Consider the following 72,089-nt stretch of genomic DNA (forward strand, 5'->3'; position numbering starts at 1 on the left):
GCCAGTGTTGCTTGTAGTTCGTGATGTGCCTTGAGATGGCCGTCTCCTGTCCCCCTTCAAGTGGGGAACTCGCTCCCCGGTCGCCCAGCCCAGGCTTATGCAGTTAAGGTTGTTGTACACGACCTTATAAGAGAAGAATGACAAAAATGACGTTTCCTGCTTTTGGTCTTTGACATAAAGAAATAAGTAATAACAAACGGGAAATTTCAAACAAATTGTCTCTTAGCTAGTGAAATAAGAAAGACTGTTCGAAATATTTTTCTATCAACTTTCGAAGAAATGGAAGAGTTAAAGTTATAATCTTCAAATTTTCTAAATATTTGAATCAATCTATCCAAATGGTGTTCGTGTCATTGATTTAACAGTAGGATCAAGGTCAATTTTGCATATGATGCTTGCAATGAGTCTTGGATGTATATATTCTTTCTATCTTGGGTCTTTTAGTTTTCATTAAGTAATGTTTGTGATTTTGATTCTTTAGGAAGTATAGGTATGATTTTGTTCCTTGTATTAATTCTGAAACTCCTTTTTGACTCCATGTTATTGAGTTTTTTTTTTTTCTTTCCAAAATGTGCAAGACGTGCACTTTTGGTCTTCAGTTTTTGATGAATTTGATTTTGGTCCTCGTGATGTTTTACTAAACACATTTTGACTCTCGACTGACTAAAATGAGTACATTTTGATCCTTTTAAATAAGAAATCTGCTATATCCTGACTATTTTATTACTATATTGTCCCGCCTCAAAATATGAAGTGAAAGTACAAAATTAATACTATAATATATAGGTAGCCATGTAGTTCACATATGAACCGCTGTAAGCCTAGTTAATTGAGGAATACATGCGTTTAATTGGACAATATAATGCTAGAACTGAAGTTTTTCAGTAATTAAGGGACTAGAAACACAATATCCCCCCTTGGTTATATATATTCATTTTGTCTATTAATGTAGTTTAGCTTGTGATAGTAGAGTATTTCATAGAACTTAAACTCATCAAATAATTGTATTGTTCATTTTAAATTGTAATTATCAGCTTTAGTGACCTCAAATCCGCACTTGTTCACTACTTCATCACCTCAGGCTAGGCGCGGATTTGTTTTTGTCACAAGCCTTCGTTGGAAAATTACGCTCTGTAGACTGTAAATAGGTCAATTTTATATATGTTTATATATATAACCCTCATCCTTCTCCTCCTCAATAGCCAACCCCTATCCCTGAAAGAAAAAAGAAAGAGAAGACCAAATGAGGAAACAAGTAATGGAAAAGAAGAAACCGATATCAAAAATCACATACTTTCACCACCCCCCCACCCCCCCCCCCCCAAAAAAAAAAAAAAAAAACCAACAATCCTTTGACGTCTAAATTAGTTGATTGTCCAATGCAAATTCCATAATTCAAGGTTGGCCAAACACCTTTTGTGAGAAACTATAGTGACATAAAGTCGCATAACGTAAACCAACTTCTCGTTCATCTCGTGTCCCTAACTAACCACAAATCTCAAAAAAAGAGGAGGACCAAAACTAAATCTGTTCTAGATGATGCACTATCTTGCACTACTTAGCTATGCAATAGGTGCACTGAATAGTAAAGGTTGATCAGAGATTTCGAATTTGAGTTATGAAAAATAAATTTTTTTATAGGGAGCGCTAAAAAATCACATAGTGAACGTTCTACGACACGAATCTTGACAGTAAATTTCGAATACCGAATGATGAAGAAATAAACTATGGAATAGGGTTAACGTACTGGACCACCCCTTTTAAGTATTCTACATTTTTATTTCTTTTCAATTAGAACAAGGGAAAAAAAAAAACGGAAAACATGCCTCGAAATGCGACATTTGATCTATCTGTCGGAATCATTCAATAGATTAGGTGGAATGATGTTGAGTTGAATCGAATCTGACCATATGAGTTTGAGACAGCCAGGGAAGGCTCTGGTCCTTGCTGTCTTTCAAAATTTTGCAACATCTCCCTTTATATAGTTGTCTCCAAGTCTATCATCAAATCAACGGCAAAATTAAGTTGACATAACAATTATATAGGGGTCGTTTGGTGCAGGGTATAAACTGGGATATCTCAGCACTAATTTTTTGTACCATGAGTGGTAGAAGATATAAATTTATCCTGAGATATCCACTTTATCCCACTAACCTTGGATTATTTTCTCCCATCTCCCAGATGGAATAAATCAGTCTCGGGATTATAATCACATGATAATTTAGTTCGCGTACCAAACGATCCCATAGGATATAAGCATCTTATCAAAGCTGAGATGGATTCAGATTATAAGTCAATGAATACAGCATACCGGCACTCTGTTTTGTGATAATTGATGTTATTTTTGCACAGTGTATACTTGTAAAATTGCTTAATTATGTATAACATTAAAGTTGAGAAGAATAAATGTGGCCTCTACAGCCGTCTAAATACTACACCAACCTTCGTGTCAAGGATAAGAAGTTTTGAGATGACCACACCCTCACTATTGTTTTGTGACAATTGATGCCATTTTCGTACGAGTGTGAACTGTAAAATTATTCAACTAAATATACAATTAAAGTCAAGAAAAATGGATGTGGCTACAACGACCGTCTAAGTATTATATTAAGATTTGTGTTAAGGCCAACAAGTTTTGAGATGGCGGCACTCTCGTTACTCTTTTGTGAAGGTTGTTATCTGTTTAACCTTAAAATGGAGAATAATTAAATTTATGCGTGATGCCAAAAATATGTAGCTAAATTCAATTCGAGATGAGATTACGAGATAGACGAATAAATAAATAAAAGATGCAGATCTGACCAATTATTAATGATGACTGGCCTCGGGTATCGGGACCGAGGTCGAACCCCTTTGCCGGGTGTTTACACAATGAATAATGAAGATAAACTTAGAAAAATATGAATGAGCAAAGGTGATTCTATTGCTTTAGTACATGAACTCTTTCTCTCTTTTCGTTGCCGAACCTCCTAAAATGGATGAGGGCCTCCTCTTTATATAATAGATGAGTTCTAACCCTAGTACAATTCTAAGTAAGGAAATGAAATCTGGTGACAGCTGTTACCGAGATTGACGCCGAAATATCCGGTTGAGGGCGGATATTCCGGTCTTCTCCTTATGGTAGTTAACCGCCTCTCCTTTAACGCCTCGTTCCAGATCGAGCTCGAAGCCTTATCCTCGATAAGCCGGTCGTATTGTGCCCGAACATAACCATGACAACGGGAAACCGAGCATGTCCATATTCTCGGTTTTACCCGTATACATTATCATTTTCATACGGGTATATACTATAAAATTGTTCAACTATATATACAATTAAAGTCGAAAATAATGGATGTGGCCGCAACGTCTATCTAAATGCTATATCAAACCTTCGTGTCAAGCAACAAGTTTTGAAAATACCACACTCTCATTACCATTTTGTGACAATTGATGTCATTTTCGCATGGGAATGTACTGTAAAATTGTTCAACTATATATAGAATTAAATTCTAGAAAAATGAATGTGACACAAGGGCCGTCTAAATAAACCTACCTTCATGTCAGAGCCAACAAACTTTCAGATGACCACACTCTTATTATTAATTTTTCACAATTAATATCATTTTCGTACGGGGATTTACTCTTAAGACAGTCCAACTTTATATACAATTAAAGTCGAAAAGAATGAATGTGGCCACTATGGCTGTCTAAATACTATACCAACCTTCATGTCAAGGCAACAAGTTTTGAGATGACACCATTATGTTTGTCAACTTGCTGTTATGTTTTGCTAGGGTTGATGGCCATAATAAGAGTTCACATTCATAATCACAAGTTCCAAATGAGAACCCTATAAGTTAAGAGTCACATCTTCATTTGAGATAACACTAAAGCTTAGGCAAACACCAAACATGGGCCTCCTATAAACCTCGTGAAATAGGGACCTCCTCCTCTCCCTCCAACATATATGTTCTTCTCTTTATCGAAATTGAAGTTTGTGGATCATTTCTACTAGGAAGTCCTATCTTGTCTGCCTTTTTTGGTTAAGTGATTTAATTCCAAAGGCATATAAGTTACAAAACATAAGTCAATAAGAAAACAATAATTTGAATTAACAATAGTAACAAACAAAAACTAAAGGAAAAACATTATGTATCTACCTTTTTCCAAAAATAAGTAAATTTGTAAGGTCCTCAATCTTTATGTATTATCCTTTTTATATTATCTGCTTTTTTTAAAGAATTTTATATATTTCCTAAAAATATCTGATAGTGTTATCTAAATTACTTTTTATTTCTACAGATGAGTCTTTCAGATTAGCTGACATATGCATGTTCCTTATGAGTTTATCGAGAATCATATGATGGCCCTATCGGCCCACCTATGTTTATGTTGATCTCACAGATGTATGTCAGGTGGTACTTGACTAGTACAGTCAGGTGCCCGTCATGGCTCTACAGTTTGGGTCGTGACAACAATCAGGGGCGGACCCACCCTATGCCCAGGGGTGTCGGACACCCCTGTGTCGAAACTTTTTTGTATATATATATATATATATATATATAATCTGAAAAATAGTAATATATGTAAAAAAAAGTATAAATGACACAACTTAAACAGTTGAGCCTTGTTGGTTCATCGGTTTGGTGCTTCACATGAGAAGTGACCTTCCCGAGTTTGAGACACAGCAAGGACACCTAGCTTCATCTATTTTCACATTTTTATATTTTAGTGGTACTACAAAAAGTAAATGTTGCCAACCGGATTGGAACTTGCAGTTTCTTGTCAAGTTAAGAGATAATAAATCAGCCGGACTAAGATTCAAAATAAATAGGGTTGTCGAAATTAAAAACTTGAACGAATTGTGCATAACAATAAAGTCTAAAACTAAACCCTAACATAAAAAATCTAAGTCGTTCTCCAATCTTTATTTTTATATCAATTATTCCCGCATACGCCACTGGCCACAATGGCTGTCTAAATACTATACCAACCTTCTTGTCAAGGCATCAAGTTTTGAGATGTGACCATTATATTTGTCAACTTGCTGTTATGTTTTGCTAGGGGTGATGGCCATAATAAGAGTTCACATTCATAATCACAAGTTCCAAATGAGAACCCTATAAGTTAAAGAGTCACATCTTCATTTGAGATAACACTAAAGCTTAGGCAAACACCAAACATGGGCCTCCTATAAACCTCGTGAAATAGGGACCTCCTCCTCTCCCTCCAACATATATGTTCTTCTCTTTATTGAAATTGAAGTTTGTGGATCATTTCTACTAGGAAGTCCTATCTTGTCTGCCTTTTTTGGTTAAGTGATTTAATTCCAAGGCATAAAAGTTATAAAACATAAGTCAATAAGAAAACAATAATTTGAGTTAACAATAGTAAAAAAACAAAAAACAAAGGAAAAACATTATGTTTCTACCTTTTTCCAAAAATAAGTAAATTTGTAGCATGTCCTTTAGAGAATAGTTCAATGATCAAGAGATCACAATTCGGATTATAGTAAATTAGTAATGACAACTTACAAGATGAGTCATTCTTTAAGACTTGCAACATTGCAATGTCCGGATTAATTAATGGTTCTAATTTCTAAATACCACACAAGAAGAGGTTGTTCACTGAGTTAAACGAAACATTCGAACAGTTCAAAAGAAGAGGAGATGGGAATAATGAAAGAAGGGGAAGTAAATAACAAGAGAGTATAATTTCCACCTTATTGAGATAGAAAATGAAATTAGAAAAATCATTATCTTGTTTGGAGTTCAAAACGAAGGTGAGAAAGAATGTTATGAATTTATTCTTTTAACATATATAGTCTACAAAAACTAGGGAAGAACAAACATAAGCAACAAGCAAAGAGGTAATTAAAATTGAAATTAATGCAAATTAGAAGAACCGCTTAAGCATCGACAGGTAAAGATTTAAATTTAAAAGGCTATTGAAATTCAAACTTGTGACACTGCAAATCGAATAATATTTCAATCACTAGGCTAATCTGTTGGAACCGTATAAATCAAACAAGAATATATATAGTGCTCAACTGAAGAAAATCATTTCGTTTTTTCTAATTTTGTTTCGTTATACCCTTTCCCCAATTCAAATAATAAAAGAGCAAATTTTGCCATCTTCCCTTCTTTACGACTTCTATATCGTACATTCAAATTATTGGTTTAAAATCTTTTCTTTTTTGAATCTAAGCCATGCTTGATTGGATGTCATTTTGGGTGTTCTAAAATACTGAAACCTTGACTTCGGTCAAATCTCAACAACACATGGGGTGTAAAAGTTTGTCAGACTGAAAAGCTAATTACAGTACATTAGTTAATCTGGTCAGTCCAAGATTTAATAATCACAATACTTTAGCTTGTTTCTTTTTGGCCAATCATTTGTGATCAGCAGTTCAAGAAAAAGGCACCATCAACTCACTAGACCTATAGTCATTAAAGCTCATTAAAGTTGTCAAGCTTAATCTTATACTCCCTCCTTCACTTTTACATATACACTTTTAATTATGCACGCTATTTAAAAATTAATAAGTAAAATATATATTTTACTATAATATTCATATTACACCATAATTGTATTGGAGTTGGAAAAATGACTTGAAATGAGTAATAAATGCTAAGGGTAAAACAGGAAAAATAAATTATTTTTTTCTTGATATAGGAAAGTGGACAAGTAAAAGTCAAAATATATTTTTGAAATAGTGGATAAGTAAAAGTGAACAAAGGGAGTATTATTTTAGTTCAATTCAAACACACTACTATTCTCCCCTGATAAAAAAGAGTATTCACTTAGTCATTTGCACACCTCTTAAGAAAATACTAACTCCTAGACAAATATAAATAATTTGACTAAACTGCCCCTAATTGAATATGTATTGAGATTTGATCACATAACACTTAATAGAGACAAATCTGAAAAGATAAGATTAATTGAAAACTCTATTTTATCCGGAGGGAGTATTATTCTGCCTGCTCTTTATATTAGGGATATGGTATAAAAAACCTCTAACTAGTCCTATTTTAAAAATTGCTATCTTAAAATTTGCGAGGTCTAGTACTCCCTGAACTACTTCGAAGTGAGATTATATAATATCCTTCATCTGCCGTTATAAGGAGGTATTGATACCACTTCGAAGTAGTTTAGAGGCTAATTTGAAGGGTCTTTAATCTTCATGTATTATCCATTTTATATTATCTGTTTTTTTTTTAAAGATTTTCATATATTTCCTAAAAATATTTAATAGTGTTAATCATATTAAGATTATTTGTCTAAATTACCTTTTATCTCTACACTATTTGATCAGTCCAAGAGGTAATTCAATTTAATTTCGAAGAATAGTCATATCTCGAGAAGGAAAAAAATGTTACTTCCTTTGTCTATTTTTACGTGATTATTTTATGATACTTAATAAAATGATAAATTTACTATATCTACATTTGAATATAATAAATTCAATATCTTGGGAAATGATTATAGTCAATAATAAAGGTAAATTAGACAATAAGTAATAATTCTATTTTGATTTTTTAAATTTAGCAAATAAAAACGGACATCTATTTTAGTCTACTGAACTTATTTTGCTAGGACACAGAGTATACAGTTATATTTGTAATTTACTTTCTCGGTTTCGTGAAGCATTAAAAAACCTTAGGCCATAAGAATAAGATACTGTTCCCAAGGACCTTTTTGATGATTTCTGAAGTTTAATTTTTTATGTCCCGACTTCCGACTCCCTCGGAGATGGATGGTCCAAAGTAAAATTAACTTTTTTCACATCAACAAGGCAATTTGCACCATTGTCCTTCATGCAGACTGGTATTTAATTTTTGCCCTTTGGTTACAGAGGTAGTAAAAATTATCTCGAGGTTCTGGGTTTAAAATTTAGTAAAATAAAAAATAATAATAATTTTGTAAGGCATAAGTTATACAGAATCTATGCCGGATACAGCAGACTTTGCATTGTAAGGTAAACTTTTAATTATTTGCAAAAACCTTGTTTTGCGATTTTTTTTTTTATTGAGCGGGAATTCGAAGTCAGAACCTCAGAGTATTTTCGGTTACATTTTTAAGCAAAGGACAAAAATTAAAGACCAGCAATTTGAGGGGCAAAAATTAAAGACTACCCCAAAAGAAGGGCAATCCGTGCAAAAAAATGTTGTTTTACAACGATAAATATTCCCTCCATTTCAAAATAAGTGTCATCCTAGAAAAATAAATTGTCCCAAATTAAATGTCATCTTAAAAATTCGAGGCAAAACTTGACAAGTATTTCCAACTATATGCCCTTAGCATTAAAAAACTAATCCTCTTTAATATTGCTCAATTCTAAAAAAATATCTAATAAGTAGGAGTAATTTAATAGACATCATATTACATTTATTAATTTTTTAATAGACGTGATTTTTATTAAGGTGACACTTATTTTGTGACGGAGGAGTAACAAGCGGTCAAGGACGCGTAAAAATAAGTCAAATACGACGACTATACGAGTAACGCTTATTATTGCTGCATCTTTAAGAGACTGACAAGATCATGAAACAACAAGATCTATAGTATAAATATATACTTATTTTTGGTTTGAGTCTTGACATGATTCCTCAATTTTAAAATTAAATTACATATTCAGAAATCGTATAAATTGTAGTATAAAATATGATTTTATGAAAATAATTCGTGAGTATATTTAAAAATCGAGTGGAAAAATATTTTTTCATGTAATAAAGATTATTCAATTCTCTAAATTTAGCACCGTCTAGTGTCTATCGTCCATATTATATGTCTTCTATTTCTTGTATATTCTTCAAAAAAACGTGCAACGGCATTAATTATAAGAATATCTTACTTAATACTTCAATTTGAGCAGTAAAATTAATTACGAAAAAGAAATATCTTCATATTAAATATTTTACAATAAATTTAATTTATTAAAACGACTAAGAGTGAGACTCAATGAAAGTGTTTTAAATGAACAAGAAAACAATTATTGATGAAGACCAGTTGAGCAGTGAGTTGACGAATAAGAAATTGTCTCTTTCTGTTTGGAATCTCTCGTTTTTCAATGTGCAAAGAAAGCTTGCTGTTTTGTACGTTACAGATATTAAGCTTTAATACTTCATTCAATTGTTTTTGGGTCCATCACTCCATTGCAGTAAAGTTTACACTATAGGGGCCTTATAAATAATACTCCATCCGTTTCAATTTATATGAACCCATTTAACTGGACACGATATTTAAGAAAAAAAGAAGACTTTTGAAACTTGTGGTTCAAAATAAGTCTTGAAATTTGTGTAGCTGTAAATCATTCATAAAGTGAATTTGTTTCCAAATTAGGAAAGAGGTCATTCATTTTGGCACGGACTAAAAAGAAAATAGGTTCAAACAAATTGAAACAGAGGGAGTATTTATTTTGTCTCAATTTATGCGGTAATTTTTTAATATTTGAGATTTAAACTATGCAATCTTTCGTTAATATTTTAAAAATATTTTTTACTATATTGAAATGAGACGAATCTGCAACTTATAATACTTTTCATATACTTTTTGAATATCTAAATTTAATTTTAAATATTGAGTTGATCTAATTCAATTTAGCTTCAAAGATTAGAAAAATTGACTCTCAGAAAATGAAAAATGCAACATAAATTAGGACCGAGGGAATAGTATAATACGTACCCAAATATTTGTTTCTTTTTCTCCTTGTCAAGACAAAAATTTATCATATTTATGTTTATATCATATAGAGCGAACATATTGCTTGATTAACTATATATAATTCATTTATTGATTTGGTGTATATGTTGAGTGATAATAAGTTTTCATATAAAGAGCTTACTACGTGTATTAACCTCCATAATTTTTTCCTTACTAATTTAAACAAAACATAATTCTTTTTAGAATTTCCAAAATTATTTATTTATTTCTTTTAAAAATAAAAATTTCATAGCATAATAAGAAAAAGAAGTAGTAATAAAGTTGGATGAAATGGATAACTAATAATGCAACTTGTCATCAACTTTATGAATTTCTTTCCACATAAACTTTACTAACAATGATTAATTAAGTCAGAATATAAGTTTTTTAGTTAGGTATTTAGTCGTATTGATGGAGGTTCTTACACAATAAATTCAATAAATTATTTACTCACATCCGTTTGTGTTTTTTCTTTATTCACATCTGTTTAGGCATCAAAATTATTAAGTGCATAGATCATTAAGTGCATTAATATTAATAACATATGTAATGTGGTCTCATAAATCGGGTCTGAAGAAGGTGGAGTATACATACCTTATTCCTACCTCGGGTCCGATAGAGAAGTCGTTTAAGTGCGTAAAAATAAAGAATGACTGAAGTGTGAGATAATTCGCACTTAATTGCTTCAGCTCCCTAGAACTTTTTGGTGAGAGTACTTTAGTAATAAAATTAGGCGAATGCATTGACAATTTTTTAAATTTGTAAGTAAATTTTAAATATAATGGTCAAAAACACATTTGAGCTATCGCTTTTTTGTGAGTTTCATATATTTCTTTTTAATTACATAAATGGTAGGGGAAGGGAAAATTGGAAAGGAGATTACAACGTGGGGATTCGAATTCTCACCAACAAGGTGAAAGTTCAATTAACCAACCAACTGAGCTACTAATATCGCTACATTAGTGAGCTTTGTACTTGAACTATCAGTTGTGTGAGAGTTTTCTATCTGAACTATCACCAACTATTTATCAAAATACACTTCAATTATTAGTAGTTGCTTTTTCTTATCTGAAATATCGCCATCGTTCAGGTAGGGAAAGTGAACAAATGATAGTTGATGTTTGTGTTTTGATAAATAGTTGATGATAATTAAGATATTTGAATGTCTAAATGAGATTTATACAAATTTGACAACTTTTTTTTATTTTCATCCAGTGTCAGCTATTCGTATTGTAGCCCGATTATATTCGTATTTTCTCCTCGTAGATCCTTATTTAAGAAAAACGCTTCGTATCAAAGAATTTTTCTATAATCATGATTCGAGCTCAAGACATCCGGTTAAGGAGCCCAAAAAATTACTCCCTCCGTCCCATAATAAGTGTCACCTTAGCTAAATTTTTTTGTCTCATAATAAGCGTCACCTTAGGAAACCAAGACATAAATTAACTAGTTTTTTTCCAATTATACCCTTAGACAATAATGTGACATCTAAATGATGACTGGAAAAGCCATATAGTAACTTGGTATTGTTAAATTTCTAATGTCAAAATATCTTACTTCTTGTGCATGCTCCAATCAAGAGGTAAAAGTAATTTATTTTTATTATACAGAAATAATTTGATAAACTTCATATTGCATTATTAATTTTTTAATATACGTATTTTTTAAATTAAAGTGACACTTATTACGAGACGGAGGGAGCCCCACGAATGACAAGGAGTAGTAGGAAACGTATGAAAAAACAAAGTTGAAAATCTGTCATGTTTGACCATTTGTACTTGTGTGTCTGTTTTTCTATCACCGCCTTTTCGCCGCTGTGCACAGCTGCAAAAAGCCCCTCTCTCTCTCTCTTTCTTCTTTCCCTTCATCTTTTATAGAGAGAGAAAGAGAGACACCCAGTTGTTATCGTATTCCAGTCACCTTATTCATAACTATATTTCCATGTATCATTAATTTCTTCCTTGTTCGTCCCCATCTCTATTAAATCCTAGTATTGTTTGATCCAACGGCTGTAAATTCATCTCTTCATTCAATCCTACGACTAAGGATTTTGTCAATTCTCACCCTCTTTTCTGCGTAAGTATTTCAACTCTTTCTCTCTATAACTACTGCTCATTTGTTTGACACTTTTTTATTTTCGAGAAACTTATTTTTTTCATATGTCTTTTTAAATGATTAATTATGAGGGACTTATAGTACTTGTTTTTAAATATGTAAATTTTATTTTGAAAAAAGTTAAAAGATTATATGTTCTAACACACTGTCAAAACTGAGAAAGGGAGTATTTCTTTATATACTTTTATTCCGAAAAAGAATAATAATGGGTTCAGGGTACCAGTTAAAAGCACGTGATTTTTGGTATGGAATGGGATATTGATTCATTGAATTTATTTAGTTGAAATAAATGTTGAAGCTTTAGGAAATATTATTGGCATTTACTACTAATACTTAAGTAGTATATGTACATTCATTAATGTGTACGAAAATTGTAGTGAAAGATAGAGTTGTTGTTTGACTTTCAAGACAATAAATGTGTCAGAAAAGAGAGGGTACATAAAGAAGGGGTAATGTATGTATTATTGGCATTTACTACTCTATCTTAATATTATATTGGGTTTTTTCTTTTTAGCTGTTACATTATGTATTTGTTCCCATTTTTGGGAATTCGTGATTGGCATGCACCCTTTAAGTTACTTTGTGAAAGAGTGTTGGGTGCTTGTAATTTTCTTCATAATTTGTGGTTGTTACTGCTCCATCATGCTTATTCGTTTCCGTTATTTCATTTTCCATACTGCTTTGAATTGCTTGTCGCATTGCGGAGGGTCTACCGAAACAGCCTCTCTACGTCCCAAGGTAGGGGTAAGGTCTACGTATGCTCTACCCTCCCCAGACCCCACTTTGTGCGATTGCATTGGGTATGTATGTTGTTGTAATTTTCTTGAATTTTGATTTTTGGATACCCTCTTTCATTTCTACTTAAAGAAGAAGATTAGGTTTTTATTCTTTATGTTCTCGGGCTTTTTATGTTGCAAGTGTTAGCAAAGAGTCAAATTTTATTATATTGATGTATTAATTTTATACTAGTTGTTTGTGGTTTCACTAAAGAATTTACTTATGGATGTGGTTCATCTGCAATTGTATACATTGATCTGCTGCTGTTGTGATTGTGATGTTTTTGTAATAGCCAATTACGTTACTGATTTTTGTATTAAAGCGAGCTATTGTGCTTTGTGGTGCTTGTTGCATTTGCAAATTTGGTGTTATCTTTATTGATTGCATTCAGTCGGTTCTTGTTTTACTATTTTTTTTTAATAGTTTTATAGTGATTTTGAGGTTGCTGTTTAATTTTCATGTTTCTGCCTCTTTAGAGGCATTTATATACTGATAGAAGCTGAAGAGAAGGACTCACATAAAAAAATAAAAAAAAAGATATATATTTACGTTAATTTTGAGGTTGCTGTTTAATTTTTATGCTTCTGCCTCTTTAGAGGTGTTTATATACTGATAGAAGCTGAAGAGAAGGACTCACATTAAAAAAGAGATATATAGTTATGTTAATTTTGAGGTTGCTGTTTAATTTTTATGCTTCTTCCTCTTTGGAGGCGTTTATATGAAAAAGACAGCCAAAACGATGTAGGAAAGGTTCCATGTTGATTGTCTCCACTTTTTGTAGAAAGGCAAAGTGATATAGAAAAGGTTTCATATTGATATAGTATTACAACTCATACTAGTCAAATAGATATTTGGATAGATGTGAGATCATTTTGATTCCTATCGTTGCTTTGTTATGTCCTTTGAGATTGTTTTTTTCTGTTTTTGCCTCTTCCAATCACTTGTGTCCTCATCTTCATATGTTTGTTAAGAAGAAAGTCTACTTATTCTGGATTGTGCAATTGTCTAGGAAGGTTTAACTTGGGACTCGCATTTAGTAAATACAAGCTTTAGCTCAATAGGAATGCCCCTTTTTTGGTGATATTTATTGCTGTGTTGTTGGCTTTCCCATTATCTGCACCTGAAATCTTCTACGTTGACATGTAACCAGATTCATTCATCTTCTGTGTGCAGTGAAGTGGCTGAAGGAGTTGAATTTCCTGAGGCCAGGCATATGGAACCTAGTGGTTACAGAAAGGGTAACAAAAGGAATCTTGTTACCGTTCAAAATGGTAATCATAGCCCACTGAGTATAGATGAGGAGCTGGATCCATGGACCGCTTGGGCATACAAACCTCGTACTATTACGTTGTTGCTTATTGGTGCATGTTTCCTCATGTAAGTTGCTTAGTCAGCAGGCTCTATAAATCAATGTTTATAAATTTTAGGTATTACTTCAGTCTTGACTGATTTGTCATACTCCGGTGAAGCTCTTAAAAGGTTTCTAATTATTGTTTAGTCTTTTCTGGTTTTCCTAAGGGTCCATCTTGAATCCTGTTTCATCAAGTTTAATTATCTGCATGCTGTGTCCTTTTTTTTTAAAAAAAAAAAAATTAATGTAGCAAGAAATTGAACTATAAAATTTTGATGCTTATTTTTTTATCCCTCGTATCTGAGGGCTTGCATTTGGACCCTATAGTGTCTCATGAAATGGAGATACAACCACTTCTGTTCCTGTTTTCAGCTCTCAATCTGATTTGGTTGTCCTAAATCTTTTATTATATATTAAGGAGAAATAAAGAAATGATGAAAGAAAAGCAAACCATATAATAGCAATCCTGCTCTTCAGACCCCCATTTGACTGGACCAGAGTGCTTATAATCCATATAGAAAGTTTCCCCTGTTCAAATGAATTTTGAGGGTAACATGTCTGTGACAAACAAAGCTTATATGCAGCTTGTTGATCCAAGTTTCTGCTAATTATGTGATTATTACTGATCTGCAGGACACCTATTTATTATTTAAATTTAAAAGTAGTAAGCTTGCTCTGCAGAAATTCTTCTCTTATGATCTTTCATAGGATGTAGCAGCATTAATCCTCCAAATTTTTCAACATTAATTGTACTTGCATTCTGTTTCTGATCTCAACTTACCTTTTTGACATTCCACTCATCTTCAGAATTATAGATCAGTATTTGAGCTGGAATTTTGTATAGAAAACCGAACCTCGGGTCTCATTGTTTCTCAGTTACAACAATTGACTTTACCCCCTTCCTATTCAATGCAGATTAGGAAATGAGAACTATCTAGATAAGTCTATCAAATTGTTGATAAAAAGATTCATTATGGATATAGTTGTGTCATCTTGTGGTGGTCCTTGCCTCCTTGGTTTCTGTATTCGGATTGCCAACTTTCATTCCATAAATCCAAATTGTCAGGGATCTGATCACTTTGTTGACTCTATTGTCTATTTCTTCGTCTTTTAGTATCAAAGGCAAAGGAAAAATGATTAACTTTTCCTTTTTCCTTGAGAAGTGCTACTTGGCAGTTCTCTTCTTTGAGGAAAATAGAAGGTTGCGTTTGCATATCTAATTCTCTTTCTTTATCAAAAATCTGGAAAAGAAGTAAAGATAAAACCTTACACTTGGGCTATGAATCCTATCCCTTTCTTGTTCACGTTTTTCTAGGATTTCCAAAGTTTTTAAAGCTAATGTGATTTAGTGTTTGACATGAAGTATATATATGTATGTTTTGACTTGCTTATGCATCACTGTTTCAGCTGGGCAAGTGGAGCTCTTGAACCGCAAAACACTTCCTCCAGTGATGTTGCTACTTCTGTGAAAAGGTGTACATTTTTAGCATGTTTTTATTCAATCATTTCTTAATTATGTAATGAGAAATTGAAGTAATTGCTTTTGTTTTTCAATTGTTAGGGGCATTTGGGCAATGGTTGCTGTTTATCTTGCCTACTCTCTGCTACAAGCCCCCTCCACGTAAGTTGTTTCCAACATTTTGTTTGTCTAAGAATGAACAGTTAGATATTTTTGCGTATTTTTGTGTTGGACTGTTTCGATGTCTCTTGCCTTAAAAAAGGAGTTAGTGGTTACTGGTATAAATGTCTGCGTGTTCTCTCTTCATTTTTACAGGATTCTTTATGGAGCTTCTTTTACTCACTTCTCAACTAGGCGAGTCCAGGAAGTCGTGTTCTTAAATTTACATTTCATCTTTGAACTTGAAGTTGGAATTTTTTTACCATGTAATTATAAAATAACTTGAATTTTTAGTTTCCTCTGGCCTTGAATGTGTGGTTGATAGTTCACCTAATTTCCTCTTTGTGGATCTCCATGAGCAAATTTATGTGGAGTTTGTGGCAATAGCTTTCTACCCACTTAATAATTTCTGTACTTTCTTGCAGGGTACTTATTAGACCACATCCTGCCATTTGGCGCCTGGTTCATGGAACGGCTGTGATTTATCTTGTTGCTTTGACATTTCTGCTTTTTCAGGTGGGTTGGTATGCAGTGGTTATTTTTTCTTACCTTCGTTTTAATGAACCAGTAGCTTTTGTTTCTCACATCTGTATTTTCTTATGATATTTATTCATGTGTTATTGCAGCCATTTAATTATATTCTGAATATGAAAACTCTGTTCCTTTCTTTTCTCAGAGGCGAGATGATGCTCGGCAGTTTATGACATTTCTTCATCCTGATCTTGGCATAGGTAAGGATTTTGGTCTACTCCTTGTAGAAATTTTTCGTGGTTCAGTTCATGCAGGTCTATTCCGCTTTGTAGCATAGCTAAAACCGATCTGACTTGCTATGCAGAACTTCCTGAAAGATCTTATGGTGCTGATTGCAGACTCTATGTACCTGAAAATCCCACAAACAGGTTTAAGAATGTTTATGTATGATTTCTCCTTGCACTCCTTTTACCTCTTCAATTTTATTTTATTTTATTAGTTTTGTTTCGCATGTATCTATTGACCCTCGTAAAGGTAATAGTCTGGATTTTGAGATCTCTCTGAGTGGTGTATTGCTTTGTAGGACACATTGTTCGATGAGTTCGTTCTGGCTCATATCTTAGGGTGGTGGGGCAAGGCCATTATGATACGTAATCAGCCTCTTTTATGGGTCTTATCTATTGGGTTCGAGTTGATGGAGGTCAGATCCTTTATGGCTTCTTTCAAGTGCTTTAATCAGCCGCCGTTCAATTTTAAATATAACCATTTTAGGCAAGTGGTTAACTGATTGTTTCATTTGTTATAACTTATCTTTACACTGCTGTTTTTCAGCTTACTTTCCGCCACATGTTACCAAACTTCAATGAATGCTGGTGGGACAGCATTATTCTGGATATATTGATCTGCAACTGGTTTGGTAAGAATCTTGAAGTCATTTTCTTGGGCTCTTATGATTTGGACATGTTTATGTCAATTTTGTATCATATGCTCCATTATTTATCGCCCTACTGTACTGTTACATACATTTAGATTTGGTAAAGTCTATCATGCATATGTTCCATACTGCCCCCCTCCCCCCTACTATTTTTCTGTTGTAAGTTGATTGAGACTCAGTTGATTCCTGCACTGTTTGGATCATGCAGCTTTTTTCTAAATGTCACCTTTCTCCATCTCATTCCTCCTCCCTAATATGGAAGGCTGTCAGTAGCAAATATGACATTCTATCTGAAGCCAGTGTTGTCAAAGGCGCACTTTAGCCCTGAAGCGAGGCTTAAAATGCGTTGAGCGCTTTGCCTCGCTTAATGTGCGCTTCAGTGTCATCATTAAGGCTCTAAGATATACTTTTCGTTGCTAATGAGCCTCTCATGAAGAGGCGACACTAAACAATTGATATTTCACTTTCATAATTGTTTTTTTAATTTCTCTGTCCATATGTTTCTTATTCATGCTGATAACTTATTAGTATTGAACTAAACATATATATTTTTATATTTTCTCCATTTGCGCCTTTTTCATTTAAGCCCATGCTTTATTTGCGTAATGCACTTAAAGCCCCAACAGACCTGAGAGCTTTTTGCGGTTTTCGCTTTGATAACACAGTCTGAAGCAAAGCAAAATATGATGGCTGAGTTAAATAACTATGTTATCACGTGTATGCAGTCTTTTTCTTGTGTATCGTGGGTCATAGGGTTAAATTTCTACTTGGATCGAAATTATTTTAATAGCAGATGACTATGAATTATTGTTGTTTACAAAAGAGCACTGAGGTAATGGTTTGTTGTGACTGATCTCTATATGAGGAATGAAGTTATGTTAGTGAATGTGTCACGGATATGGATTCCAGTGTTGGGAATGAGATGGAGGTGGACATCTACTATACGGAAGTTTTGAATTATTTTAGGACATGGTCAATTTAGGGATAGTTTTGAAGATGGAGGTAAAGATCTTGCCATCTTGGTTGGAAGAAAAACAGTTCATGAGACGGAGAATATATCACATTTGTTTCTTCAAATACTGCTGTTAGCAAAATTCGAAAGCTGAGTTAAGTATCTACGTTATTATGTGTATGCCGTCCTTTATTGTACATCATGGGTCATAGTTAGAAACTTAGAATGCTATTTGGACCGAAATTATTGTAATTGCAGATGAACATGAGTTATTGTTGGTTACAAAAGGTTACTGAGGTAATAGCTCTTTGTGCATGATGTCTATTACGATGGATGAATTATATTAGTAATTGTGGCACGGACATGTACTCCCATGTTTGGTATGAATGGAAGTGGACATCTAGGGTATGTTCGGTATGAAGGAAAATGTTTTCTTAGAAAACAAGTTGGTTTCTTACTTATTTTCTAGTGTTCAGTAAGTAAGCAAGAAAGCATTATCCCAAGAACATTTGTATTTAATCTAGCAAAACACTATAGGGGTGGGATAGGGAGTTGAGGTTAGGGGGTAGCGGGGGTGGGATGGTCAAGGGGTGGGGGCTGGGGACGTTAGGTGGGTGGGAAGCAGACAATGAACTTGGAATGTCACTTATGGAACTTGTTTTCCCTACTTTTCATTAGGGAAGTCATTTTCCTCATTTTTAAGGAACTTATTTTCCTAGAGAAAATGTTTTCCAAAATATTTTGACCAACCGAACATAGAATAATTTGGGGCATGATTCAATTTAGGGATGATTTAAATTTATTTAAACATGTTTTGTGTGTGCATAGTGTTGTGTATAACATATTATACATGTGTTGTGTGTGCATACAGCGTAGTGTTGTATATAAACATATATATACTGTCACAGCACATTGATAGCTATATAAAACAAGCTATAAAGATCATGCTACATCCCAGCAACGATGACATTCAGATAATTTATTTTGATGATTATATTATGGACTCATATTATTGAATTGGGGATCAATTGGCACATTTAGTGTCATTCATGTAAGCCAAATTTCAGGAACCAGTCTGACGATTTGAGAAAAATAATTTAAAAAAATTGAGATACCTGTTGATGGTGTCCAGGCTTCGTAGATGTTGTTATACTAGCATACATCAATATGATACTTGCATGTTAAGTGAAGTTACAAGGGGTGGTAAGTGGTTGCAAGAAACAATTAAAACTTTATTCGCTGCATATCTAGCTTATCTATGGTATGTCTGGTTATGGTTTATTTTATCTTGTTCTTTACCTTTTTGGTTTCCTTTAGGCATATGGGCTGGAATGCGTACTGTTCGATATTTTGATGGAAGAACTTATGAGTGGGTCGGTATAAGCCGGCAGCCAAATATTATGGGCAAGGTGTGTCCCGTTAACTGTATACAGTGACTGTTATCGGATTTGCATGTTCTGCTTTCTCTACACTTACATATAATTGTCACCATATATTTAATGCTTTTGTTGTTTAGACATGGTAATGCCACAACATGTGAGCAGTTTGCTGATAAAACTCTGTAATTGCAACTAGTTGTGAGGACTATATACTATTTTTCATTTCGGCTAGTAGAGGGGTCAAATGTTAGCCTCTTCACCCTGTAATTGTCCTGCTTTATTCCTTTGGGAATGATCCCTGATTGTTAACTACAAATATAATGGAGATACATCACCTTTTAAAGGATGGGTGATTGTGATTGTCGGATTTAACATCTATCATGGTTTAGAACACAAATTGTTCGGGGAATATGAGCTGTACTTAGGATTTCAAATTCTTTTAGTTAGATTTTGGATCAAGATCTGCAAAAACGCCTCACATCCAGTTACTCTGTGTTCTGGACTTCAAAAACATTCACCAACTAGTTTGGAATTGAGACTGTGCTAGTAATTCTAGTTGGGTACATGGAGCTTGGACCTTCTGACACTATAGACTATGTTTGACCTCAGCACTACAGTTCTTCCCAAACCTTGGAGGCATATGAAAATTATAATTTGACAGTCGTGTCAACGGTTTATTGTTAGACATTTACAGCTTCCTTTTGGTTTTGTAGGTGAAGCGAACACTCGGTCAATTTACACCTGCACATTGGGATAAAGATGAATGGCATCCCCTCCTTGGTCCCTGGCGATTCCTTCAAGTATTCAGTCTCTGTTTTGTTTTCTTGACTGTGGAATTGAATACATTCTTCTTGAAGTTCTGTCTTTGGATTCCTCCCAGAAACCCTCTGATAGTGTATAGGTTGGTTTTATGGTGGCTACTTGCCATACCAACAATTCGGGAGTACAATACTTACCTACAGGACAGGTACTTTCTTACCTATTTTATTACATGAATTATAATTTGTAGTATATTTTTCTTCCATTGCATCACTTTTTCCCGATACTCCAAATTTATATGCAGGACACCAGTAAAAAAGGTGGGATCATTTTGCTGGCTTTCACTAGCTATATGCATTGTTGAACTCCTAATTTGCGTCAAGTTTGGACATGGTCAGTACTCCACTCCATTCTAAGTTGTCATTTTGGTGGCGTCTCATCAATTTGTGTATTAAAAGTTAATCTCATCCTTTTTCTGCTGTCCTTCAGGATTGTTTCCCGACCCCATGCCCAAGTGGATAGTAATTTTGTGGACATGCACCGGCGTTGGCCTTGTGATATTTTTGGCTGCATGGTCATGGCAATTACACCGTACAATGAGGAAAAAGCAGCAATGAGTTCTTGCAGTAACTCCATTCTTTATTCCTTTGTGTTATTTCGGGTAATCAACCCTCTTGTATATACCAAATACCTTTTTAACTGTACATGTTTTGTTCCTAGGTTAGGTATTACAGTTGAAAAATGTAGTGAACCGCCATTCTTTATCTTTAGTCACAGGTCGGTAGATGCTTTATTTGTGCTTATCTCAGTTTGCAGGCTCGTTTTTAAATAATTTTTTTACAGTGTATGTTGAAAGTGTTGCCAAATTTAAATTTCAATTCTATAGCCAGGTTATATTTGCTCTCTCCTCATTGCAGTTGGACTTTATCATTCCCATACCAATTGTGTCTACTTCGCGTGTGATGATGTAGGTCCCTCAAAAGTTAACCATGCATACTTGTAGATTCTATCTTTTTCTTCCTCATGTACTTCTTGTAGAGTCTATCTCATTGTCCCCTTCAAGGGATATTGTTCTCTTGAGAGCATCGAGTCTGACCGTATTACGTAAAGTTTCTAAGATCTGCCTTAGCCAAAAGGAAACACGGTGAATTAGGAATAAAGAGAGTTGAGACAGTTTTGTAAAGTTTGTACTTTCAAGAATCTTTGATGAAGTATGTTGATTTTGGTGGTTATGTCCTTTCAAGCTAAAATAGCTCTGGTCTACTAATAAGGATGTGGTGGGATGGTTGGGATCCCTCCACTGTTAATCACAGGTTCCTGGTGAGAAATTTGTTGATAGGGAACAGCTGACCCAATAGTGGCCCTCTTCGGCGCAAATTCGAATTAGTTGGGTCAGTGGATTTCAATATGATGTGTGGAACAGTTCAAACACATGCGAACTCGACCTTCCCTAGGACATACAATTATGCGGTAAATGGTCACTTTTTCTTCTTGATGGCTTAAAGAAACAGCACTCATAGGGCCCAGTTAACTTTTTCCATATCCTCAAGTTATATAAGATTTCTGTATAGTTTTCGTCAATGGGCAGTAAGATGTTCTTGTTCACTTATATCCGACTTCTTCTTTTCTTGATGCTATGCTTTGTATTATAAGGAAGCAAGATTTGCCCGCATGATGGCAATGAGCCTAGGACGTTGGTCTAGTGGTAAGAGCACAATGATGCATGATGTGTCAGTCAGTCACTCTTGCTTTCTTCTGGTGAAAGTTTGTGCTTGCCATTGCCTAACACAAAAAGATGCAGCTTTTGGATCCACTTGATTATTAAAGACGGAGTTCACTATACACTACCCCTTTCATAATGGAAGAGCTTAACTTCCATATATTGACGATGTATATTTTTTCTATATCAATTAATTTTAAAAGTAATTCCAGGTAACCAACTATCCATAATAAGTGGAATTAGTTAATTGAAAAGTAAAGCAGCTTTCTATATCATGTTAGATTACACTAATAGTGTAAAATTCACTACATTGTGAGTATAAGTCAAATCCATAACTAATTCATTCTGGAACGATCCATGGGTAATGATGAACCCCAGCAAATCAGTGTTTTAATAGTCAGTTTTGGAACTCGCCTTGGGGCTTGCTCTGGGGCAGTGCGCTGGCAAAACGCCTCGAGGTTCACATGTGAGGCTTAGTTCTGTTAGGTTTACGCCCTAAGTACGCTTAACGCCCAATGCTCAGGGCTAGCATAACAGTTCTTACACAAATTATGTAGGAGCTAAGATCTAGCCATGGTTCATTCATAAGCAAGCAATCAAAGAGTTCCCTGTAATAAGAGAGAAATTGGACGACACTGCTAAATAGTAGGTGAAATGACTTTAAGATGATTCATTTCTATCATATTTCATTCATTCATTGCTCTTTCTATCCATCCCTTTACGTAAGATCGTATTAATTAGCTTGTCGAATTAATCAAACACATGAGAAAAGCCATACAATTCAATAACAACACAGGAGCCTTTTGTGTTGGAGGCGGTAAGCCGGATAAAGGGGGACCTATTTAGCCAAAATTCCAAAAGTTTTTGTTTTAATGTTTTCAGGTGGAATTCCAGATTATTTGAGAATCACTTTTGTCAGTATTAAAATAGCAGTTATATCTTGTCAATATTTGCAAAACGTGGTTTTGAATATAGACTTACGAAAATAAACATCTAAGGTTCACTTTAGAATTAACATTATTTAAATAGATAAACAGTTTTAAATGTTTTTTATGAGAACATTTAATCAGATGTTTTTGTTATTTAACTACAATGTAAAAATATAAAATCATGAAATACATTAAAAAATAGTTGAACTAAAGTAACAATATTGGATGCCTTATATAATTACTTAATTTTCATATGGACATTTGATAAATATTTGATAATATCATTTTTGTCCTAAAGTAACTTTATGCCTCTAAGGAGAAGCCGTAAATTTCTTCTTCTTCTTACGATAGAATAATTACTTCTACCACCTCTTATAATTATGTATTTTTTTTTCCTCAAATTGATCAGACTCCTCAATTTTTCAAAATAAGTACCATTTTATTTATAAAAATAAAGACACTTCTAATTCTTCTTTTGTTTAATCAAGTGGACCCTAAACTAAGCTTTGATGGCTTCAGTAACCATAAAATCTCAGACTTAATCTTAGATATCTCATCTTATCTCATCAAACTTGAGATTGTTTTATACCACTTTTCAGGTGGATAAATTAGTCCAAAAATTATGATCTCAGGACTATAATTTCGGGATAATTTAATCTTTGAAGGTTATCCCTAGAAGTTTGGAGGAACATGTTATCTACTTTTTTATGACCCACGACAATCATTTTTTTTTTCCGCCTTTTTGCTTGTTCATTCGACAATAGTGTCCCTTAGTAGTTAAGTTTGAAGGTTTAGCTGACTAGACAGAAAGTTTTCGTGTAGGCTCGGGTACGTTAAATTAGAGACATAGCATTCATTGAAACATTGTTATATGCTCAGTTGGCACTAGACAGTGGACATGTTGATTAAAAGGTTGATTGAGTGATCAAGACCCAAAAAATTCTGCACATTTGCTTACATTTGTAACTCTCGTAATGGTCATTTGGTTTGATGTACTGTATTAATTATACGGATATTGTAATATATGAATTGTTTATACGCACTACTAGAAATAGAGGTTTAGCCCACCAACATTTAGTGGGGAATTTGTACTATAAAATATTATTTTCCCACTTCATTCCCACCGAACTAGCTCACTGAGGAAATGTATGGCGAGAAATAGGTTTCCATTGAAATACTGGAAAACTTTCTAATTTTTCCGTACGAAAACACTACTATTTAGATTTTTACCATCGACATAGAAATCTTTTAGTAGTAACGAGAATTAATAATATGAGGATTGTTATGTGGAAAACAAACAATACAAGGATTGTTATACGTTGAATAAATAGTACAATTTTTTTTTTTTAGGGATGAGTTATTGTAAGAGCATTTTTGTCTTTAGATACTCTTATCCATGTAACTTATTTCACCTTCTACCCCGTATAAAATATATGCTCATTTTTTCGGGACAAGTTCGAGGGGTGCCCACCAGCTATGCACCCAAGCAAATTATTACTCCAACCAAGCATGACCTTCACATTGAACAATACCTAATAAAAGGTAAGGGAACTTCTTTTGGTCCTATCAATAATTACTTTGCGTTTTATGACGATCTAGGCTCATGATGAATTTGAGAGAAAATGCTCAAATTCTCAATCAATTCACTTAAAGAGCCTATGCATCACCATTTATTCCTAGTCATGTGAATAAGTCGGCCACTCTCATATTATTGCGAATAGAGGTTCTTTATTTTTTATTTTAGGTTTTTCATTCGGTATCCGGTATCCGCATTAGAACTCAACTATATCTGGTTTCGCGCCGCGTAGGGCCCCATTGGAAGAAAGTATTCCCTACCAAGGATTTTTTTCATACCCAAGACTTGAACCCGAGACCACTGGTCAAGAGAGGAGCAGCCACATCCGCTGCACCACGTTCTTTATTAATTGTTAGTGATGATGCATATAGAGAAGGCGATTATCTAGACCGTTAGGATGAACATGCTGTTATTATTGAACAACGCATTCAAGAGATAAGAGAACAATTACTCAATCTCGATTCTTCAAAGGATAATGTATTTCAGGACTTAAATTTTATGAGCTTGAAATTTTAAGACATGGAGATCGTGTTGATATTGAATTTGAAATTTATTATTTATTTGGATTTGAAATTTATTATTTATTCATATTTTGCGAATTTCTTAATACATATACAGAGTTTGAGTCAAAGCTATTAGATTCACCCGAATCCATATATTACACTCTAGGTATGGTCTTCTCGAATTCCTATTGTGGATCACTCTTTATTAATACATGTTGAAGTAAAGAGATTTGAGGATACATATGCCCTCATTCCCTCAAATTGTAGGTTTTATTCTAGCCTGCTTTGCATTTTGTTCTTCGTCTCAATAAAAAGTAACCACCTTTTGGTGGTGTATTACTAAAAAATAAAGAAGTGTAGGCTAGCCCGTTTGGATTGGCTTATAAGTTGCTTATAAATTGTTTTTAGTTTTTTTGAGTGTTTGACTGGCCAGCTTACAGATATTTTGTGCTTAAAATAAGCTCAAAAAAATAATTGAGCCCATTTGACTTAGCTTATCTAAAGCAGCTTATAAGCTGAAAACAGCTTATAAGCCAAAAAAAAAAAAAGTTAGACTACCCAACTTATTTGTTTTTAGCTTATAAGCTGTTTGCAGCTTACAAGCAGAAGCCCATCCAAACAGGCCTTGGATTGGCTTATAAGTTGCTTATAAGCTGTTTTCAGCTTTTTTGAGTGTTTGGCTGGCCAGCTTAAAGTCATTTTGTGCTTAAAATAAGCTCAAAAAAATCATCGGGCCCATTTGACTTAGCTTATCTAAAGCAGCTTATAAACTGAAAACAGCTTATAAGCAAAAAAATAAAAAAATAAAATTGGGCTACCCCAACTTATTTTTTTTTAGCTTATAAGTTATTTGCAGCTTATAAACTGCTTAAAATAAGCCCATCCAAACATGCTCTAAATCTTACTGGGCAATTTGTAGGATTGCTTTTGTTGGGGTGGTCTTTAATTTTTGCCCCTCCAATAAGTGGTCTTTAATTTTTGTCCTTCGCTAAAAGCCCCTTAGTTCTGGGTTCGAACTCATGCTCAGTCAAAATTTTTTAAAAAAAATCACAGGGCATAAGTTGGGATTAACAGATACTCTGTCTTAAGGCTAAAAAAAAATTGTTGTAATTTTACAAACCTCTGCCTTAAGGCATAAGTTGGGATTCAACTTATGCCTTGCGAATCCCAACTTTTGCCCTGCGAATCCCAATTTCTGCCTTGAGATTTTTTATTTTTTTTTACTGAGTCTGGATTTGAACCCAGGACCTGTGGGTGTTAAGTGAAAAACAAATATTAAAGACCACCAATTTGAGGGACCAAGATTAAAGACCACCCCAAAGAAGGACAGTCCGCGCAAAAATATGAATCTTACTACTCCCACTAATTAAAGACTCAAATTGGATAGTAGATGAACAAATTTAAGTACAATCCAATATCCATGGGCCAACACATATTTACTTGTCCAAATGGGTGAGTATACAAACAAGGGACAACACCATATTGATTGATCTTAACCCCTGTTTGGAGGGTGGTTTCCGTGGTTCATTAATGTATAATTTTTTATGAAATCATGTTTGTTTTCATTGTTTTTAAAATTATGTGGTATGGTGTTGTAAACCCGTGGTTCATCCCATGGTTATATAATCATGAAAAATCCTAATTTTTATAACCACGAATTTGGTGATTTTTCCGTGATTACGTATTTCATTTTTCCATTATACTCCACTCCCACCCCCGCCCTACCACCCACCCCCACCCCAACTACCCCACTCCTCTGCTGCCCACCCCACCACCCACTACTCCTCCCCACTGCCCAACCCCACGCCACAACAACTCACCCCACCCTCATCCCATAACCACCCACCTCACATCACCCACCTCTCCACCACCCCCACCCACTACCCCTCACCACCACCCAACCCCACCCCCATAACCACTCATCCCCACCCTACCACTAACTACCCCCACACTCATCCCACAACCATCCACCTCACACCACCCACCCCTACCCAATACCTCCTTATTTTTTAAAGTTCCTATTTTATTCTTTACTTGAGTTTTTTTTAATATATATAAACTAATTTCTAATTAAGAGTTAAGGTTATTTTAGTAAACTTACAAGTTATTAGACAGTACCATAGAGTCAAACCAAACAATACAAATGTTATTAAACCACAACAAACGATACAGTCTATCCAAACATTGTGTTCATTAATACAGTACAATACAATACAACACCATACTGTACCATAACATACTGTACATTAATGAACCACGGGAAACAACCATCCAAACACAGGGTAAATCTCACTCTTCAATTTGGAAACTCTGTGACTACACAAATGACAAATTTAAGTACAATCTCCGTAGACCCAACTTTTATTACTTGTTGATGCCTTCACCCTTCAAGACCCAAATTTGTGATTATACAAATGATAACTGTAAGTACACTCTATAAGAACTAGTGATTGACCATATTACTTGTAGATCACACTTGAGGGGTGCAAACTACTGGTGACCACACAACATATTTTTTGGTACAATCTCCAAATATAAGGTGTCAAAATTGAAGCTGTCTTTTTTCCCATCATGTTGTAACTCATTTTACATCAAGAAACCTCTCCCTTGCCATTGCTGCCTGTTAAATGAAATCAACACATAGACTTAGCAAAAGAATTATAAATGTTAAAAGGAACAAGAATGAAATAGTGAAACCAAAGGTGTGCCAAGTAGAATTTCGTCAATAACATTCATAAAAAAATCAATATATAAGTATAAAAAGTAATTTTTGACCTATATATCCAGTATAATTTTCCGACGAAGGGTGTTCAATTGACCATCAGAATTGAAAAGGTAGAAAAATACCTGTTTTTTCCAATTAGTTAAGCTTGTTATGACAGAAAGGAGAATAGTTTGCAGAGTTGCACCACATAGTATGCCAATCCACAGGCCTTCCCCTCTAAGTTGTAACCAGAAACCCAATGCAACAGCTATAGGAATTCCAAATAGGTAAAATGAAGCAAGATTGACATAGGCTCCAATATGTTGCCAACCACATCCCCTAGCAACACCTGCAAAAAAAAAAAAAAAATGCTTCAAGTCACATTGACAAAATATATAGAGAGACCATATTTAGACCAAAACAAAGGGGTTCAAACCATTAAAAGTACTATTAACTTTTTTTCTCTTGTTATGTACTCCACACAATCAGTAAAATGTTAACCTGAAAGAGAAGCTTGTAAGGCATCCATTATGACAGATAATGAAAGAAGAGGAGCAATCTTTGCTACATAGTTCACAACTGCCACATCGCTGCTGAAAAGGAATCCAAAAATGTTCCGACAACCAAAGAGGATCGCGCTTACTAATATAGCCTCCATTACTGTGAGGAGCATCACCGAGAACACAGATATACATGCTCCTTTTGGATTTCCGGCTCCCAACTCGTTGGAAACTCTCGTGCTGATAATTAGGCGAACGTTAGAAACTCATACTCAAGTATACATACATAACTGTGGAATACTGAATTAAATAATATGTTCATACCTTACAGCACCAGAAAGGCCATATGGAATTGAATAAAGGGTAGCAATAGTGTTCAGGCTGAAAAAGAGAGTGTCACGAAAAAAAAAATCAGCGAAATCCAGGATGTTGTATATCTCTGTCTAAATCAATCAATCAATCAAAATGCTGATGCGGAACTTACTAAATTGTGTGACCGTCTCATCTAAAAGTTTAAGATAACATACTTTTAATTACTTAATTATTTTATATTTCTACAGAACTCACCAAACAGATAGCACTGAAGTTTCAAGCTCCGGATTTGGCAATAGCCCAGATAGCAAGATAATTAGCTCAAATGACCACCCTTCAAGACTACCAAAAGAAAAAAAATAACATATTATGGATTACACGAAAAATTTGTAACAATTTAGTAAGCTTTATTAGTGATATAGAAAGCGCAATTACCATATCATGATAGCGGAAGGGATGGCAAAACGAAAGAACTCTTTCGTTCCATGCAAAATCTCCGAAGAAATTGGCACCCGAGTTTTCTCACAAGCAGGTGAGAACCTCATGTATGAAGCAAGAATTGTGACATTCAACCAAATCGATATGTCCATGGCAAATGCAGCCCCAATATTCTTTAATCCAGTGTGATAAACTAGCACCCAACATAATGGTACATGGACGACTATTGTTAAACATGAACTTATGATCAATGGAAGTATCATACTTTGCATCAGATAATATCTAATGAGTGGCTGAAGAGTTGCACTACCAAAAAGAGTAGGAATTAAACACATTATGAACCTTCCAGCTTCATATGAAATCTGAGGATCTTGTCCGATGAAAACGAGTAATCGTCCAACGTATATCCATAACATTGACAGGGGAGCGCAAACAATGAATAGACAAAATATAGCAGTGTATGTTTGTGTTCCAATTTTCTTGTATTGCTTAGCTCCATAAGCCTGTCCACATAGTGTTTCTAGTGCACTGGCCATTCCCAGCTGCAAAATTACATGTAAAGAGCTTTTCAGCTAAGTTATGACATGGAAAAATGATGTTATTACAATTTAAAAATGAGATAATATCTAAGATGGTCACTCAACTATGAACAGTTCACTCAGAAAGTACTCAACTTTATTTACTAACCAGAAAGTCACTCAACTTTGGGTAGTTCACTCAGAAAGTCACTCAATTATCGGTGTTTCACTCAGAAAGTCACTCAACTTTATTTTCTAACGAGAAAATCACTCAACTATTGATGTTTCACCTAAAAAGTCACTCAACCTATTCAATTGATTTTTTAATTACATTTTGCGAATTTTTATTTAAAGCCAAAATTGTAAGAAATAAAAAAGTACTCATTTTAACATTTTTCTTTTGCTGATTTCTATGTGTTGTTTAATTTGATGGCTCAATTTTAATGGAAGCTGCCATTTGTTTAATAAAAAAATATAGGATGGTGTCAAGAATTTGGTCCTAAGCTAAAAAAAAAAAAAGGTAATTAGAACTTAGGAGATTACATTTAAGAAATCAAAAGGACAATCATCAGACTTTTGGCCACTTTGATTACATATATATTCACCTAGTTTACATAATTGGTCAATCATTTTATAGCGTCAAGGATAAGTCTAATCAAACTACAAACAATGAGAACTTAGGAGATAACATTTAAGAAATCAAAGGACAATCATCAGACTTTTGGCCAATTTGATTAAATATATATTCACCTAATTTACATAATTGGTCAATCATTTTATATTATTTGTAGTTTGATTTAGGGGTGCTTATCGGTCGGTTCGGTTCGGTTATGTGAATTACTTGTTCGGTTTATCGGTTTTCGAGTTGTGAATGTTCTAAACCAAAACCAATCGGATAAGATATTCGTTAACGCTTTTCGGTTTATCGATTTTTGGTCCTTAACTGTTCGGTTTTTGGTTTAACCAATAAGAAAATGTTCCGCTAGTTTTTTTTTTTTGGGGGCTTTCTCTTGTTTTTATATGCTCATTTATACACTGCCTTAATTGATAAAGTCTACACAAATTACAAGACAAAAACATAAAATGCATTGTAGCAATCTTTCAAAAATAAAACAAGGCCAATTCACTGTTCATAAACAAGGCCAACCCCATTTGTTCATTGAGAAGTGAGAAGGGGCAGAGACAGAAAAACATTGCAAGCCCTAGTTTCGTATGAGAAATATTGAGACTTTGAGAGAATGAGCGTGCATACGGTAAGTAATTTAGAAATAGGTCTGTATTTAAAAATTAAAAATTAAAATTTAAAGCCACTATATATAATTAGGGATAAAAACGTAATTTTAATATAAGCTTATTGGGTTATCGGTTTAACCATTAACTAAACCTTTAAATCGGTAACCGAGCCGATAAACAAATTTACAAAACCGTCTATAAACCATTAACCTAATAACCCGATATCGTTAAACCAATAACGTTTTTATTGGTTCAATTTATCAATTAAACCGATTTGTGCACACACCTAGTTTGATTAGAAACTTATCCTTGACGCATTCAACAACAACAACAACAGCCCAGTGAAATCCCACATCTTGGGGTCTGGGGAGGGTATAATGTACGCAGACCTTACTCCTACCAAGGTAGGATGGCTGTTTCCGAGAGATCCTCGGCTCAATAGAAGCATAAAAAGGGGGTCAGATAAGGTTAAAAGATTTAAAACGATATTGCAATGAAATAATGCAAGCGACACAGTAAAACAGGATAATCAAGGAATTCAAAGCGATATGGAAATGCAAATCACGAAAGCGGCACAGATAAAATAGAGTAATCAAAGTACAGAAAGTAGCAAATAATAACATAAATCAAAGCACAAGAAATTATAATGCGCTAATGCGTCTACTAATAAGGAAAGATAACGAGACTTATATACTAGCCTTCTACCCTAATGTGGGTCCTCCACACCTTCCTATCTAAGGTCATGTCCTCGGTAAGCTGTAACTGCGTCATGTCCTGTCTAATCACCTCTCCCCAATATTTCTTTGGCCTACCCCTACCTCTTCTGAAACCATCCATGGCTAACCTCTCACACCTCCGCACTGGGGCATCTATGTCTCTCCTCTTCACATGCCCAAACCATCTCAGTCGCATTTCCCGCATCTTGTCTTCCACCGAGGCCACTCCCACCTTATCCCGAATAGCCTCATTTCTAATCCTGTCGCTCCTAGTGTGCCCACACATCCATCTCAACATTCTCATCTCGGCAACTTTCATCTTTTGAACGTGAGAGATCTTAACTGGCCAACACTCCGCCCCATACAACATAGCCGGTCTAACCACCACTCTGTAGAACTTGCCCTTCAGTTGTGGTGGCACCTTCTTGTCACATAGCACTCCTGAAGCTAGCCTCCATTTCATCCACCCTACCCCAATACGATGTGTGACATCATCGTCAATCTCCCCGCTGCCTTGCATGATAGACCCAAGGTACTTGAAACTACTTTTCTTTTGGATGGCCTGAGCACCAAGCCTAACTTCCACGCCAACCTCCTGGGGTGTCTCACTGAACTTACACTCTAAGTACTCTGTCTTGGTCCTACTCAGCTTAAATCCTTTAGACTCCAAGGTATGTCTCCAATCCTCCAGCTTAGCGTTAACTCCGCTACGAGTCTCATCGATCAGGACTATGTCGTCCGCGAAAAGCATACACCAGAAACTATCCTTGACGCATTCATTCCTCGTTATTTATTTATTTATTTAATATTTCATGCTTGTCGTCGTAGTAAAAGCTGAAAGACATTAAACAAAATGCTAACCTCGTGGGAAAATATAGCTTAGTGTTCCATGACACCTAACACTGTTTACGTGACTATGAGCCTGTTTGGAGGGGCTTAAAAAAAGCAGCTTATAAGCTGCTTTAGATAAGCTAAGCCAAACGAACCCAATTAATTTTTTGGGTTTATTTTAAGCACAAAATGCTTTAAGCTGGCCAGACAAACACTTAAAACAGTTGAAAACAGCTTAGGACATCTCCAACCCATTGCACCATTTTTTGCACCAAAATGGTGCAAACACCAAAATGGTCCAAATTAACTCCAACCCATTGCACCAAAAAAGAATATTCCTTTTATATTCTTCTATCTCTTTTATATTACATTATTTTCTTTTACTTAAATTTTATTTTTAATTTCATAAAAAAAATCCTTTCTTTTTTTCTTTTTTCTTTTTTACATATCCATCCCATATAATTCATAATCCTTTGTTATATAATCATTTAATATAAAATTATTTTATACCATAAAATTAAAAATAATATAAATTGTAAGCAAATATTAAACATTATACATATTAATGGATAATTCAAAGCACCAAGAAAACCTTAAAATGAGTGCTTTTTTATGCGCAAAACATAGTGGGTTGGGTTAAATTTTTTTTTTTATTTCTTACAATTTTAGCTTTAAATGAAAATCAGTAAAATTGTAATTAAAAAATCACTTAAATAGGTAGAGTGACTTTTTAGGTGAAACACCAATAGTTAAGTGACTTTCTGCTTAGAAAACAAAGTTGAGTAACTTTCTGAGTAAACTATCCATAGTTGAGTGACTTTCTGAGTAAATTATCCATAGTCAAGTGACCATTTGAGATATTATCTCACTTAAAAACACATACTTTCCTCCATCAAAACAGGCATTTCACTTTGTTTAGATATTTCACATTTGTATGGCTATAAGTAGAGGCAGATTCAGAATTTGAAACTTATGGGCTCTTATAGTGAACTCAGAATTAATTTACAATAATATTTGGGTTCTCAATCAAATATTATAGATATATAGTGGATTTCTTAGTACATACATAGAATCCGGATAAAACAATGTGTTCACGTGAATCCTAACTTATAAGTTAGGTCTGCCCTTTGGCTATAAATTATTTCAAACAAAATGAAAGTTTTAAAAGTTAAATAATTTCTAAATATAGAAATTTGAATTCTTTTTAGGATAAATTAAAAAGAAAAGTGTATAAAAAGGGAGTATCTTATTGGAAATAAGCATTTTTTTGTACTCTTCCTCTATACAACGAAGAATTAGATGATTTAGAGCGTGTTTGGATTGACTTATTTTAGGTGCTTCTAAGCACTTTTGGAGTGTTTGGATAAAATAAAAAAATATTTTTAAATATTTATTTTTAAGCTAAAATAATAAAAATAAGCCAAAAATAATAAGCTAGAATTTTCAACTTATGATTTTTGGCTTATAAGACAAAAACCTAACCCACCCAAACGGGCTCTTAGTTTATTGCGTTCAAATTGGCAGATCTGTTCTAGATTTAAACATGGATAACGTGTTACGGAAACAAAAGCATTTGAATTAAAAAAAAAAAAAACAACCGTGTCAAACATGTCGTACAAAAAGTTAGAAAAGAAATTACTCAGCCCAAACTTACTTTGAAATGTCTTCCTCTCCCCACCACACGGGCCGTCCTTTAAAAAATTAAAAGAATTTCAAAGAAGAAATCATGAAAATTATGAATTAACATCTATTGTGTTATATGATACTTTCATTTATACAAATGTTAGATATTAAGGTTTGGCGAATTGGTGGTCCTTCCGAACCATTGATAAACATTGCCATAAACGAGCACGATATATCAAGGCGGATTCAATATTAATTATTTAAGACTTTTGCACTATAATTATTTTTGTTTACAAGATAAATTATTGATACATATTAAGTAACTTTTTAATATAAATACAAAATTTAAGTCAAATCTACTGATCCTGCTAAATTCATAATTATAACAATAGTGTGGACCCCACAGGAACTTCTTGAAGAGACAACAGAAGTAAGCAAACTTTTTAGCTGGTACTAATTTATGTGGGGGTAATACAGACATCACCTTTTTAGCTGCTGTTTATGAAAAGATCTCTATAAACAGCTGGTACTAATTTACGAGGGGGTAATACAGACATCACCTTTTTAGCTGCTGTTTATGAAAAGATCTCTATAAACAGCTGGTACTAATTTATGTGGGGGTAATACAGACATTAATTAGGAATTCGAGTTGGTTTTCTTTTATTCTTATCCTCGTGATCTGTGAGTAATAACTAAAATTAAAAATAAAAGTGAGTAATAAATAAAATTAAAAAATATGACTACGTCGGCAGCCGTACTTTTCTTTTTCTTCACAAATTGTGCAAGTAGCGTCACTGCTTTAAATTTTAGAAAACAGAAACTGGCAGCCGTATTTTCTTTCTTTTGCTTTCGTATTTTAGCTAAATACATACATCTGCCAAAGGCTTCTTTTTCTTCTTCTCTTTTATGCTGAAAAGAAGATGATAGGAAGCAAAAATACTTCATGATTTAACTTCAAATTCATCTCCAAAGTAAGATTCATTTCGCAGAGCACTAACAATGGACATTGTTAACATGTTGAAATTGTGGACAAAGTTGTATGTATGCTGATGACATAGTAGGTGTCCAATCAAATAATCGAGGTACACGAAATTGATGGAACATTACTATAGCTAAAAATCACACACACAAATACATAAGAGCGAAGCTAGAAGTGCGAATATACAGATTTGGCCGAACCAGTAGCCTTTGCTCAAACAATGCATTTATATTAAGAAATTTGTTAAATACAAGAAGGAGATGGAAGAAAAAGGATACTTACAAGTAGAGTTAAACCAGTGACAGTAGCAAGAGAGACAGCAATGGCAGTGCTAGAGAGGTAAAGTTGACCTAAATGACCAACCATCATCATGGATATCACTTGCAACAAATACTGTGATAATGTCACTGCTGCCATTGGTCCTGCTAAATAACCAATCCTCTTCATTTCCACCCATATCACCTCCCATCCAACACTATTTTCTCTTCTCAACACTTCAACACTATTATTGTTTTCCTCCTTGTTATTAGCACCCTCTAATTTCTCTTTTACTAACAATCCCTCTTCCAAATAACTTGCCATCTTCTTTTATTTTTTCCCCTCTAGCTAGTACTCTATTTTAAAAGTAATAGAACCACGTACCCTTTATATAGAAGTACAACATAAACCTTGCCTGTGATAAGGATGGTGTCTTTATAGGTGTACGTGTTAGGCTGACGCGGATGATTTTTCGATTCACATTTACATATTTACACTAAATTAATAATAATACAAAATAAATGTCCATCATATACGTATTTATCACTATCCATAAACTTATTTTAATTTTAAATATCTAAAGTTCAATTATTTGAATATTGATGTAAACACCGTTAAAAAAAAATCAGTGTAGCTTCGACTCGAATTTTGCAAAATAGGTAAAATTAAGATCCATTAAATAGGTAAAAAGACATTAGAGTTTGAACACAATAAATCAAATGGTTACTTGCTCCTATTTATTTTTTTATATCAAATCAATGAATGTAAGCTATTATCTTTCATACATACATTTAACCCTATGTACACTTATTTAAAAATATTGTTTCTAAAGTTTAATTATATGTTTGATATAAATAATACCCGGGTCCAGAAAAATATTTAGCATAGCTTTGGCTCGAGTGTAGTATGTAAAAGATCCACTAAATAAGTATTCCCTCGGTCCCAAAATACTTACTCTCTCCAATTTATGTGACACTCTTTTCTTTTTAGGCAGTCCAAAAAATGAATGACATCTTTTCATATTTTAGTAAAAAATTTAACTTCAGACTTTTAATGAACTAATTTCTAACCACAGAATTTTCTATGGCTTATTTTAGACACAAGTTTCACACGTCTTCTTTTTCTATTAAATTTCGTGCCCAGTAAACACCCTCATGTAAAATGGGAAGGAGGGATTATAACATTTCGCTTATCGAGAGTCAAACTACATAAACTTTGACCAACATTCTAAGATGTATTTTTCACCATATTGATATGACAAACTACAACTTAGTGTACTTTTTGTATAATATTTAGATATCTAAATTTTAATTTTAAAATATTAAATAATCTAATTTAATTTAGCTTCTAAGTTAGTCAATTAACTCTCGAAAAGTAAAACGTGAAAATATTTTAAGACGGGGGGGGGGGGGGGGGGGGGGAGTGCAAAATAATTCTCTTTTATACGCCCCTTAAGAAGATATTAATTTGGATGATTTTTGGACTATTTTAACTTTATTTATGTCTTACGATATAGCCTCTCTTCATAACATTTACTCTATTTATGTGTCATCTCCCCCCAGTTGAGGTATTGTATCTTTAAGAACAATTATTACTAAGGATATAAAAATGTAACGAAAAATAAGTTATTTGTCTTGAACTTCTAAAATAACAAATAATTTGAAACAACTATGACAGATAATTTGAGATGGGGGAGTATATAAGGTTCGAACAAAATAAATCGGATAGGTTGCCTTAGATTTCTAACTCCGATCGATCCATAATATTAAAATCATGAATCAGCGTTAGGCTAATGATTTACATTGCGATTGGTCATTTGTAAATACCGTACTATAGTTGAATGAAGAGAAACTGACAAAAACAAATAAGTATCGTGGTACTTTTTTTAACTCAAGCCTTAATCGTGCAGAGAAAATGACAAGATCCTTAGTAGCTGCCGTGATTACCTAATGCTTGACTAGGTTGAAGTGTATTTTATTAGCAACCTTTTAGATCTTAATTTTTTACTTAATTATTATGAGGAGAACATGCAAGTCAAATGACATTTTAGTATTTTACTCCTCGCCGATATTTTATACTAGTAGTATGAATAAAATGAAAGTGGATTGGAACTTGGGAAGAGATGTTTACTTAGGACCCGTTTGTCCATAGATACAAAAAAAAAAAAAAAAAAAAAAACACTTTTTTTGGAATTTTGGAGTTGGAGTTGGAGTTGTGTTTGGTCATAGGTTTTGAAATTGTAATTTTTGTTGAAATGTAGTTGTTAAAAAGTGATATTTTTTTTTTAAAAATAAGTTTTTATTTTTATTTTTGGAATTCCGGAATACAACTTCAAGTTGTATTCGGAATTCTTATGGTCAAACGCTGAAAAGTTAAAAAAGTGAAAAAAAATTCCGGAATAAAGTGAATAATTCTTGTGGCCAAACGCCCACTTAGATTATTTTCACTTTCATCGACTGATTTATTTATTAACACGACATATCCTTTTTTGCTTTTTCCTTTGACCAAGAAGAATCAAGTTGTTCAGATTTGCCCCTTTTTTTTCCTCCTCAAGAATATCTGTACTTCAGAAAAAGTAGTCTTTCTCTACTCTCATGATTTAATGAAATATATTCTTGAATTTTGTATTGAATTTACACCTACATGTGCGTACATGTTTGAGTGAAATCTCAAATGAACTTTACTTTGAAAGGATCAACTCAACAAAAGAAAAACACCTACTCTGAAACAGTTCATTGTATCTGACACTAGCATGCACACAGTAACTTAAGGGTATGTTTGGTAAGAAGGAAAATGTTTTCCATAAGTTAAGAAAGTTAGTTTTCTTATTTATTTTCTAGTGTATGGTTAGTAAGTAAAATATTGTCCCAAGAGCATTTATAAGTAATTTAAGAAATCACTATGCGGGTGGCCGGGTGGGTTGAAGGTGGCAGGGTAGGGGTTATTAAACCTGTTTTTCTTGCTCCCATTAGAAAAATTATGAATTTTTAAATACTTTCAATTATTATGTATGGATAATATATACAATTGAAAAGGAATTTTCAAATTCAGCTTATCAAATCTTTTCAAAAGACAAATGTATACCTTAAATCTGGCTAGGTTACAAATTCTTTCGACTGTACCTTAAAAAGAAAAACCTTTCCACTGTAGCTGAAAGAGAAACTTTTGTACCGTTGCACGCGGTATGGACGCATTAAACTTAAAATAAAAGATAGATGATTTGGAAATGAGAAATAAAGAGCATAAGAAATGTCGACATGGAAAAATGCAAGTATAACATTAATTACTTCCTCCTCTCCATAATAAGTGTTCTTTTGACACATCACTTAAGAAAATATACTTTTTTTCGTCTCAAATTAGTTGTCGTGATTACTAGAATTAGTTTTCTCAAATTATTTGTCGTTTTAGGAGTTCAAGGCACAATTAATTATTGTTTTTCTATTTTAACCTTAGTTAAAATTTGTCATTCATGAAGATGACACATAAATAGAGTAAATATTTAATGAAAAAAGATTATTACTTAGATATAAATAAGGATAAAGTTAGTGAAATACTCCTCCTAATTAATATTTCTTAAGAAGGCGTGTAAAACAAACAAAACGACAAATAGTTTGAGAGGGAGGGAGTAACTCTTAGTTTTTGTTTTTTTAGGTATTTTAACTAAGTTATTCTTCATTTGAAATTTGGATTAATTTAATGGACTTCTCAGGGATATGTAAATAAGAGGCAAATTTCCAAAAAATAAAGTTAATTTCTTCTGGATTATGTAAAAGAACGCTTGCTTTGGACCAAAATAAAAATGTCAAAGGAACACTTAACCGTAGGGAGTAACATGAAAAAATTTAGTCTCATGTTTGTTAAAACTAAATCAGTAAATATTTATTAATTATATATACAATTACCACTAATTATGATAAATTAATTAAATTATATTCTTAATATTTTAACCGCTAAGATTAAATTAAGCTTAATTTAATATAAACAACATGCAGAAGTACTAAGTAATTGCTTCATTAACAGTTTAACACTTTCAATCCAGTGTCGGAGTCGTCACAGTGCTAGTTACGATTTCGGTAAAATTCAGTAACTTTAGCTCAAACTTTATATTTGTGTAAAAAAATTATTTAATTTGTACAAAAAATTCATAAAGGACCCAATTAAAAAATTGTTATTCAAAACTCAATCCCTCATCTTTCATGCATTAATTGAGTTAATTCCCTAGATGATCACCCAAGTTTTGAGAATTGCCTCCAAATATCATGCATCCACTATAAAAAAGTATAGAAATGACAATAAAAATTTAACATTTGGCAATAACTTAGTTTTATTGTTGGCAAATGAATTTTTTGCTGCCAAAGAATTTAATTTTGTTGTCATAGTATTGATTATTGTTGCAAAAGTACTTTTGACAATAAAAAAAAAAGTTGTTGCAATAACAGCCGTTAGGAAAAGTCTAGCAACAAAAAAAAAATTGTTGCCAAAAGTACTTTTTGCAATAATAATCAATCTATGGCAACAAAAATAATTTTGTTCCCAAATATTTTTTTCTTGTAGTGATTTTTGTTTCTTTTAGGACAACAAAGTCACTTAACTATAACCATTTTCCTCAAAATATACTAAACACTTCAAAAGCTTCTTCTTTGCTAGTTGGCATGCCATGTCATTAAAGCCAATTTTTTGTTAATAATATACCTATTTAACTCATCAAACTCACTTAACCATATTCATATTTTATACTCAATCACATATGAGCGGGTTAAAAAGCGGCACGGGAACTAACCATATTTTTTATTTAGCCACTTCTTCAAATCTAAGATTCTTTTATCTAAATTCAAATATATTATCTTTCAATTTAAATTTAAATTTAAGTAGTTTTATCTTCTATTCAAATTCAAATATTTTTAAATATCATATTTTTTCCACATTAAACGACATATTATTTCCCATTAAAATGCAATTACACCTATAATACAAAATTACTTTCGCATAAGTTAAGAAATAAATAAAGTTAGTGTAAATTTTTGTTTATATTTTAAGTTATCTATCTTTAAATATGTAGTGCGTAATTTCTTGGTACTTCCAAAGACAAATTTAACTCAAAATACAAAGGAAAAACTTTACGCTAAACTTTATTAATTTCTCCTTCTTGTCAATTTCAGTTTACTTCCATCCCTTTCTACAATTATTTACTTCATAAATATCTTTTTCACTTTATTTATCGTTTAATCTAAATTACTCATTCAAGTTCATTTTCCACCACAACCTTTTGCCACATAAGACCAAGGTACTTTTTTTTTTTTTTTTTTTTATCTTGTCGTCTTGTACCTTAATTATAACACCCCTTTCGTTTGTTCAGTTGTCATTCTTCATTTTTCAGTTTTCACTGGTTTCTTCAACTTTTTTATTACTCTCCGACTAGTGGAATATGCCCAAGAAATTCTTGTTTTTAAGTTGACGAGAGAATTCGTCAAACAGTTTATTTCTTAAAATATAAGATTCAATTAGATTTTCTAAAAGTTAAACTTATGCGAAAGTAATTTTTGTATTATCTGTGTAATTCCATTTTAATGTGAAAAGACTATGTTGTTTAATGTGGAAAAATATGATATTTAACAATATTTGAATTTGAATAGAAAGATAAAATTACTTAAATATTAATTTAAATTAAAATATAAAATATTTGAATTGAGATAGAAGAATCTTAGATTTGAAGAAGTGGCTAAATAAAAAATATGGTTTAATTCTCATACAGCTTTTTAACCGGGTCATATTTGATTGGGTATAAAATATATGTTTAGTTAAATGATTTTGACGAGTTAAATAGGTATATCATTCAAAAAATTGACTTTAATGACATGACATGCCAATTAGGAAAGAAGAAGATTTTTGTAGTGTTTAATATATTTTGAGAAAAATAGTGATCGTTGAGTGACTTTGTTGTCCTAAAAAAATAAAAATGATATTTGGAGGCAATTCTCCAAACTTGGGTGATCATCTAGGGAATTAACTCTACATTAATTCAATCTTTCTCAATGATTAAAAGTGGTACCCGCAATAACTAACATCCAAACTTTTGGGTTAACGAGTTTTAGGCAATTCAAAGACAAGTGGGAAACGAAGTTCAATTATTGTTATTAATGGAGAAAAGAAGACATATCCACCAATTTATTATTTCATCTCTCCCCCATTTATAGGTTATTAATTGTAACATGACATCAAAGTAAAAGATAAATACTCCCTCCGCTCATTTTTACTTATTCACTATTCCAAAAATAGATTTTCACTTTTATTTGTCCACTTTCGCATATCAAGAGAAAAATAATTTATTTTTCCTATTTTACCCTTAACACTAATTACTCATTCCAAATTATTTTTCAATTCTAATAAGAAGCCCTACACCATAGTGGACAAATAAAAGTGAACGGAGAGAGTACTTATAACGTATTCGCATTAGATTGGCCTCAGATTTAATAAGTGATATTTTTTTTTAAAAAAATGCTCTTAATGATTTAGATTTAGACACCATTAAGTGCAAACAAATGAGGCCCGCGAGAAGTGTGATAAAAAGTATGGGTGGCAAATGGGTCATTTGGGCTGAAGTTGGGCTGAATACATAGATGGGCTAATGCTCAACCCTGCTCAAAGTGTATTTGGGCCAGAATAGGTTGGGTCAAGATGGCTTAAATAATGGGCCGTAACTCAACCCGCCCAAGTTGATTCAATTCTTTACAATATTCATAACTTTTAAATAAATCAAAAAACAATATTTTTTAAAAACAAACTATAAATTTATTTTTTCAAGTTATACTCAAATTTTGACACAATGCATCCTCAATTTTTCATATACAAAATTTTGACAGATTTTTTTAAGCATTGAGCAAAAAAATTAAAAAAAAATTAAAAAATTAAAATTATTTTTTTAGAAAAAAATAAAATTTAAAAAAATATTTTTTTTAAAGAAAAATAAAAAAATATTTTTTAAAAAAAAATAAAAAATATTTTTTTAAAAAAATAAAAAATAATTGAAAAAATGATAAATGAAAATTCTTATATTTTGTAGTGTTAGGTTTTGTAAATAAGAAAAATTATAGTTATGTTTTGTAATAAAGAGTCTTAAGTAGGTAGTTTATGTCATTTTTTTAATAATGAATGGGTCAATTTGGGCTAAAGTAATGGGCTGCTTTGGGCTACTTTGGACAAATGGGTTAAGTTGGGCTAGCCCAAACTTAGCCCATCATAATTGTATGTCATGCTCAAACCCATGAAAATTTGGGCGGGTTGGGCGGGTCAATTGGGTCTGGGCCAAAATTGCCACTCCTAATCAAAAGGGAGAATGACATAAGACGAAGCAACAATAATCGATTATGTTTCGAAGTCAGATTAAAAAGTACTCCTTCCGTTTCAATTTATGTGAACTCATTTGACTGAGTACGGAGTTTAAGAAAGAGACTTCTAAACTTGTGATCCTAAATGAGTAACATATATTTTGTGTGGTGGTCATAAATCATTGCATAAAGGTAAAATGTTTCCAAATATAAAAAGAGGTCATTCTTTTTTGTACAGACTAATAAAAAAATAGATTCACATAAATTGAAACAAAGGAAGTAGTTGACATTATACCAGTACATTTAATTAAATATAGCTAACTTTGGAAGACGCTGCAAGTTTACCTTCCATCACCTAGGTGTAGCAATTATTAGTTCACTCGTTCTCATTATGTTCTCCAACTATTTACCCAACCCATTTTTATTTATTCCCTTCGTCCAATTATTTGAATCGATAGAACCTATGAGTCCACCAAAACAGTCTAAGGGACTTGGTCCCTGAACTGTTTTTACAGAGAAAGACAAAGTAAATAAGGCAAGATATTTACGTGGAAAACTCCTTGCTCAAGGGATTAAAAATCACGACCTACCCCAATAGATTTCCAACTTTATTAAACTGAGCAATGTTTCAGATTACAAGCTTTTGCAACCTAGGAATTAGACCACTAATCTCCCCTTATAATAATTCTATTGCAAGCACACTCTTGACGAACTCTAGTCAAGCACCAAACTGATTCAACTAACTTTAGCTGAACCTCTATACCACTATGATTAACTCTAACCAAGTGTTAACAACAAAAGCTTGATAAAAACAAAATACCTACAAAACCTTTCTTGAAGAAGTGTAGGTTTACAATGTAGAGATCATAAATACAAAGACTAGACAACTCTAGGAGTCAAAGCATCTTCCGTTGTTGAGATCTGGTCCTTGAACTTGTCTTAGCTTTGTTCTTTGAAGTACCAATAGAACTGTGGCGGTTGCACTTGTATAGATATGGATTTCTAGGTTTTTAAGTGATGGGTTAAACAATGCCAACATGTTGTTTAAATAGGAACTCAAATGAGAGCATGTGGGGATCATGTGAGAGGCATGTGACCTGGATAGAGACGTTGCACTAGTCTTTTTGTTTTTAGTATGCTTGTAGTTGTGCTGCTGTGGTACTGCCTGACGGAACAGTGTCACAGCTTTATATCTGTCATGTAACGTACAGTGCCCAGGGGACCTGATTATGGACCTAGTCCTTGGCATGTTTGTCAAATCATCAAAATTATGGATTGAGGGTCTAATCCGCAGAGGGAACCTCGACTACATGTTGACATTTTCACCTTTTATGCATGTGCAACATTCAGCTAACCATATCAAGCTCATTTGGGACCAGGTTCCCCCTGTGGATGTGGCCCTCAGCACTCAACATCGTGTTGACATTTTCGCTTTTCATCCACTCTGCCAACATATGATTAACTAACAAAACTTTCTTAGAACAATTAGTCATATTGATCAAGAATCAATCAGTTAATCATATTGATCATCAAATCATCAATTAACATCAATTCAAATCTTCCCCCTTTTGGCATCATTGAAAAGAATTATAAGATTAGCACAAAGCCTAAAGAAGTTCAAAGATATTAGCTCAGGCCATATGGGCAACTCAACATGAATAATAACATAAGCAACCAAAGCAATATTTAAGGAGAAGCATATGCACAAATCAGAGAGATTGCCATTGAAACTGGTAGATAATAAAAGAAAACTTAGCAGTCAAATGTAGCACAAACATACAAAATAAAGTTGCCAAAGTACCAATATCATCATTACAGACCAAAACGAAGGATCAACAAACATAGGGACAGGGTTGAGGAGAGGGATCATGGATTTGCAGGTTTGGTGGGGTTGAAAACACCGAGCATCTTATTTAGCTTGTCATCTGCAGCTTTATGAGTGGCCAAGAGCTCCTCCTGAAGTTCTTCAACCTTCTTCTTCAGTTTGGCATTGTTAAAAAAAAAGTTTGGCATTGTCTTCTGTCAGCTCAGCAACCTCTGCTGTTTGCACCCCACTGGGACCAGGTCTCTCTATCTTCAACTTAGCATTTTCTGCTTTCAACAAGGCATTTTCAACCTGCCGTCTCTCTACTTCAGCCAAAGTCTTCTATTTTGTCTCAATGAGACTAGAGATAGTAGAGGTAGATCCAACTCCCCATTTTTTTTTCATGATATCACACTCCTCTAGTGTACCCAAAGAAAACATTTTTTTCTTAATTCCCTTGGTTCCAGTGACAACCTTGAAGTGCTCAAATACCTTTGTCAGCAGGAAACCATAGGGGAGACTGATGTGCTGTGAATTTCGGCATATTTGATGTCTTTTTACTAGAAGTTTTACTTGTTTTTAAGTGTTTTTATATCGTTTCTTATGTTATTTTGATGTTTAGCAGGGTTGATTGATTAAGGAATTAACAACAACAACAACAAGAACAATAACAACCCAGTGAAATCCCACAACATGGAGTCTGGGGAGGATAGAGTGTACGCAGACCTTACTCCTACCAAGATAAGACGGCTGTTTCCGAAAGACCCTCGGCTCAATAAAAAGCATAAAAGGAGGTCAGATAAGGCTAAGAAATTCAAAGCGATATGGAAATGCAAATAACGAAAGCGACACAGATAAAATATGATAATCAAAGTACAGGAAATAACATATAATAGCAGAAATCAAAGCACAAGAAATTATACTGCGATAATGCGACTACTAATAAGGAAGGATAACGAGACTATCTACTAGCCTTCTACCCTAATTTGGGTCCTCCAAACCCTTCTATCTAAGGTTATATCCTCGATAAGCTGTAACTACGTCATGTCTTGTCTAATCACCTTTCCCCAATACTTCTTCGGCCTACCCCTACCTCTTCTGAAACCATCCATGTCCAACCTCTCACACCTCCGCACTGGGGCATCTGTGTCTCTCCGCTTCACATGCCCAAACCATCTCAATCTCGCTTTCCCCATCTTGTCTTCCACCGAGGCCACTCCCACCTTGTCCCGAATATCCTCATTCCTAATCCTGCCATTCCTGGTGTGCCCACACATCCATCTCAACATTCTCATCTCGGCAACTTTCATCTTTTAAACGTGAGAGATCTTAACTGGCCAACACTCCGGCCCATACAACATAGTCGGTCTAACCACCACTTTCTAGAACTTGCCCTTAAGTTGTGGTGACACCTTCTTGTCATATAGCACTCCGGAAGCGAGCCTCTATTTCATTTACGTTGCCCCAATACGATGTGTGACATCATCGTCAATCTCCCCGCTGCATTGCATAATAGACCCAAGATACTTGAAACTACTTTTCTTCTGGATGGCCTGGGTACCAAGTCTCACTTCCACGCCAACCTCCTGAGGTGCTTCACTGAACTTGCACTCCAAGTACTCTGTCCTGGTCCTACTCAGCTTAAACCCTTTAGACTCCAGAGTATGTCTCCAACCCTCCAGCTTAGCGTTAACTCCGCTACGAGTCTTATCGATCAGGACTATGTCATCTGCGAAAAGCATACACCATGGCACCTCACCTTGAATTTGCCGCGTCAATCCACCAATCACCAAGGCAAATAAAAACGAACTAAGAGCTGATCCTTGATGCAACCCCATCACAATTGGGAACTGCTCTGAGTTTCCTCCTACTGTCTTTACCTTGATTTTGGCTCCCTCATACATGTCCTTGATCACCCTAATGTACGCCACAGGTACACCTTTAGCCTCCAAGAATCTCCATAGGGTATCCCTTGGAACTTTGTCGTAAGCCTTTTCTAGGTCGATGAATACCATGTGTAAGTCCCTCTTCCTCTCCCTATACTGCTCCACCAGTCTCCTCACAAGATGGATGGCTTCTGTAGTTAAGCGTCCTGGCATGAATCCGAACTGGTTCTCTGAAATAGACACGCCTCTCCTCACCTTCATCTCCACCACCCTTTCCCAAATTTTCATAGTATGGCTTAGCAGCTTGATACCTCTATAGTTGTTGCAACTCTGGATATCTCCCTTGTTCTTGTATAGAGGGATCATTACACTCGACCTCCATTCTTCAGGCATCATTGCTGTCTTAAAGATGGCATTAAACAACCTAGTCAGCCACGCCAAACCTGCCGAGCTCGCGCTCTTCCAAAATTCCCCAGGGATCTCGTCAGGTCCGGTCACTTTTTCCTTGCGCATCCTACGAACAGCGCCCTTAACCTCCTCAACCTTAATACTCCTACAATACCTAAAATCGTGATGCCTCCCTGTAAGTTCTAAATCTCCCAGCATAATGTCTCTGTCGCCTTCTTCATTTAAGAGTTTGTGGAAGTATGACTGCCATCTCCGTCTAATGAGAGTCTCCTCTAACAATAATTTGTCATGCTCATCCTTGATGCACTTCACTTGATCCATATCACGTGCCCTTCTCTCCCCCGCCTTGGCTAGCCTGAACAATTTTCTATCCCCGGTTTTCTCCTTTAGTTCAGCATAAAGGCGTTCAAAAGCTGCCGTTTTTGCCGTCGAAACCGCCAACTTCGCCTCCTTCCTCGCCATCTTATAAATTTCCCTATTCGTCCACTTCTCCATCTTATCCTTACTTTCTATCAACTTCGCATACGTCACCTTCATTGTTTCCACCTTCCCTTGAACTTCTCCATTCTACCACCAGTCCCCTCGACACCGACCATGACTACCAGTCGAGACCCCCAACACTTCCCTTGCTACTAACCTAATGCAACTAGCCGTCCTATCCCATATACTGGTCGCATCCTCACCACTATCACAAGCCCCCATATCCTTAAATTACGAAAATAATGAAAATTGCTGAAAAACGGATAATTTGGAACTAAAGAACGGTCCGTAACTCATGTTGCAAACTGTAACGTGGACCGTAATCTGAAGGGAAATTCCAGTAATATGCCTAATTATTGTCAATGTTATGACTAGAAGGACGGTCCGTAACGCAAGTTACGGGGCATAACGTGGGGCGTAATGCATTGTCCACTGAAGACTGAAGCCGAGATCCACGGACCGTAACCTGTCCGTCGAAAGAAGCCGTAACGGTTGACCTAATAGCAAGCTAACAAAGGATGGAACAAAAGGATAGACCGTAACACGTGTTACAGTCCGTAACGATGCCGCGAAGGGTGTTTTTGTCCAGAACTTTGACCCATTTTCTGGCCGCATAAATAGTTAAGTTTAGGTTTTTCAGCCAATTATTCATTCTCTTTAGAACATTAAGTCTTAGCATTAAATATCTTGTGAAGTTGTTGGAGCATTTAAGGCCTCAATATCATCCTTCTTTCACATATATTACTATTGTAAGTACATTATGTCATCTTTTGAGCTTTCCTTGTTGAACAAAAGCATGAGTAGCTAATTTTAATTCTAAGGTTGTGGACCCTATGATGGGTATTATGTGAATGGATTTCTACTGTTGATATATGCATAATGGTTTTTGGTGTTTATTCAATCTTTGTGTTTAGTGTTGGGTAATAATTGCAAGCATTAGCCTACGCCATTATTATAAATTTTCTTGGGAAAGTGAGTTAGCATTGGTAAGATTGAATAACAATGACTCGGGGTGTTAACCCTTATTTAATAGACTAACTTAGGAATAAGAACAAGTCTAATTGGCATTATTGATAGTTCTTCGATATCAACTCTTTTGTATTTGGGAAAATCATAAAGAGGAAATACGGTCTCACTGTTGGGAAACATTAGGAAGTCTTTAAGAGATCAAGTGCAAGTTCTTAGAACAACCATTAGAAGTATATGACATTGAAACCTGAAGCATAATATCTAATTAAAATGGGAAACACAACCTTAGTCTCTCTCGCATTAGTTACAATTCAAGTCAAAGTATTAGTTTATATTACAAAACGAATATTCCAAACTATTCGGAATAGGATTAAAACCTTTAAAGACCAGTATCGCATACAATTAGTACCCTTTTCTATCCATATTCCCTGTGGGATTCGACCCCAACCTTGTTTGGGTTACTATATTTGACAATGTCTGCTTTACGCCACTAAAAAGTGTAATTTGAGCGTATCAAATTTTGGCGCCGTTGCCGGGGAATACGGTCTTGAAATTACTGATTGTTGAGCACTTTTCTTTAAAACCTTTTCTATTCCATCACACTTTATTTGCTATTTTTAGTGAACCAGGTGAAAATAGCAGGAAGACACAATCGAAATCAAGGAAACCAAGGTAGTGCCAGGTGAACCCACCTGCACTGGAAGAAGAGGATGATGAGAGTATATTTGCGGAATTCATTAATGAAGCTGATTATGCTTCTGCTATAGTCCCTCCTAGGACTGGAAATGCTACTTTCAAAATCGATAGCTCTATCTATCAGCTGTTGAAACTTGAAGGTTATTTTCGAAATTCTTCGGAGGATTGTCCACTCCGACATTTCAAGAACTTCCTGCATGTATGCGCTCAACAATCCCAATGTGTTGTTTCTGCTGGTGCACTTCGGTTACGGGTCTTCAAATATTCCTTGGCTGGACTAGCACGGGAATGGTATGAAAAACTGCCCAGCAATTGTATTCACACCTGGAGTGAGCTAGCCAATACATTTTTGAAGAAATGGTTTCTACTAAGCAAAAGGCTGAACTTCGAGATAAGATCTTTGAGTTCAAACAGCTCCCGGGGGAACAATTATATTCTGCATGGGAGAGGTTCAAGTACTAGATAGCTCAATTTCCAACTTACGGGTTTCCGGATGCTATTCTCACCGAGAAGTTCTACAAGGGGTTAGATACAATGAATCAGATTGCTGTAAATACTACCGCTGGTGGATGCTTCATGGACAAGTCATTTGTCAACATCACACGTTTGCTCGATAAGCTCACCACCCACAATCAAGCTTGGCATTAAAATGATAATGAGAGCTTGTCTTATGGTATTCCATCACTAGCTGTTGTTGCAAAGGAGAACCATGAGAGGGATCATGCCTTTGCTCAATTGCAAACTACGGTGGATCTATTATCAAAGAAATTGACAGAGAAGGATGCACAGGGGGTAAATGTTGTGAGGAGTTACCACCTCCTCCACCAGGGATGTATCAAGTCCCTAAGGGGATGTACCAAGAGGGGCAACAACATTATGAAGATGCTAATTATGTCAACAAGTCACAAAGGGGGTTATCAAAGGCAAAATTATCAAGGTCCAGGACATCACCCATGGCAGAAGCCGCAACACCAATTTCAAGGTAACAATTACAACATAAATGATCATGGAAATCCCAATCAAGGGAATTACAATAACAACAATTATGGAAACAAGAGCTCTAACCCCTATATTCCACCAAAGGGGCAATCATCAAATTCTCAGCAATGGAGAGACAATTCAGCTAGCAACTCTGCTAGCAATGCTACTATTGATTCTACTGAGCTGAAGAGCATAATGCAGAAAATGCTAATGAACCAGGACAGAGCATAAAGTACAATAAAAGGAATGTCTCAGGTTCAACTATCTCATTCAACTGCCATTCAGAAGCTTGAATCACAATTCAGAGGCCTTTCCAGAGAAGTGCATACTTCTCAACGTGAACACCTACCAAGTGATACAGTTCTAAATTCGAAAAGTAGTGGGGTAAACTCTGCGGAGCATGTAGCTGTTATTAGTACCCGAAGTGGAAAAATACTCTAAGGTGCTGATAAAAAAGTGATTGATCTTGAGCCGATTGTTGAAGAAGAGGCACAACCTAATGTGTCTGATATTATTGTGGAGGAAAAAACAGAGGAGGAAATCCCTATTATAGCTGAAGAGAAGCAGAATCTTGAAAACCCTAAGGCACAAGGAGAAAAAAAATGAAAAAGGGAAGGCAAAACTTTCTGGCGCTCTTCGCCCTTTGACTCAATTGTTCAAATCTTCTCTGCCTTTTCCTCAAAGGTTAGTGAGAAAAACAGAGGATGGCAAGTGCTTGCGATTTTATGAACAACTCAAGCAATTGACGATAAACATTCCTTTCATGGACGCTATCCAAGAGATGCCTGGGTTTGCTAAATATTAGAAAGATCTCTTAACAAAAAAAAAAGAAACCATTGCAACACGACACTGTGGGCATCACTCATCATGTCAGTGCTATTATTTCTAAGACCATGGTTCAGAAAAGGGAAGATCCTGGAGCATTCACCATTCCTTGCACTATAGGGCAGCAGGATTTTGATAAAGTGTTGTGTGATAACAAGGCTAGCATAAATCTTATGCCCCTTGAGATTTTCAAGAGATCAGGTTTGGGGATGCCAAGGTCTACTACTATGAGGTTGCAAATGACTGAAAGATCGATCAGAAGACCAGTTGGGGTGGTTGATGATGTTCTTGCTCGAACTGGGGAATTCCTTCTTTCGGCAGATTTTGTGATTCTTGACTGTGCTGTTGATCAAGATATTCCTATTATTCTAGGGAGACATTTCCTTGCTACAAGGAGGGATTTTATGGATTCAGAAAAGAATGAGATCAAATTCCGGGTTAATGATGAGAAGGTGACTTTTCACGCCAGCAAGGGTATGAAATTTCCAGTCTTTATCAAAGTATTTCGGTTATTAATTCTTTTGACGTGGTGGATGAAGCGGTAGAGTTCAAGATGGAAGAAGAATACTTAGGTGAAACATTATCGGCCATCTTGGTAAATTTTGATGTAGAAGAGATGGAGGGATATATTGAGACAGTGAACTCACTTATAGGTTTAGGTTCTTACTCTTATGAGCCCAAGAAATTGTCTCTTGATCTAGAGAAGCGAATAACTCTTTCGGTAAAACCTTTAATTATTGAGCCACCACAGTTAGAACTCAATCAACTTTCATCCCATCTTAGATATGAGTTTCTTGGAGCAAATAATACTCTCTAGTTATTATGTCATCACTTCTGAATGAGGGCCTGAGAAGACTTCTCACAGTCTTGAGGAAACATTTGAGGGCCTTGGGTTGGACTATTGCAGACATCTAGGGGATTCCCTCTGAAATTTGTGAGCACCGAATTCAGTTGGAAGAGAAAAGTTCACCAAGTGTTGAGCATTATAGAAGATTGAATCCACCGATGAAAGAGGTGGTAAAGAAAAATATTATTAAGTGGCTAGATGCTGGGGTGGTTTACCCGATTGCCAATAGTCCATCGGTGAGTCCAGTCCAATGTGTGCCAAAGAAGGGGGCATCACTGTTGTCCCTAATTTGAAAAATGAGTTGATACCTACAAGAACTGTCCATAATTCAAAAAATGAGTTGATACCTACAGAAAGCTTAACACTGCATCTTGCAATGACGATTTCCCTATGCCTTTTATTGATCCAATGCTTGATCGGCTAGCCGGAAGGTCTTATTATTGTTTCTTGGATGGTACTCTGGGTACAATCAAATCAACATTACATTGGAAGACCAAGAAAAGACTATTTTCACTTGTCCCTATGGGACATTCGCTTTTAGCCTAATGTTATTTGGTCTTTGCGACGCCCTAGCTACCTTCCAGCGATGTATGATGTCCATATTCTCTAATATGGTTGAAAACTTTCTTAAAGTCTTCATTGTTGATTTCTCTGTTGTGGGAGATTCATTCGATGAATGTTTAGACCATCTTGATCAAGTGCTACAGAGGTGTGAGGAAACAAACCTAGTTCTTAACTGGGAAAAGTGTCATGCTTTAGAAAAGTTCTGAGCAAGAGCTACTTGCTATTGTTTATGCTTTAGAAAAGTTCCGAGCCAATTTGTTGGGTGCCAAAGTAGTGGTTCACACTGACCATGCTGCCTTGCGGTATTTGATGCCTAAAAAGGATGCTAAGCCATGGTTGATTAGATGTGTGTTGTAGCTATAAGAATTTGACTTTGAAGTCAAAGATCGAAATGGGTCAGAGAATCAGGTGGCTGACCATCTTTCCAGACTTGAAGAAGCAGGAAGACCGACTGATGTGTTATTGATGACACTTTTCCGGATGAAAGAGTATTAGCGATTTCTAGTGATGTGGCACCATGGTATGCCGTTATTGCCAATTATTTGGTAAGCATCATTGTTCCTGAATATTTGAAGTCATATCAAAAGAAGAAATTCTTGAGAGATTGCAGACAATATTATTGGGATGAGCCTTATTTAGTTCGGACTTGCGTAGACAACCTTATCAGAAGATGTGTGGCTGAGTCTGACGTGATGGAAATCTTGAAGGCTTGTCATGATTCTCCGGTTAGTGGGCATCACAGTGGAAATAGAACTACAGCCAAAGTGTTAGAATGTGGATACTATTCGCCCACCATTTATCGTGGTGCGAATATGCTAGCACATTCTTGTGATAAATGCCAGCGCCAAGGCACCATAGGTCGGAAGCATGAAACACCGATGAATATTGTGCTTGAGATGAAGCTCTTTGATGTGTGGGGCATTGATTTTATAGGGCCATTTGCGAGCTCATATGGCCTGAAATATATTTTTGTTGCAGTAGATTATGTCTCTAAGTGAGTGGAAGCGGTGGCCTTGCCCAACAATGATGGGAGGAGAGTCATTGCTTTCCTAAAGAAGAACATCTTTACTAGATTTAGCACACCCAGAGCCATTATTAGTGATGGTGGTTCTCATTTCTGCAACAAACCATTTGCAGATCTTCTTGAAAAATATGGCGCGCATCACAGGGTTTCCACTCCATACCATCCTCAGATGAGTGGTCAGGTTGAAGTCTTCAATCGAGAGATAAAAAACATCTTGGCAAAGACAGTCAATGTGAATCGCACTGACTGGTCCAAAAAGTTAGATGATGCTTTATGGGCATATCACACAGCTTTCAAAACACCTGTTGGGACTTCACCGTATAAGTTGATATTTAGGAAGGAATATCATTTGCCTATTGAGCTTGAGCATAAGGCCCTTTAGGCATTGAAAAAGTTGAACATGGATTGGCAGGAAGCAACAAAGCTAAGGTTGTTTCAAATCAACGAGATGGATGAATTTAGGTACAATGTTTATGAAAGTGCAACATTGTACAAGGAAAAAATGAAATACTATCATGACTCGAAGATCCTCAAAAGGTATTTTCAGCCAAAGGATTTGGTCCTGTTGTACAATTCGTGCCTAAAGTTCTTTCGGGGCAAGCTCAAGTCTCGATGGTCCGGGCCGTTTGAAATTGTTAGTGTTTCCCCAAATGGAAACGTCATTGAAGTGAAAACCGAGGATGACACTCGGACATTTAAAGTCAACGCGCAAAAGGTGAAGCACTATCATTGGTGCATTGATGATGGCAAAATGGTCGAGAGGTATAAAACACGGTTCCTGAGCTAGCAATAGAGGTACCACGTCGAGCCGCGACGTTAAATCAAGCGCTATGTGGGAGGCAACCCACATTTACTGCTTTATGTTATTTTAAATATCATATTTCCTTTGTTTTCTTTTGTGTTTTTGATGTTTGCTGATGTGTTAGGATTCTAATGAAAGAGGAGGCAAAAAGAAAGTAAGTATTGGAGTTTGCACCGAAAGGACACTCTACGTTACGCTGCCGTAACACGAGTTATGGCTCATAACATGGAGCGTAACAAGAGGGTAGAAATGTAGAAATCACTAAAGGATGAGAGACAAGTGTTACGGTCCGTAACATGGGCCGTCGGATTGGGTTACGGACCGTAACGGATGAACGTAACATTGAGTAAAACCTGAGCAACCACTGGAAAATTAGCACCTGTTACGCCAGGTATTACATTACGGTCCGTCGGTTGCATTTTTCCAGGTCATTAATGAACATGAAAATGGGGTCGTTTGGATCTACCGTAACTCGTGATACGCCCCGTAACACGTGTCACAGTGCATATTTGGAAGCGTAATGGTATGCAAAGGTTTAAATACCTTAACCGACTGTTACATTTTCCATTTCCACTCCAACACCCATGATCCCATTCCCATCACCTTTGTAATACCCATTCTCTCAATTCTTTCTCTCCTCTGTACCCTCTCCCATAACATCTTAAGGTTTTCAACTCTTGCAAAATTGTTTGTCTCTAAGTTTAATTGTAAGGGCCAAGTTTTAATTCTCAAGTTCTTCCATTATAGTTGAATCTTTCTACAATCAGGTATGTTGATGTTCTAAACTCCCTACTTTTCCATCATTATGAATGTTTCGTAGGTTCTTTCATGAAAATAAAATTTGTGTGAGCCATGATTGGTGACGTTAAGATTTTGAAGTTGCATTGAATGTTGAGCGTGGATCGACAAAGCTGGGGGTTGGGTTTGGTATGATTGCTGTGTAATTTGGACTTGTGGGCACAAAGGCATTGTTTCCCACTAAGTCGGAGGGCATCCCGATTGAAAGTTTCACTTATGAAACTAGTAAATTGGTTTGCCCGCCAACTGTTCGATGACATGTTTCAAAGAAAAATTTAAGAAAATCGGGTGAAGTCTGAGTAACCCGAGGTACGTGAGGATGTCAACTGGTGTATCACACCATAACCCAAGGATCGTAAGGTTAAAAATCTTGGCCATGTGCTTAAACGAAAGTTTTTGGCTAAGTGTTGAAGTCTGTTGAAATTTTGCGAGACGCTCAGTGTTCCGGGACGTAACGTGTGTTACGGACCGTAACACCACACCATAACACCTATGATTTCCATCAAAACTTTTTGGAAATTTGGGTCACGTTATGGATCATAACACGTTTGACGGACTGTAACACCATACCGTAACACCTATGTTTCCATCAAAACTTTCTGGAAATTTGGGTCATGTTACGGTGAAGTGTTAAGGACCGTAACACGTTTGACGGACCGTCAAATGTATTACGGTCCCTATGTTATAAATGGAGAATATGAGTTACAGCCCATAATGCAGTTTGATGGTCCGTCGAACGTGTTACGGTTCCTGTTCTAATTTGAGTCCTGTGCATTAGATAATGAGTTTTGTATATACCATGTTGCAATTTCTTTCAAGATAAATTAAAAACAACAAAACATGAGCTTATTGTGTATCATAACTAACTTTACACCCAAAGTTGTTGGCAGAGGAAAGGGTCGAGGTGCCAGCAAAGTTACCTCACGGTTGCGCGATGAAGATCGGCCTAAATAAACAAGGGCTATAAAGAAACCCGCTGCACCTAGCAGGCCAGTCTCACTATCCGAGAGTTCCTTCTCATCTACTGAGGAGGGTTCTTCTAGTTCATCGAGCCACAGTAGACCTACAGAGGCTGTCACACCGCCACACCGGCCACAACCATCTATTAGATAGCCTATTGTGGAGGAGCGCGAACAAGAAAGAAGGGAGACTGACCTCCGGATGAAGGTTATGTATGAGCAGGACCTCCGATTTTCTGTGGAGGGTTCTGAAGATTTGTACAACAAAGGGTGTTAGTTAGTGAAGGGCAGCGGGCAAGACCCGGAGAGAAGTATTTTAGAGGAATAGAACATCAGTTTGAAGGCCTCGATGGGTACCCAAGAATAATGGACACTCTTCGTTTCCATAAGTTGGAGATTTTGAAAAACCCTGTGGGGTCCTACATCTCGGTTCTTGTTCGGGAATTCTACACTTCTTATGGGGCTGCTGTATTCAAGGCACAAAAAAGGGGCAGAGAACGACTCAAGTGCCGGCTATGAATGAGGTAATAGTGCGCAAGAAGAAGATTGATATCTCTCCAACTGCCATTAATAAAGTATTATTTGGTGATGAGTATATTGCGCCTACAGCAGCAGAGGAAGGGGAGTTTGTCTATAAAGTTTCACAAAAAGAGACACTCCCGGTCAGAAAATGGGTAGCGTCAGTGATTGCAAGGTCTGCCGATCCAGAATGGGCAATAGTTCCAAAGTTAACGATCGACACAAGGATTTGGAAACGCACCCTCACACCTGAGGCAAAGTTTTAGTGGCACGTTGTTCAGCTCCGGATCCGCCCCACACAGGCAGATAATTACTTGACTCCGGACCGAGCATTGCTTGTGGATGCTTTTATGTCGAAGTATAAGGTCAACATCGGGAGAGTGGTAGCTGCAGATATTCGGGAGAGAGCCCCACATCCAGCCACTTCCCTGGTTTAGCCTTGTTTGCTCAAATTCTTATGCTTGCGAGCGGAACCAGAACCCCCCTCCTTTATCGATAACAGCTTGCTTGCTAAGAGCATCTATGACCTCACACAAAGCCGAGATGAAATGTTGGGCCAGGGTACGATGCCATCTACCTCTTCTTCTGATTTTCCTGAGGAGCTAACGGGATCAGATGTTCTGCCATTGGCCATTATGGGTGCTAAGGCTACTGATACGGGTCAGCCCACAGATTCTGATGCTCCACCTATGACCCTGCTCTATAGCCCAGGGCAGCTTCAGCTCCACCTACTTCGGGTGGTCTCACCTCTTCCACTGGAGCTAGTCCGACACTGGCTCAGCCCATACCGGGAGTTCCAACAGAACTTGCGAGGAAGATATAAATTTCAACAGAGATATTTTGGGACAATGGTCTTGCAAGCAGATAGAAAAGATAGACAAATCAAGCAGATCATGACAGAGCTAAAGTTGTATGCAAAAAAGGCTATTGATGCAGCTTTGAAGCCGATCAAAGAGAAGATTGTTGATGAACATCTACAGATCCACTCTCGGATTGGTGGTATTGAAAACAAAAAGACAGAGCTAAATAATATACACCCCGTTGTGGAGTTGGGAACTGTTCGGAGTGAGTTGCGGACACTAAAGGAGGATGTGCAAAAATTGAAGGCACAGGAAGTGGCTGTTGTGACGGACCAGATTTCGAAAGTCCAAACAAATCTGGTGCAGAACTTGTATCAGCCAGTTGAGAGTTTACTTCGAGATGATGATATGGAGGAGGATACCCACTTCTCGCCAAAGGGGAAGCGCAAGAGAGTCGAGAATGAAGATGCAAATCTTGATGACATTCTCAAGACTATTGATCGGTTTAATGCCTTGCAACCTCAGAATGAAAGGATGAGAGACAAACACTCAAGAAGATCAGACTTGAGTCCCGGTTGAGTTCTGACACTACTGGAGCGACTTTTAGCTCAGCCCAGCCCATTCAGCCGACTTACACTACTTTTTCTCACAGACTGGGCCAGAGATTGCTACCGATGTTGTTGATGCCGAGCCTGATACGGCAACCACTACTGAGCGCACCACCATTGCGCCGTCTTCAGAGGTTGTCTAGCCTCATGATGCTGCAGCAGATCAGAGCGCCTAGTACGCTTTAGGGAGGCCCTACATTTTGTTTTGATTATATAGATGCATTGGGGACAATGCATGTTTCTAAGTTGGGGGTGTAGGGTATTGTTTTGGTTTGAATATTGTTTTTATTTTTCGTTGTATTAGTATTAAACAATTGTGTTTAGGACCTGTTTTGGTCTGAAGATTTTTTTTTTTAAATTGTAGTGTTAAGTATGTGTTTAGAACCCTTCTCGGCTGTTCTTTGCCATGTGTTCTTTTCCCGAGGGTTTTATTTATGTTGAACCTGGCATGTTTAGGATGTTTAGCTGAAGTAAAGTAAGGATGACTTAAGTGGTGGTGGTTCGTGATTTCTAGCATATATAAAAGTGTTTTACAAGTCAATGATTTCCCTCTAAAATTTTTGTGATGTACATCAAGAATGGGTTGTTTATATTGGCATGTATAGTTCTTTTAATGACACTGCAAATAAAGGGTGTCCATATGTGTGCAATTTTCAAACGAAAGTCAAGTCAGAGTAGTGAAATAATCCTTATTCCAGTGTGTTGTGAGTTCTTAGTATCCATTTGTGTATGATGCTTGTAATCTAGAACTTGCCCGGTTAGTCGTGCCTGAATTATAAGGAAAGTTTGGTTGTGAAGTGATCTTAGGTTTTCTTTGTATTGACTCCAAAGCTGGTTTATCTTAAATGAGCCTAACCTGTACATAAAATGATCCCTAGTCTCCCTTTTGGAGCCTATAGATTTTTTCTTTGATTATCCGTTAACTAACCTCTATACATTCTTTGAATAATCCCATTTGGCACCAAGTCCCTCCTTGACACTAAAGAGTGATAAAAGAGGCTAAAAGCCTAAATTGGGGGTGATAAGTGAAAGATGTAGAGAATGAGGCCAAAAGCCTAAGTTAGGGGTAGTCGTGAGTAATGCGGTGCATGATTCGGTGTGGTTATATATATATATATATATATAAAAGAACAAAGTTTCTGAAAATGTTTCTCAAAAAAAGTTAATAAGTCGTAAATAAATCCACGCCGGAGTTGTAGGATCAATAATAAAAGGAAGAAAGGTGAATGAAGTCAAGCGTAGTGTCAAGGAGGGTGAGTCACAATTATCCAAATATTTATCCTACCCGTCCCTAAGCCTACATTACAAGCCATAAAAGACCTAATGTGATCATAATCGAACTGTTCAAAGTTGAAGGCATTGAAAATAAAGGCAAGCCTATGGTATGTGCAAGTATGGTATGCAAATTTCTTTGTGAGTGTGAGTGTCTTTTGCTCTCTTTAGTCTCTTGTCCCATTTATCTTGTAAATATGTGTGTTGGGACATTCTTTGGTCTATGTGAGGGCGTAAGGATTGTAGATTGCGAATTAACTGACTTTCCGAAAATTGAGGTTCATTGGCATAGAGATTCTCATATTATGATTATGTCATTAATTGAGGTTGCATAGTGAATTGCAATTGTTCTGAAATGTGCGTCTTGTGTCACAAATAGGACGTTGATAAGAGCCCAATATTTTTCTTGGATTGAGCTAGAAGTACGTGCCAAAACCACCGTAGGCATTGTTAGTTTGCTAGATGTCATGTGTTAGTAGTGAGTCTTGTTGTAGTTGCTTGAGGACAAGCAAAGGCTTAAGTTGGGGGTGTTGATGTGCCGTGAATTTCGGCACATTTGATGTCTTTTTACTAGAGGTTTTACTTGTTTTTAAGTGTTTTTATATCGTTTCTTATGTTATTTTGATGTTTTGTAGGGTTGGTTGACTAAGGAACGAAAATGACGAAAATTGCTAAAAAATGGACAACTTGGAACTAAAGGACGCTCCGTAACTCGGGTTACGGACCGTAACATGACCCGTAACCTGAGAGGAAATTCCAGGAGGGATTATCAACGTGATGGCTCAGAAGGACGGTCTGTAACTTATGTTACAGACTGTAATCTGAAGGGAAATTCCAGTAATATGCCTAAGTATTGTCAATGTTACGACTAGAAGGACGGTCCTTAACGCAAGATACAAGGCGTAACGTGGGGTGTAATGCATTGTCCACTGAAGATTGAAGCCGAGATCCGCTGGAAGATACGGACCGTAACCTATGTTACAGTTCGTTGAAAGAAGCCGTAACGGTTGACCTAATAGCAAGCTAACAAAGGACGGAACAAAAGGACAGACCGTAACACGTGTTACGGTCCGTAACGATGTCGCGAAAGGTATTTTTGTCCAGAACTTTGACCGGTTTTTTGGCCCTATAAATAGTTAAGTTTAGGTTTTTCAGCCAATTATTCTTTCTCTCTAGAACATTAACTCTTAGCATTAAATATTTTGTGAAGTTGTTGGAGCATTTAAGGCCTCAATATCATCCTTAGTTCACATATATTACTATTGTAAGTACATTATGTCATCTTTTGAGCTTTCCTTGTTGAACAAAAGCATGAGGAGCTAATTGTAATTCTAAGGTTGTGGACCCTATGATGGGTATTATGTGAATGGTTTTTGCTATTGATAGATGCATAATGGTTGTTGGTGTTTATTCAATCTTTGTGTTTTAGTATTAGGTAATGATTGCAAGCATTAACCTAAGCTATTATTCTAACTTTTCTTGGGAAAGTGAGTTAGAATTGGTAAGATTGAATAACAATGACTCGGGGCATTAACCCTCGTTTAATAGACTAACTTAGGAATAAGAATAAGTCTAATTGGCATTTTTGATCGTTCTTCGATATCAACTCTTTTGTATTTGGGAAAATCATAAAGAGGAAATACAGCCTCTGTCACGACCCAGCCCCGTGGGCCGCGACTGGCACCCTACCTGGGTACCCAGACCGAATCACACGTTCATTTTCAAATCCAAACTTATTTCATAATTTTTCGAAATCATATCGAACATAATTTATATCGAGTATGTCTTAAGCGGTCGTGCCAAATCAAAATATCATATCAAATACAAACTGAGCGGCGGAATGGACATCGCCGGTCAAAAGTGCAAATATAAGCATAAGGGCCATTTGGGGCCGGCATAACAAACAGACTGCCTTAAGACCAGAAAACGGAATCAGACAAACATACATAGGACCCTCGCCCCACATATATGACTACAGGCCTCTACGAACTCAAAACAAAGACAAATGGCGAGACAGGGCCCCGCCGTACCCAAATAGTCAAATATACCAAATATATACAAAGCAAAAAGAGTTTGTACCAAAAGTGAACTCCGGATTAAATAGGAGAACTCCGGAACAGCAAGAAGTGAAGCCTACTGCGGAGGATCACCGATATCTGCACCTGCGGGCATAAAACGCAGCCCCCGAAGAAAGGGGGTCAGTACGAAATATGTACTGAGTATGTAAAGCACGGAGTACAGAAATATGGATCAAAACCGAAAGTAAATCAAATGTCAAAGTGGAGTACAAATGGGTAGATCAAAATCTATATCGAAATCATATACTTATACATAATGCAATAAATCATGCAAACGCTTAGGAACGTGGTCGCCACTCCGACGCTGGCGCCACACACAGCATAACACCAGAAGGTTTCAAATCTCCGTACATCCCCGAACACAAGCATAATCATAGGTGAGCGTATCGCATCACAAGCCATATCACAGCATAACTCCAAACGGAACCCGGCCCTATGGCGAAGCCTCGGGAACCGTAACACAGCATACGGCCGAATTGTCATAAGGCGCACGAATCAAAATCGGCCCGGGAACCGGTGAACGAAGTCATAATAAGGCACGAGCGGAGTCGTGAGCAAACCAATGCAATTCGTACTTCAGAATAGTTTTCCAAAACGAAGTAAACCCATAAGTCATATCATAATGCAAAATAGTCGGATACTTAGCCGATATAAAGTTTCATTTCACAAAACATTTCCAAATAGTACGTATAGCTCAAAACGTAACTTAGCGTATTATAATACTCAAAATACATCTCATAGGAGGGAATTTCACAATCGAAAGTATCGTATCCAACTTTATTCACAAAGATAGCCCAATAAGGCAAATAGGGCGTTTCAGGGTAGCGGGCCCACCTCGAGTCAAAGTGAGGTGGCGAACTTATCTTTACGAACATTTATATGCCAAAGGTCATACATGGTCGTTTCTAGGTTACCCGACCACATTTCGATAGGTTTCGGACGAGCGGTGGCATTCTAGCCAAAATAGAGCCCTTAGGCTTCAATCGAATTGAATGAATAGTAACTTTTCTGTGGATCGGGTTTCGAGGAGCAGAAATGCTCCGGAAGTTCTCATATTCGTCTAACACACTAAGATATGCCAAATGAAGGAGTGGGAAGCTTTACATACCTCACAGACGTCGTAAGCTCTCCCGAAAGTCCAGTCCCGTTTCGTCAAAAATCTGCAAATGGTCAAAGTTACCAATTGAGATTCTTAGGCTTAAAAATGCCTTTAACTCCAATTTTGCCTACCGAAATTTCGGCAGCATTTCCCCTATAAATCTAACATCCCCGAGGCTTAGCTCGGCTCAAAATACATCAATCACAACAGCCCACACGTCAACAAACAACAATCAAGCCATTCTAGCTTCAAAATTCTACTTTGTTATCTAAGTTGGCAACTTTCATTCAAACTTCCAAAGCTCCAATTCTACATCTACATAATTGCATTCATTTCCACATTCAAACTTATACAATCACATCCTAACTACAATTCAAGACATACACGAAATTGCACCAAAAATCCATTATTTTCCATAATCCTTCAAAACATCAAAATTCACGACGAACATTCTAACTAACGTCGTTTCATTCCGAATTCATTAACATCATTATAGATTCATATCTAAAGTCTCTAGCACCTTAAATATTCAATGATATACATAATGATACCGAAGGTATACACTTTCCGATAATATCCAAAATCACTTTTCAACGCCAATTCCATTTATCAATTAATCATTTACGACATAAAGGTCACAACAACACATTATACCAACTTAACCAAGATCAATTCACATCAATTTTCCTCTCTATGGCTCACGACCAATACACACTATACACACACGCCCACGGCTTTCTATTTATATCAAAATTACGGGATTCTCGTCTATTTCCAATCCTTAACACATTCATATCAATTCTATAACATTAGAGGGGCAAAATTCTTACCTTTTCTTGATTTTCCGACTTGTCGCAAACGTAGTTCTTGTGCCAAACTAATTATACCCTGTTGAAGAGGGTCTTGAGCACTTCACAACTATGTAGAAACTAAGATTTTTGGATCACAACACAAGCTAGCACAATTTTTTTTTTCTTTTCTATTCTCGGCCGAGAGCCCTTTTCATGGGGTGTTCTTGGATTTTTGCTTTTGATCTTGATAATTACTAAGATTGAGTTGATATATATCCACAATATAGGTCATGTGATAATCACATGACCATTTAAAGTGGGCTTAGACCATTCCATGGCCGACCACTTCACCTCTTTGGGCCCAATTTTTGTGTTCCAATCCCTTGGCCCAATTCCTTAAAAGTCCGTTTTGTAATTCCCGAAACTAATTTCCGAAATTCCAAATTTATCCTCGGCCTTCCCCGGGGTCTTAACATTAATAATTCCATAACCAACATAGTCATATTCACTAAAATCAAATTATGTCCTTATAACACACAAGTCGTAATTGTTTTCTCGGTTTCCAATTATACGAAAACACGGGACATAACATTCTTCCCCCCTTAAGAACATTCGTCCCCGAATGTTAAATTAATCTTATAAGGTCTTATGATCAAGGCAGGAGTGTCCCTTTTTAATAATGACATACATAATTCATTTTATCAATCAACACAACAAACTGAAAAAGAAATTAGATTACCTGCGGATGTCGGAAACAAGTGGGGATATTTCTTCTTCATCTCGTCCTCCGCCTCCCAAGTCATCTCCTCCCGATTATTGTTGCGCCACAGGACTTTGACGGAGGGCACCTCTTTAGTGCGTAGTCTCCGCACCTGTCGATCCAGAATAGATATAGGCTGCTCGTCATAAGATAACTGCTCCGTCACCTGAATGTCATCTACTGGGAATATCCTGGCAGGATCACCAATACATTTCCGCAACATAGACACATGAAACACCGGGTGTACGGCCTCCAAGTCGGATGGTAAGTCTAGCTCATAGGCGACCTCGCCTATCTTTCGCACGATCTGATACGGTCCAATGTACCGGGGGCTCAACTTACCCTTTTTACCGAATCTCATGACACCCTTCATGGGCGACACCATCAGGAATACCCAGTCGCCAATCCGGAACTCTAACGGTCGACGTCGTCTATCTGCATAAGCTTTCTGTCGACTCTGAGCAGCCAATAATCGTTCTCGAATAAGCTTTACCTTATCTACAGCCTCCTGGATCACATCTGGCCCAATCAATTTAGTCTCGCCCACGTCAAACCAGCCAATAGGAGACCTGCATCTCCTGCCATAAAGGGCCTCGTACGGAACCATCTGAATGCTGGAGTGATAACTGTTATTATAGGCAAACTCAATAAGCGGCAAATGATCATCCCAGCTGCCCCTGAAATCAATAACGCAGGCCCGCAACATATCTTCGAGCGTCTGAATAGTGCGCTCGGCCTGCCCGTCGGACTGGGGGTGAAAAGCTGTACTGAGACTCACCTGAGTCCCTAATCCCTCCTGAAATGACCTCCAGAAATTTGCTGTAAACTGGGTACCTCGGTCAGTAATAATAGATATAGGGACTCCGTGAAGTCTGACTATCTCTCTGATATACAATCTGACATAGTCCTCAGCCGAATAAGTAGTCTGAACCGGAAGGAAATGGGCTGATTTCGTCAGCCTGTCAACAACAACCCAGATAGAGTCGTACCTGCGTGGAGTGCGCGGTAATCCAACAACAAAATCCATATTAATCATCTCCCATTTCCAGGCTGGAATTTCCATCTCCTGTAATAATCCACCGGGCTTCTGATGCTCGATCTTAACTTGCTGGCAGTTCGGGCACTGACTAACAAACTCAGCAATATCTTTCTTCATGCCGTCCCACCAATACAAACACCTGAGGTCCCGATACATTTTAGTGGAACCAGGATGAACAGAATACCGTGCATTATGGGCCTCGCCCATAATCTGCCGCCGTAAGCCCGCAACGTCCGGTACACAGAATCTGCCGTCATATAATAATACTCCGTCAGGCGAGATCTCAAACTGAGTCTTTGCTTTATTAAGGGCCACATCTCTGTACTGAATCAAAAGAGGATCCTCAAACTGGCGCTGCTTTACCTCCTGAATAATAGATGACTCAGCAACTGGACGGACAGAAATCCCAGAATCTCCAGAATCCACCAAACGGACTCCGAGGCTGGCCAGCTGATGAATATCACGAACCAAATCTCTCTTATCAGATGGAACATCAGCCAGACTGCCCACGGACTTGCGGCTAAGCGCGTCAGCTACCACATTGGCTTTCCCCGGATGGTACAGAATATCAACGTCGTAGTCCTTTAGTAACTCAAGCCATCTCCGCTGCCGCAAATTTAGTTCCTTCTGCCTAAAAATATACTGGAGACTCTTATGGTCCGTATAGATATCAACATGGACCCCATATAAATAATGCCACCAAATCTTCAAAGCATGAATCACCGCGGCCAACTCAAGATCATGAGTGGGATAGTTCTTCTCGTGCGGTCTGAGCTGTCGGGAAGCATAGGCTATGACTCGACCGTGCTGCATCAATACACATCCTATCCCAATACCAGAGGCATCACAATAGATAACATACCCGTCAGATCCCTCTGGAAGAGCCAGAACTGGTGCTGTAATCAATCTCTCCTTCAGCATCTGAAAGCTGCGCTCGCAGGCATCCGACCACTGGAATTTTGCTGCTTTCTGGGTAAGCCTCGTCAGTGGTGCTGAAATAGAAGAGAAATCCTCCACGAACCTGCGGTAATACCCAGCCAATCCAAGAAAACTACGCACCTCTGTCGGTGTAGTAGGCCTGGGCCAATTCTGCACAGCCTCAATCTTCTGCGTGTCTACCCGAATACCGTCTGCGCCGACAATATGGCCCAAGAATGCCACAGAAGTCAACCAGAACTCACACTTAGAGAATTTAGCATATAACTTCTGCTGACGGAGGATGCCAAGTACCGTCCTCAAATGATCTGAATGCTCCTCGGCTGATCGCGAGTAAATCAGGATATCATCAATAAACACAATAACAAACATATCCAGGAAAGGCCGAAATACCCGGTTCATCAGATCCATAAATACTGCTGGAGCATTAGTCAGCCCGAAAGACATAACTCTGAACTCATAATGCCCGTACCGAGTCCTGAAAGCAGTCTTCGGGATATCTGACTCCCGTACTCGCACCTGATGGTAACCAGAACGCAGATCTATCTTTGAAAAATGTCTAGCACCCTGCAGCTGGTCAAACAAATCATCAATCCGGGGGAGGGGATATTTATTCTTAACAGTCACCTTATTCAGCTGCCGGTAGTCGATACACATCCGCAATGACCCATCTTTCTTTCTGACAAATAGTACCGGCGCTCCCCAGGGTGATGTGCTGGGTCTAATAAAGCCCTTATCCAGCAAATCTTTCAGCTGCTCCTTCAACTCCTTCAACTCAGCTGGTGCCATTCTGTACGGAGGAATAGATATAGGCTGCGTATCCGGCATCAACTCAATAGTAAAATCAATCTCCCGCTCAGGCGGAAGGCCAGAAAGCTCGTCAGAAAACATCTGGAAACTCGCTGACGACCGGAACAGACTGAAGGGCAGGTACCTCCGCGGCAGTATCGTACACACGAACCAAATGATAGATATACCCCTTCTGGATCATCTTCTTAGCCTTGAGGTATGAAATAAACTTACCCCTCGGCGATGCTGTAGATCCGAACCACTCTATGACTGGTTCCCCTGGAAACTGAAAACGGACTACCTTTTTCTGGCAGTCGACATTAGCATAACAGGAAGACAACCAGTCCATGCCGATAATGACGTCAAACTCAAGCATGTCTAACTCTATCAAATCAGCCTTAGTGCTACGATCATAAATGGTCACAGAACAATCCTTATAAATCTGTCTCGCTATAATAAAATCCCCAACTGGCGTAGCTACCTCAAATGGTTCTATAGGCTCAGACACTATCCCAATCTTACTAGCAACGAGCGGGGAAATATATGATAAAGTAGAGCCAGGGTCAATCAATGCATATACAGATCTGGAGAAAACCAGCAATGTACCTGTGATGACGTTTGGCGAAGCCTCCTGATCCTGGCGGCTGGCCAAAGCATATATGCGGTTCGAGGGACCGCTAGAACCTGAAGTGCCACCGCGGCCTCGACTGCGTCCTGCCGGTGCTGAAATACCTCGCCCTCCAGGGCGTGCAACTGATGGAGCAGAAGAAGAACCGGCGGCTGACCCTGTCTGCTGAGCAGCACTACCAGAACCGCTAGCCAATGGACAATCTCTCATAAAGTGGCCCTGACCACCACACGAAAAGCAAGCTCCAGTCGCTCGGTAACACTCCCCGGGATGAGACTTCCCGCAATGAGGACATCGGGGTCTGGGTGGTCTGGCCTGGCTGGGACCCCTGGGTACCTGTGAACCTGCCACTCTGGAGCTCTGACCGGCCCCAGACGGTCCTGTACTATCGAATCTCCGGCTGCCTGACTGAGTACCCCGGCCGGAGGGAGGAAAATGCCTGTCTGACGGCTGCTGCTGAGGCTGTCCGCCTCGAGAATCTCCAGCATAACCTGCGGACCTAGCCCTCTTGGGCGGCCTCCTATCTCGATCTCTACCAGAATGATCAGACCTGTGACGATCCTCCATACCCATCGCATAGGCCTGAAGTCGGGCAATGTCCATATCTGTCTGCAATGACACTGCCATGCAGCCGTCAATCAAATACCGATCCAATCCCATGACATATCTGTGCATCCGATCGGTCATGTCTGCTACCACGGCCGGTGCATATCGGGCCAGAGAATCAAACTCAAGGTTATACTCGCGAACACTCCGACCCCTCTGCTGCAGACGTAAGAATCGATCAGCCCGTGCCCGCCGTAACTCTGGTGGCAAAAAGTGGCGGGTGAATGCTGTCACAAACTGATCCCAAGTGGCTGGAGGGGCACCCTCTCCTCTAGACAGCTCCCAAGTCTCGTACCAGTGGGTAGCCACATCTCGAAGCCTGTGCGAAGCCAGCTCAACTGACTCGGTCTCTGAAGCCCTGACCAAGTCCAGTGAGCGTCGCATCCCCCGAATGAAGTCGTGGGGGTCCTCGTCGGGCTTAGACCCGAAGAACTCTGGAGGGCCACATAGCAAAAACTCCCGAACTCTCAGGCTGTCCCGCCTGTCATCATCATCGTCGTCCCTCCGCCCGCGCCTGCGAGCCTGTCCTGCTACCAGTGTAGTCAACAGCTGTACAGCCTCCCTCAGGGTCCTATCCTCCGCCCCTGGCTGAGGAGCTGGAGTCTCAGGTACGGGTACACGGACCTCTGGAGCTGCTGAAGGTCCTGCTCCAGGCTGTACTAGTGGGGGTGTAGCAGACCCCTCAGAATGAGGCACATCCTCAGGAAAATCATAGACACGAGCCCGGGTAGCTCGCTGTGCCTGGCTAGTCTCTTCAATCCTCGCCTTGCCCTTCTGGGCCGCCGTTGCCTTCTTCGGAGGCATCACTGCAAACACAAAGGCGAGTCAGATCATAATCATCCTAATAGCACAACTCTATCGCACGATCTAAGATTTCAAAGAAGGTAACATCCTAAATGCCCTGTAGCTTCCCGTTTATAGATGTGGTGCACAACACATCGATAAACAAGACTCTACGAGACACGGCCTGTAGACATTCCGAGGACAAACCGCTCTGATACCACTTTTGTCACGACCCAGCCCCGTAGGCCGCGACTGGCACCCTACCTGGGTACCCAGACCGAATCACACGTTCATTTTCAAATCCAAACTTATTTCATAATTTTTCGAAATCATATCGAACATAATTTATATCGAGTATGTCTTAAGCGGTCGTGCCAAATCAAAATATCATATCAAATACAAACTGAGCGGCGGAATGGACATCGCCGGTCAAAAGTGCAAATATAAGCATAAGGGCCATTTGGGGCCGGCATAACAAACAGACTGCCTTAAGACCAGAAAACGGAATCAGACAAACATACATAGGACCCTCGCCCCACATATATGACTACAGGCCTCTACGAACTCAAAACAAAGACATATGGCGAGACAGGCCCCCGCCGTACCCAAATAGTCAAATATACCAAATATATACAAAGCAAAAAGAGTTTGTACCAAAAGTGAACTCCGGATCAAATAGGAGAACTCCGGAACAGCAAGAAGTGAAGCCTACTGCGGAGGATCACCGATATCTGCACCTGCGGGCATAAAACGCAGCCCCCGAAGAAAGGGGGTCAGTACGAAATATGTACTGAGTATGTAAAGCACGGAGTACAGAAATATGGATCAAAACCGAAAGTAAATCAAATGTCAAAGTGGAGTACAAATGGGTAGATCAAAATCTATATCGAAATCATATACTTATACATAATGCAATAAATCATGCAAACGCTTAGGAACGTGGTCGCCACTCCGACGCTGGCGCCACACACAGCATAACACCAGAAGGTTTCAAATCTCCGTACATCCCCGAACACAAGCATAATCATAGGTGAGCGTATCGCATCACAAGCCATATCACAGCATAACTCCAAACGGAACCCGGCCCTATGGCGAAGCCTCGGGAACCGTAACACAGCATACGGCCGAATTGTCATAAGGCGCACGAATCAAAACCGGCCCGGGAACCGGTGAACGAAGTCATAATAAGGCACGAGCGGAGTCGTGAGCAAACCAATGCAATTCGTACTTCAGAATAGTTTTCCAAAACGAAGTAAACCCATAAGTCATATCATAATGCAAAATAGTCGGATACTTAGCCGATATAAAGTTTCATTTCACAAAACATTTCCAAATAGTACGTATAGCTCAAAACGTAACTTAGCGTATTATAATACTCAAAATACATCTCATAGGAGGGAATTTCACAATCGAAAGTATCGTATCCAACTTTATTCACAAAGATAGCCCAATAAGGCAAATAGGGCGTTTCAGGGTAGCGGGCCCACCTCGAGTCAAAGTGAGGTGGCGAACTTATCTTTACGAACATTTATATGCCAAAGGTCATACATGGTCGTTTCTAGGTTACCCGACCACATTTCGATAGGTTTCGGACGAGCGGTGGCATTCTAGCCAAAATAGAGCCCTTAGGCTTCAATCGAATTGAATGAATAGTAACTTTTCTGTGGATCGGGTTTCGAGGAGCAGAAATGCTCCGGAAGTTCTCATATTCGTCTAACACACTAAGATATGCCAAATGAAGGAGTGGGAAGCTTTACATACCTCACAGACGTCGTAAGCTCTCCCGAAAGTCCAGTCCCGTTTCGTCAAAAATCTGCAAATGGTCAAAGTTACCAATTGAGATTCTTAGGCTTAAAAATGCCTTTAACTCCAATTTTGCCTACCGAAATTTCGGCAGCATTTCCCCTATAAATCTAACATCCCCGAGGCTTAGCTCGGCTCAAAATACATCAATCACAACAGCCCACACGTCAACAAACAACAATCAAGCCATTCTAGCTTCAAAATTCTACTTTGTTATCTAAGTTGGCAACTTTCATTCAAACTTCCAAAGCTCCAATTCTACATCTACATAATTGCATTCATTTCCACATTCAAACTTATACAATCACATCCTAACTACAATTCAAGACATACACGAAATTGCACCAAAAATCCATTATTTTCCATAATCCTTCAAAACATCAAAATTCACGACGAACATTCTAACTAACGTCGTTTCATTCCGAATTCATTAACATCATTATAGATTCATATCTAAAGTCTCTAGCACCTTAAATATTCAATGATATACATAATGATACCGAAGGTATACACTTTCCGATAATATCCAAAATCACTTTTCAACGCCAATTCCATTTATCAATTAATCATTTACAACATAAAGGTCACAACAACACATTATACCAACTTAACCAAGATCAATTCACATCAATTTTCCTCTCTATGGCTCACGGCCAATACACACTATACACACACGCCCACGGCTTTCTATTTATATCAAAATTACGGGATTCTCGTCTATTTCCAATCCTTAACACATTCATATCAATTCTATAACATTAGAGGGGCAAAATTCTTACCTTTTCTTGATTTTCCGACTTGTCGCAAACGTAGTTCTTGTGCCAAACTAATTATACCCCGTTGAAGAGGGTCTTGAGCACTTCACAACTATGTAGAAACTAAGATTTTTGGATCACAACACAAGCTAGCACAATTTTTTTTTTCTTTTCTATTCTCGGCCGAGAGCCCTTTTCATGGGGTGTTCTTGGATTTTTGCTTTTGATCTTGATAATTACTAAGATTGAGTTGATATATATCCACAATATAGGTCATGTGATAATCACATGACCATTTAAAGTGGGCTTAGACCATGCCATGGCCGGCCACTTCACCTCTTTGGGCCCAATTTTTGTGTTCCAATCCCTTGGCCCAATTCCTTAAAAGTCCGTTTTGTAATTCCCGAAACTAATTTCCGAAATTCCAAATTTATCCTCGGCCTTCCCCGGGGTCTTAACATTAATAATTCCATAACCAACATAGTCATATTCACTAAAATAAAATTATGTCCTTATAACACACAAGTCGTAATTGTTTTCTCGGTTTCCAATTATACGAAAACACGGGACATAACAGCCTCACTGTTGGGAAACATTAGGAAGTCATTAAGGGATCAAGTGCAAATCCTTAGAACAACCATTAGAAGTATATCACATTGAAATCTGAAGCATAATATCTAATCAAAACGGGAAACACAACCTTAGTCTCTCACTCGCATTAATTACAATTCAAGTCAAAGTATTAGTTTATATTACAAACAAATATTCCAAACTATTCAGAATAGGATTAAAGCCTTTAAAGACTCGTATCACATACAATTAGTACCCTTTTCTATCCATATTCCCTGTGGGATTCGACCTCAACCTTGTTTGGGTTACTATATTTGACAACGTCCGCTTTACGCCACTAATAGGTGTAATTTGAGCTTATCAGAGACCGTGCTTCCCATCTCTTGTGTCCACAACCTTTATCATGTGCTCGATCATAATGGAAGATAGGCTGACCATATGTCCACCATCCAGTATCTCCATCAGGAACAGGTCCTTCTTGGATGCGATCATCTTTTCTCAGTGCTGGGCAATACCACTTTGTTGACAAACTCAAATAGAAGCTGATATTGAGGCTTTATTTGCTTCTTGTAAAGTGTCTCAGTGGTTACTTTCTCCCCTATCCTGAATATAAAGCTTTTAAAGTCGTTGCCTTGATATTCTTGTCATTTCCCAGCCTTTTCACTCCCTCAGTTAGGACATTCAGAATTTCTCCCAACTGAGTTTCATCCATTGTAAAATCAACCCTTCCAGCCTTTCACACCAAGGTATGATCATCAGTATACTGCAGATTTACAAAGAAATCAGTGACCTCCTTCTCATAGGCCAACGCAGGACCTTCAAGTAGATGGTCCCGTTGTTGAGCTCTCAAAATATCCATCAACTCGTCTAATACTTGGTGCCCAACCACCTCAGGATCAAACACTCTTCTAAGCAACACCTTTTGCTCTCTTAGATTTTCTTGTCTCAATTTTTCTTCATCCTTCCTCAGTTTTCCTTTTTTGGAAGAACCAGGTCCCTTGT

At 36.9% G+C, this 72,089-nt stretch overlaps 2 protein-coding genes across 8 annotated transcripts; one reads left to right on the forward strand and one right to left on the reverse strand.

Moving 5' to 3' along the window:
• Nucleotides 1–11,466: 11,466 nt before the first annotated feature.
• LOC132613680 (CDP-diacylglycerol--serine O-phosphatidyltransferase 1-like) lies at nt 11,467–20,946 on the forward strand. 7 transcript variants are annotated; one of them, XM_060327820.1, is made up of 15 exons: nt 11,467–11,763; nt 12,210–12,256; nt 13,753–13,956; nt 15,338–15,403; nt 15,492–15,551; nt 15,705–15,743; nt 15,974–16,064; nt 16,225–16,279; nt 16,384–16,463; nt 16,603–16,719; nt 16,851–16,935; nt 19,223–19,314; nt 19,998–20,251; nt 20,348–20,436; nt 20,533–20,946. In XM_060327820.1, exons 3-15 carry the CDS (start codon nt 13,793–13,795, stop codon nt 20,658–20,660), a joined length of 1,320 nt encoding a protein of 439 aa, XP_060183803.1. In that variant the 5' UTR covers nt 11,467–11,763; nt 12,210–12,256; nt 13,753–13,792; the 3' UTR covers nt 20,661–20,946. The 7 variants fall into 7 exon arrangements, with proteins under 7 accessions (XP_060183803.1, XP_060183802.1, XP_060183799.1 ...); XM_060327819.1 differs by lacking the exon at nt 12,210–12,256; XM_060327816.1 differs by lacking the exons at nt 11,467–11,763; nt 12,210–12,256 and adding an exon at nt 12,274–12,602.
• A 5,950-nt stretch (nt 20,947–26,896) lies between these two features.
• LOC132613912 (protein DETOXIFICATION 14-like) lies at nt 26,897–35,255 on the reverse strand. Its single transcript, XM_060328209.1, has 7 exons — nt 34,908–35,255; nt 28,723–29,267; nt 28,543–28,629; nt 28,300–28,356; nt 27,977–28,215; nt 27,619–27,824; nt 26,897–27,391 (listed from the first exon to the last, which is right to left on the reverse strand). The coding sequence occupies exons 1-7, from the start codon at nt 35,205–35,207 to the stop codon at nt 27,353–27,355; spliced, it is 1,473 nt and encodes a 490-aa protein (XP_060184192.1). The 5' UTR covers nt 35,208–35,255; the 3' UTR covers nt 26,897–27,352.
• Between the last annotated feature and the right edge of the window lie 36,834 nt (nt 35,256–72,089).

This window comes from Lycium barbarum, chromosome 10, assembly GCF_019175385.1.
Source record: "Lycium barbarum isolate Lr01 chromosome 10, ASM1917538v2, whole genome shotgun sequence".
Lineage (NCBI taxonomy): Eukaryota > Viridiplantae > Streptophyta > Magnoliopsida > Solanales > Solanaceae > Lycium > Lycium barbarum.

Coding starts and splice junctions, on each gene's coding strand:
- LOC132613680 (XM_060327816.1), top strand. CDS start 12,364: ATGCACCCTTTAAGTTACTTTGTGAAAGAGTGTTGGGTGCTTGTAATT. Junction 16,720..16,850: donor TTGGGTTCGAGTTGATGGAG/GTCAGATCCTTT, acceptor GCTGTTTTTCAG/CTTACTTTCCGCCACATGTT. Junction 20,252..20,347: donor AATACTTACCTACAGGACAG/GTACTTTCTTAC, acceptor ATTTATATGCAG/GACACCAGTAAAAAAGGTGG.
- LOC132613912 (XM_060328209.1), bottom strand. CDS start 35,207: ATGGCAAGTTATTTGGAAGAGGGATTGTTAGTAAAAGAGAAATTAGAG. Junction 28,216..28,299: donor GGCCTTTCTGGTGCTGTAAG/GTATGAACATAT, acceptor CCTAATTATCAG/CACGAGAGTTTCCAACGAGT. Junction 27,825..27,976: donor CTTACAAGCTTCTCTTTCAG/GTTAACATTTTA, acceptor TTTTTTTTGCAG/GTGTTGCTAGGGGATGTGGT.